The sequence below is a fragment of the Schistocerca serialis genome, chromosome 4, assembly GCF_023864345.2.
Source record: "Schistocerca serialis cubense isolate TAMUIC-IGC-003099 chromosome 4, iqSchSeri2.2, whole genome shotgun sequence".
NCBI lineage: Eukaryota > Metazoa > Arthropoda > Insecta > Orthoptera > Acrididae > Schistocerca > Schistocerca serialis.
The window spans coordinates 310,123,947-310,196,035 of NC_064641.1; positions in this window are offsets into that span (position 1 = coordinate 310,123,947).

A 72,089-nucleotide genomic window follows, 5' to 3' on the forward strand; every position below is an offset into this window, starting at 1 on the left:
CACGTTTCCCTGTTATGGGCATTTGCATCATTGATGTGCGGTGTTGGTATTCCATCTCGTCCTGCAATTCATAGCTTATGGAGTTCCGTTAGTGTCATTTTCGTGCTGACATGGTTCGCGAGTTCAACATTCAGTTTTCAGTGACTTTTACATCTATCGCCTTCTTATACCTCGTCTCAAAAGCCTTCATCGACCGTCTGTTACGGTCACTCTACACACACTTTCGGCTGCGAGTGGCTTAGCACATGATGTCTTAGCGCTTTCCCTGCATGCGATATAAATCTTCGATACGGTGGCTGTTGAACCACGAAACACTTCTGCTCCCTGGTTTACGGAATAAGAACACAAACAAGCCACCCACGTGAATTCCCTTAGTTCCGACTTGATGCAGTCACAAATTCACAGAGCTCTGTTCTGATCAAGACTGACACTTGTGGCTTATTGAAGGGCACTGCACGTATTTCGTTAGTGGTCACGTACAACAGCCCCATCTGCAGGCGTGGCTAGCATCTGCATTCATCTTCAAGTATGCATTTCTCGCGGTGTGTCCATATTTATATCCACAGACTTATGTTGATTTTATTTTCTTGATTCTGATTTTGCGTACTTGAATAAGGTACAGGGAGAGTATATGAGAACGGCTTTACTGATTTTCAGTTGGACAGTGAATTTAATTTTTTAGTTTTATCTAACAATTCCATATTTGGAACTAACCACTCTTGAGTGAGACAGACTTGCTCAGCAACGCCTAGACAGCATGCCAAGCAGAATTTAAGCAAGTTACAATGCTCGGGTCAGAGCAACCAGTTAATGAATGTTATCCAGCGCCAGAATTTTCTTTCGCAGATGTGCACAGGGGCACTTTCGTACAGACGATATTTATTTTTCAATGTTATTATTTCACAGTAAAGCTACTTATTTCCTAGATTCATAAAGCTTATTGTTTGACTCCCTACCTACATTACATCTAAACCCACACAAATTCACACACATTCACATTCATCCAGGTGGCGCAAATCTTATGTTCAACAATCTGTTATATTTTAAGTTCTAGAAATAAATATGTCTAGTTAAACAACTGTTTCCCACTCTCTTAGCCTTTTAGGATCCTAAACTACTGTGCTCAGTCACAGGTGGCGTGACATTGAGAGACTAACCAAAGCACTATAGCTTTCACATCTCACACGTCTCGAGATGTATTGGGCAATGGGAAACTTAAAGAGAAAGGTAAGTAAGAGCACCATCCTGGTCCTATAATTGGAATGTTTAGTCTTTATCACACAAATACTAACAAGAAAACTACTTTAAACGTGGAAGAAAAGGAGAACATCAAAGAAGGCTTGAGTCTGAAGCGTATGCAGGGTAAAGGAGGCTTAAGAGAAAACAGACCTGCTCAGTTCAAAAACATGAAGCACGTTCGATACCGCAATGGCCACCTGAACAGCTGGCCATTACGGGGTGTGGGCAGGACACGGGGAGCTGGCATCGAGCCAGTGCGCCGTGACTGGACTGCTGAGAGAGCGTCGGCTAGTCCCGTAATCTGTCACGCAGCTGGCGGTAGCCCAGCCAACGGCTAGGATCTCTCTGGTACGAGATGTGCGGCTCTTGCGGTGTACCACTCACCCCTGAAATCCCAAGGTTGATTTACTCCTTTTAACAAGAGGAAGCGACGACTGGGTTAGCCAGGGAAGGGAGCAAGCAGCGGCGGAAGCCGTACACTAGTGAGTCCGATCTGAACTGAAAAACTTCAGATGTTCGTACATTCTCTAAAGAAACCTATATTGAAAAGTATTTCAGTTTCTTTTTCCACTTACATTTGTGACTGATTGCCTTTGTGGTATTCTAACGCAAGAGTATAGCCGGCCTAAATTGAAGTAGAGTAAAGGACCATGAAAACAAGTTGTGACCTAATCTTGATATGTAACACTGAATGACTTCGATACTGGTGATTGTCAATAGATGACGCAGCGTTGCTATTCTCTCACTCATAATTCATATTTGCACGCGATGTAGCAGTGGGAAATGTTGAAAGCACCAGGAGGCGATGAGTAGGGATGCGCAGTGGATGAAGCCATAAGAGAGTCGTACCCCAGGGACAAGTTGTAGCAAAGGTCGCTGGGGGTGGTCCGAGGGATTAGTGGCCACTGGACAGAGGCTGTTGCCATGCAGACACGCCGCAGAAACTCGAGCCATTTTAATGAAAGGGAGATAGCACCTTGCATAGAGAAAAGCCTGACAAAAACGTTTTATGAAAATGGAGTGAGAACTCGCCTAGCTAGAACGCACCTTTTGCGAGGTGTCGAAAGCTGACAGTTTCCCCAGAAAAATACAGACAAATAAAGGTAAGCATCTCAGTGACAGAGACACTCAGTCCTGCGTCTATGAAATTGTGGGAGACAGCTGTACGCTCTGACTTTACAGAAGAACATTGTTTATTTGATGTAAAACCTGCCACTATTGGCTAACGTAAACAAACTCTGAGTTAGAAAGACGGCGATGAAGCAGAGTACTTCACTGACTGAAGGAAGAGACGGAGAGAGTGACACATTTTTGTGGGGTATGGTAGGACACAAACCGTTGATCAAGCGGTTAGGGGAAGGAGATGAGTGTTTTACAACAAGCAGTTTCCTCGGTCAGCTCTCAAAAGATTCAGGGCTGAGCCAGTCAAAGACTCTGAGAGAAGGAAAATGCGGAAATGCGAGATTTCCTCTTAATTCACATTCGGCTGGAAAGCATACTTCTTCAACTCACATCTAGATCAAGATCTGGAGCGTCTGCCACTGTGAGTCGTTGCAGAGCTTCCTGAGCTGAAGCACTGAGGACTTAAAAACATTTTGGGTTAATTTGACTTGGCAGTTGGCGATGATCGTTGGATCCACCACTGGTCGATTTTACAGCCACTTTAACCATCACCTCCAGTACTATGGTGAGATCATCCTACGTGTATGAGAAGAGACATAGGGAAGCTAGTCACTTCTTCATAATCTAATTATTTCACGCTTCACTCAGAAGACTTGAATTTTATCAATAATGAGCAGTTTGCTTTCAACTATGCCCACAGGTGTGACGCCTTTCCTCTTCGTAATGTGAGTTACTTCCATTAACCTTACGACGATTCCTAGGCATTTCGTGATTATAAGGAAATTTATTGCGAGATTATTAGCTCCCCCCTTCACCCCTCCCACCTCAGACCACCATGTCAGATATGGCAATGATATTAAAGCTACCACAGGTGGTAATTCAGTTGCTTATTCGTTATGATTTTCTTTTGTTAATTTTGGCACAGGTTGCAACTGTTTCACATCCATTTTATAGTAATAAATCAAAGTCATTAAAATTCTTCTTCCATTTATATTCATAAGCTGTCCTGTCACACTTTTGGAGGCTTCATTTGCCTACATTTTATTGACGCCTACCAGTTTTCAATTCATTAACCTGGAGCGTCAGCCCCACCCCCCAGCCCTCCTTTGAATACAGAGAACAGTAAAATATAAAAAGACCTTCCAGAACAGCTACTGGTAGTAATATTAAGGTTCTACGAAAGGCTTGTTGTGACTGGCTCATTGTATGAATAGTAAGGGAGAATTAATGAAAGCAGCAGGAATGCTCTCCGGGGGTTTGTAAAAGATTGCGTAACATTACACAGATGAAACCCTGATAATGGGGTATGCAGAATCCAAATTAGCCAGATAATCGTAAGTCGGCAGTGCAGAGTGGTAAGGCCACGGCCATAAAACAGCAACAAATCAGCGACGAGTGCCTGAAAGTGTGCGCGAAACAGCCAATATCGGCGGGTGGTGCTAATGGGCGCAGTTACTGGCCAAATCGGCCCAAGCTAATTGCTTAAACTGAACACTCGAAGCTAGAAACACTTCACATTTCTATGATTGGTTTCATTACAAGAAGTCTTTTTTTTTGTTCGTCATTTACTGGCTACAGAGCACTATTAAATCAACTATACTGGAAGTGCGGAAGTGTATAAATTTGTAAATATAATGCGCTGTACTAGAGAAACAGCTCTGCAGTAAGTTAGTCGAGAAGTGGTATTGTAAGGTAAACTGTTTTTGATAAGAATTTTAAAGCTGTAATATTTCAGTTTTTATTCATACACACATGAGCTTTTATTATAAGGTCATTAGTACATGTAAACTAGTATAGCACTGAAAACTAAAAGAAAAGTAAATTTCAGACACTGTTATCTCAATTAAATTGTTTAATATTAATTTTGTTACAAGTTTTGAACAGAAAATGCTCAACATTTCTGTCTAACGTTGCTAGAAGTCGCTGCTGATAGAGACCTGGCATCGCTTCAATAAATTTTCGAACGGTATGGAAACAAGCAAGACTTGCAGAATTGTCATGTCGTGTTTGTTTTGAATACAATCAGAGAGAGTCCCTTTAGTCAGCCATAGTGCCAGTAGTGTCAGTGTCGTCGTAACTGCCGTCCGCTTCACGTCTGCTGTGCAGCGAGCTACCTTAATTTAAGTATTAACTGTATTTTTCTTACTTGTCACTTCTTCCGGGTGTTTTTGCTTTTAGGAAACTTTAATTGTCGAGTGCTAGTAATAGTGTTCCATAGATTTCGTGTTTGTTTTGAATACAGTCAGAGAGAGTCCCTTTAGTAAGCCATAGTGCCAGTAGTGTTAGTGTTTGTTTTCAATACAGTCCTGAGACAGGTAGTGCTATTTTCATTGTTTTCTACAAGAAGCGGCTAGTAACCACAGTTTAGTCAGCTGCCTTTAGTGAATTAGCAGTCTAGTTAAAAGTTGATTAAATCTCTACAGTAAATTGATTTCTTAGGATGGATAGGATGTGTGACTGCTGTGTACGGACGCAGGAGGAGCTGGCCATTGTTCGCGAACAGCTGAACGTGTTGATGGCCGCGGTCAGCCGTCTTCAGGCTGCTGCCTCGGAGTGTAGCGACAGTGGGGAGTCTGGTGCGTCGCATGGTACACCCCAGGTGTTACATGCTTCACTCACTGTCCCTGCTGTCGAGACATCTTCGCGGGTACCGGGCGCGGTTGGGCCACCCTCTCCCCAAGGGGAGTGGCGGGTTCAGCGGCGTTCACGGCGCACGAGGCGGACGGTCAATGTGGAGGCTGGCGGTGTGGCATCGCCCGCTCTGCCTGTGAGTGGACGTATGGCCGCTCCGTCAGCAAGGTCCGAGCAGGCACAAGGGGGGAGGGGTTTATTAGTTATTGGGAGCTCCAACGTTAGGCGGGTGATGGAGCCCCTTAGGGAAATAGCGGAAAGGTCGGGGAAGAAGGCCAGTGTTCACTCTGTCTGCTTGCCGGGGGGTCTCATCCGAGATGTGAAGAAGGCCTTGCCTGCGGCGATAGAGAGCACTTGGTGCACCCGACTGCAAATTGTTGCTCATTTCGGCACCAATGACTCCTGCCGTCTGGGTTCAGAGGTCATCCTCAGTTCGTACAGGCGGTTGGCGGAATTTGTGAAGGCGGAAAGCCTCGCTCGCGGGGTGGAATCAGAGCTAACTATTTGTAGTATCGTTCCCAGAACCGATCGCGGTCCTCTGGTTTGGAGCCGAGTGGAAGGCTTAAATCAGAGGCTCAGACGGTTCTGCGGAGATCTGGGGTGCAAATTTCTCGACCTCCGCTATCGGGTGGAGAAATGTAGGGTCCCCCTGAATAGGTTAGGCGTGCACTACACGCCGGAAGCGGCTACAAGGGTAGCGGAGTACGTGTGGAGTGCACATGTGGGTTTTTTAGGTTAGAGAATTCTCTCCCTAGGCCCGACAAGACGCCTCCTGAGACGCAGCAAGGTAGGAGTAGGCAAAATGCAACAGGGAATAACAATATTAATGTGCTAATAGTAAACTGCAGGAGCGTCTATAGAAAGGTCCCAGAACTGCTCTCATTAATAAACGGTCACAGCGCCCATATAGTACTAGGGACAGAAAGTTGGCTGAAACCAGACGTAAACAGTAATGAAATCCTAAACTCAGATTGGAATGTATACCGCAGAGACAGGCTGGACAGTGAAGGGGGAGGCGTGTTTATAGTGATAAGAAGTGCAATAGTATCGAAGGAAATTGACGGAGATCCGAAATGTGAAATAATTTGGGTGAAGGTCACGGTTAAAGCAGGCTCAGACATAGTAATTGGATGTCTCTATAGGCCCCCTGGCTCAGCAGCTGTTGTGGCTGAGCGCCTGAAGGATAATTTGGATAATATTTCGATTAGATTTTCCCACCATGTTATAGTTCTGGGTGGAGATTTTAATTTGCCGGATATAGACTGGGAGACTCAAACGTTCATAACGGGTGGCAGGGACAAAGAATCCAGTGAAATTTTTTTAAGTGCTTTATCTGAAAACTACCTTGAGCAGTTAAACAGTGGCGATAACATATTAGACCTTCTGGTGACAAACAGACCCGAACTATTTGAAACAATTAACGCAGAACAGGGAATCAGCGATCATATTGCGGTTATTGCATCGATGATTTCAGCCGTAAATAGAAATATTAAAAAAGGTAGGAAGCTTTTTCTGTTTAGCAAAAGTGACAAAAAGCAGATTACAGAGTACCTGACTGCTCAACACAAAAGATTTGTCTCAAGTACAGATAGTGTTGAGGATCAGTGGACAAAGTTCAAAACCATCGTACAATATGCGTTAGATGAGTATGTGCCAAGCAAGATCGTAAGAGATGGAAAAGAGCCACCGTGGTACAACAACCGAGTTAGGAAACTGCTGCGGAAGCAAAGGGAACTTCACAGCAAACATAAACATAGCCAAAGCCTTGTAGACAAACAAAGATTACGCGAAGCGAAATGTAGTGTGAGGAGGGCTATGCGAGAGGCGTTCAATGAATTCGAAAGTAAAGTTCTATGTACTGACTTGGCAGAAAATCCTAAGAAAGCGGTAGGTAGCTCCAAACAAAATGTCCAGACACCCTGTGACCAAAATGGTACTGAAACAGAGGATGACACACTAAAGGCCGAAATACTAAATGTCTTTTTCCAAGCTGTTTCACAGAGGAAGACTGCACTGTAGTTCCTTCTCTCGATTGTTGCACAGATGACGAAATGGTAGATATCGAAATAGACGACAGAGGGATAGAGAAACAATTAAAATCGCTCAAAAGAGGAAAGGCCGCTGGACCTGATGGGATACCAGTTCGATTTTACGCAGAGTACGCGAAGGAACTTGCCCCTCTTCTTGCAGCGGTGTACCGTAGGTTTCTAGAAGAGCGTAACGTTCCAAAGGATTGGAAAAGGGCACAGGTCATCCCCGTTTTCAAGAAGGGACTTCGAACAGATGTGCAGAACTATAGACCTATATCTCTAAAGTCGATCAGTTGTAGAATTTTGGAACACGTATTATGTTCGAGTATAATGACTTTTCTGGAGACAAGAGCTCTACTCTGTAGGAATCAGCGTGGGTTTCGAAAAATACGGTCGTCTGAAACCCAGCTCGCGCTATTCGTCCACGAGACTCAGAGAGCCATAGACACGGGTTCACAGGTAGATGCCGTGTTTCTTGACTTCCGCAAGGCGTTCGATACAGTTCCCCACAGTCGTTTAATGAACAAAGTAAGAGCATATGGACTATCAGACCAACTGTGTGATTGGATTGAAGAGTTCCTAGATAACAGAACGTAGTAAGTCATTCTCAATGGAGAGAAGTTTTCCGAAGTAAGAGTGATTTCAGGTGTGCCGCAGGGGAGTGTCATACGACCGTAGCTATTCACAGTATACATAAATGACCTTGTGGATGACATCGGAAGTTCACTGAGGCTTTTTGCAGATGATGCTGTGGTGTATCGAGAGGTTGTAACAATGGAAAATTGTACTGAAATGCAGGAGGATCTGCAGCGAATTGAAGCATGGTGCAGGGAATGGCAATTGAATCTCAATGTAGACAAGTGTGATGTGCTGCGAATACATAGATAGTTCCCTTATCATTTAGCTACAAAATAGCAGATCAGCAACTGGAAGCAGTTAATTCCATAAATTATCTGGGAGTACGCATTAGGAGTGATTTAAAATGGAATGATCATATAAAGTTGATCGTCGGTAAACCAGATGCCAGACTCAGATTCATTGGAAGAATCCTAAGGAAATGCAATCCGAAAACAAAGGAAGTAGGTTACAGTACGCTTGTTCGCCCACTGCTTGAATACTGCTCAACAGTTTGGGCTCCGTACCAGTTAGGGTTGATAGAAGAGATAGAGAAGATCCAACGGAGAGCAGCGCGCTTCGTCACAGGATCATTTAGTAATCGCGAAAGCATTACGGATATGATAGATAAACTCCAGTGGAAGACTCTGCAGGTGAGATGCTCAGTAGCTCGGTACGGGCTTTTGTTAAAGTTTCGAGAACATACCTTCACCGAAGAGTCAAGCAGTATATTACTCCCTCCTACGTATATCTCGCGAAGAGACCTTGAGGATAAAATTAGAGATTAGAGCCCACACAGAAGCATACCGACAATCATTCTTTCCACGAACAATACGAGACTGGAATAGAAGGGAGAACCGATAGAGGTACTCAGGGTACCCTCCGCCACACACCGTCAGGTGGCTTGCGGAGTATGGATGTAGATGTAGATGTAGAACATGAGTAATGATAAAATTACCCCATGAAACAGGCGGACGTACCAGAAGAAACGACAGTGACGCATAGACGACGCTAACTAAGCATCCAGCAATTTTGCATAGGCCTTGTTCACAGTTTGCGGCTCGACAATTTGGGCGTTCAATTGTCGGGTATCGTATTTATTACGAAATAAAAGGGGTTTGAGGTGGCAAATAAACAAAACTCATGAATTGCATTGATTTTAATTACATTAAAAGAGCCGCCCTGACCCCTGACGAAAATCTGATTGCGATAGTGACCATAAATAATTTTTGGGACCATATCTGTTGATCTCTAGTTTGATGTAAAAATAGCGAAGAGACTGCATGAAGCCGCTGGCCAGGGTGGAGGAGCGGTTCTAGGCGCTAAAGTCTGGAACCGCGCGACCGCTACTGTAGCAGATTCGAATCCTGCCCCGGGCATGGATGCGTGTTATGTCCTCAGGTTAGTTAGGTTTAAGTAGTTCTAAGTTCTAGGGGACTGATGATCTTAGAAGTTAAGTCCCATAGTGCTCAGAGCCATTTGAACCATTTTGAACTGCATGAAGCCGCGCGGGATTAGCTGAGCGGTCTAAGGGCACTGCAGTCATGGACTGTGCGGCTGGTCCCGGCGGAGGTTCGAGTCCTCCCTCGGGCATGGGTGTGTGTGTTTGTTCTTAGGATAATTTAGGTTAAGTAGTCTGTAAGCTTAGGGACTGATGACCTTAGCAGTTAAGTCCCATAATATTTCACACACATTTGAACATTTTTGAGACTGCATGAATACCAGCAGAGCACGTCGACAGGAAAAGATTGAAATAGAAAGATTGCAGGAATATAAATGCTTTCTGTAAATTTACAGCTGATACCGTCATGCGATAGCTGAGACGTGAATGGTTAAGACGCGCGCAGGAACACTATGAGCAACGTTTAGCCGTTTTAACGAGAGGGAGCTGCGCGACATCACGACTGTCGGTCTAGTGTAGCAAAACACAGTTTGAAGCTATGGTAAGAGGTTAAACCTCCCTTGTTGTTGCCTGGCGCGTGCCTTGAAAGGAAAGAACACTGCATGTTTCGTCCTTCCGTAACTGGAGTGTTCGAAGACGGAGACAGTGGCGCCGACAGCTGAGCCAGACAGTCGTTCACTGCAGATGATGTTGGCGCTGGCTGCGTGGAATCCTCCTCGTTATCTTCACGAGAAAACCAACTCGAATGAGAAGTCACTGTCGTACCAAAAATAAATCCAACACTGTCCGTGACTAGGCATAAGCCCGAAGTCTAAAAACTAACTTCAGAAACGAGCGAAAATGCGCCCGGCGCTCCCACAAAAAATCCTCCTCCTTTTCTCTGCAACTCGGAACCGTCGATCTCCTACAGAAAACAGCCAGTGAGCAAAAGGGCTTAACTGAATAGTCAACCGCAAACACGGAAATTTGTTCCCAGAGCTCCTCCATCTTGAGTTGTATGTCACCGCCAATGAAAGCTGTCGAGCAACCTGTGAGAGAAACCAACTCTTCGTTCCCTCTGCTCGCTTGTAAACAGAGGAAAGAAATTCATCAAGAATCTTTGTAATGGTTCCCCATATATGCCTGACGCACCGTGGCTGGGAGAGGCCAAGAGTAAACATACAGCAATATATCCAGAACAGCAAGACAGTACTCGAGACGGACGAAGCGGAAACCACGTGCGGAAATACCCAGAGTCGGCCGTCGACGACATGATATCCTGTCCAGGTCCCTACGAAGTGACAACTGGATGGACCGCTGACCGAGGTCTATTGTGTTGCTCCATTAGTTACTCGCCCTTCTCATAGTCGGAAAGGTCCAGGTATGCTGTTTCTGCGCTTCATGAGGAATTTTGCTGTCTGCACCAAGATGCACCCGGCAATGTGAAATATCGTGTGACGCATGCTTAATAAGATACCGACTGATTATTCCTTACTCTGCACCCGTGCTCCAACCACTCACATCACAGATTCGGAAATTATCTGAGAGAGTAAGTTGTGGACGATCCATTTGATATGTAATATAGAAATACCTGAAGTTTAATTATTCAGTATATAAAAAAAACGAATATTTGTGAGGACAGGCCTGAAAGACACCATCGTCTCACAACGTCGTCACAAAGTTGACACCTTCAATGAAGTGACTGGCGGATCATTCAGAAAATACCTGATATATTGTGAATGATTGTCGGGGATTAAAGAAAAATGTTCTTGCCAACAACTCTTCCAGAGTAATGCCTTCTACACATTCGCCCTTGATTGGCTGCTGTTTTGAAAAGAGGAATTCCACAACTGTGCGTTACGACTTAGTTATTTGGCAAAATTTACTCGATTGGACACCTCCGTCCCTGAATAGAGCGTATTATCAGGTCCTTTCTCGATACTCTGCAGTTCTTCATATACACAGTTTTTTTTGCGTCATCAGTCTTCCGACAGCTTTGATGCGCCACGCCACGAATTCCTCTCCTGTGCCAACATTTTCATCTCTAAATACCAGTTGCAACCTACGACCTCAATTACTTTCTGGACATATTCCAATCTCTATCTTCCTCTAAAGTTTTTACCCTCTACAGCTCTCTCTAGTACCGTGAAAGCTACCCTCCGATGTCTTAACAGATGTGATGTCGTCCAGTGACTTCTTCTTGTCAGTGTTTCCCATATGCAGCTTTCCTTGCTGATTCTCCGGAAAAACTCTTTAGTCCTTACCTTATTAGTTCACCTACTTTTCGACATTCTTCTGTACCACCACATTTCACAGGCTTCGATTCTCTTTTGTTCCGGTTTTCTCATAGTCCATGTGTCATTACCATACATTGCTGTGTTCCTCACGTACATTTTCAGAGATTTCATCCTCAAAGTAAAGCACATATTTGATAATTGTAGAACTGTCTGGGCCTGGAAAGCCCTTTCTGCCAGTGCTAGTGTACTTTTTACGTCCTCCTTGCTCCATCCGTCGTCGGTTGTTTTGCTGCCTGGGTAGCAGAGTTCCTAAATTTCATCTACTCATTACTTTCGTCTATCTTCGATTTACTCTCAGTCCTTATTCTTTACTCAGGGACTGTTCATTCCATTCAACAGATCCTGTAATTCTTCTCCGCTTTCATTAAGGATAACAACATCAGTGAATCTGATCATTGGTACTCTCTCACCCTGAATTTTAATCCTACTCTTGAAGTTTTCTATTATTTCCCCCGTTGCTTCTTTGATGCTTTTCCCTACTGTTAGTCTTTTCCCTACTGACTATTTCCCTACCTGACACCCTTTTTAATCAGAGAACTTCGTTCTTGGTCTTCTAGTCTTATCGTTACCTCTTGGTTCTTATATACGGGGTGTCCCATTTATCTTGACCACCCCAAATAACTGTTTGTCCAGACGGAAATTACAAAATGTTTCAAGCAAATGTTCTTTAGGCGATAGGGGGAACATCTATCAGCATGATTGCCTTCGTTGTAGCTTTGTTTTTTACAAAGATATGAACAGCGGTATGACTTTTTTTTAATGGAGTCCTGTAGTTTATATTTGGTAATTCATTTCCTCTCCTAAAGACCTATTCAAAAATGTATCACAGTGTGTCATGCACTGAAACACAACGTTCTTAATTACGTAACTCAACAATGACGATGACGCTCCCAGCACTCAGTGCAGGTACTCGGGGTAATGGAACACATCCACGTGCCGACGTTGACAGAGGACAAATACAATAAAGCGGTTCAAATAGCTCTGAGCACTATGGGACTCAACATCTGAGGTCATCAGTCCCCTAGAACTTAGAACTACTTAAACCTAACTAACCTAAGGACATCACACACATCCATGCCCGAGGCAGGATTCGAACCTGCGACCATAGCGGTCGCGCGGCTCCAGACTGAAGCGCCTAGAACCGCTCGGCCACACCGGCCGGCGACAAATACAAACATAAGTAGAATGCACTCCCGTCATTCCGTCAATCATCGTCATTTGAAAAGTTGTGTGAGTAGAATGTACACCAACGAAGAGAAGGTGGAAATGCTACTCATCTATGGGTTAGCCGAAAAGTAATTGCAATACTGTTTTCTAATGTACGGATACATTGAGTACAGTAGTTTAGTCCTTTTAAATACTGTTGTGTAGGGTAGGCACACAGTGAAGGCTGTCCTTCCTACAAACTGCATCGACATAACGTTTCTTTTATTGTTGTTGTTGAAGGTAGGCGAAATGCTACGCAGGCAGCGGAACTGTACAGAGAGGGATATCCTGACAAGAACCCACCATCCCGAAGTATGTTTTCTCGTCTTGTTGCGACGCTTCAGGAAACGGAAAGTTTAACCCCCGACAACACAATCGTCGTAGCACTCGCACAGACGAAGCTGCCGAAGTTACTGTTCTCGCTTCCGTTGCTATGAATGCACTTGTGAGCACACGACAGCTTGAACACGAGATTGGCATTCCTAAAACTAGTGTACATCGTATTCTTACACGTCACCGGTTCCACCCTTACCATGAACACTTATATTAAGAATTGCATGGCAATGATTTCCACGGCTGGTCCCTGCGGAAGTTCGAGTCCTCCCTCGGGCATGGGTGTGTGTGTTTGTCCTTAGGATAATTTATGTTAAGTAGTGTGTAAGCTTAGGAACTTATGACTTAGCAGTTAAGTCCCATAAGATTTCTGACACATTTGAACATTTGAATGATTTCCAGAATCGTGTACAGTTCTGTCAGTGGGCAAAGCAGCAAATCCTCGTCAACCGGAACTTCTTCTCCAATGTTCTGTTTATTGATGAATGTTGCTTCTCAAACAAAGGACAGATGAATACAAGGAACATACATTATTAGTCCAGCCACAACCCACGATGGCTTAGACTGGCGGAACATCAGCTTCAATGGAGAGTTAACGTCTGGTGTGGGATGTTTGGTACTACCATTATTGGCCCTTATTTCATCAATGGTAGTCTAAACGGCACAGCGTATTCCAACTTCTTTAGACGAATTCTTCCTCCTCTTCTGGATGTAGTGCCGCTCAGAACCAGAGTGCTTATGTGGGATCAGCGCGATGGATGTCCAGCACATAATGCCTTGCATGCACGTCGTGCTCTGAACAGAAGGTATCCTGCCAGATGGATTGGTCGAGGAGGAACAGTTACTTGGCCAGCTAGGTCTCCCGATTTAAATCCTCTGGACTTTTTTCTTTGGCGATGCATTAAAGACGTTGTCTATCGCCATATTCCGACAACTCCAGAGGACATGCAGGAACGTATCGTACTTGCTTGTAATTCTCTTCAGCAGGCAACACTGGAAGCAGTATATAATTCTTTCATTCAACGAGTGCACCAGTGTATCGGCGTCCAGGGTCACCACCATGAGCACCTTTGAATGTTCTACACCTAGGATATGGTACAGGAGAGTCAAAGTGTTATGTTTTTACTTGGTTTTCATTTGTTTTCTGACAACTCCAGCAATTGGACGAGTTTGTGATCCCAGGCTCGAAGTCAGTGTTGTGTTATGTAATTAATAGCCGGCCGGAGTGGTCGAGCGGTTCTAGGAGCTACAGTCTGGAACCGCGAGACCGCTACGGTCGCAGGTTCGAATCCTGCCTCGGGCATGGACGTGTGTGATGTCCTTAGGTTAGTTAGGTTTAAGTAGTTCTAAGCTCTAGGGGACTGATAACCTTAGAAGTTAAGTCCCATAGTGCTCAGAACCATTTCAACCATTTTGTAATTAAGAACGTTGTTTCATTGAATGGTACACTGTGATACATTTTTGAATAGGTCTTTAGAAGAGGAAATGAATTACCAAATAAAAAATACAGGGTGCCATTTAAAAAAGTCGTACCACTGTTCATATCTTTCTAAAAAATAAAGCTACAACGAAGGCAATCATGCTGATTGATGTCCCCGGCTAAAGAACATTTGCTTGAAACATTTTGTAATTTGCATCTGGACAAACAGTTATTTGCCGGCCGAAGTGGCCGTGCGGTTAAAGGCGCTGCAGTCTGGAACCGCAAGGCCGCTACGGTCGCAGGTTCGAATCCTGCCTCGGGCATGGATGTTTGTGATGTCCTTAGGTTAGTTAGTTTTAACTAGTTGTAAGTTCTAGGAGACTAATGACCTCAGCAGTTGAGTCCCATAGTGCTCAGAGCAATTTGAACCAAACAGTTATTTAGGGTGGTCAAGATAAATGGGACACCCGGTATATTGTACATTACTCGTCTTCTCCATAGCTTACCCCAATTTTTCTCAGCATCTCGAACATTTTGCATTGGCGAACGCTTTTTCCTGGTCGACAGATCCCTCTCATGTGGAAATTAAATTGTTTTTCTTTGAATGGTTTATTCGTTATTTATCCTCCACATGTCCTTAAAAATGTTTCCGCAGAGTTTCATTGTACTACGGTCACTCGTCTTTCCTGGGGACCCTCTCAAGTAACGAAAGATTATTACACAGATTACACAGATTATCGCACAGAAAAATTTAAGTGCTCGTTTTTCTCCCCACGCCGTTCGAGAGTGGAACGGTAGAGAGACAGCTTGAAGGTGGTTCATTGAACCCTCTGCTAGGCACTTTATTGAGACTAGCAATCACGTAGATGCAGGTGTACAGCCCGTATGTTTCACGACGTCTTCACAGTATTACAATTTTATGACCAATTAAAAAGAGCTTTGGAAGACTTAAGATTAAATTTGTTAATTGTATACCACGCTTACGTTTCAGGTTACAAACGTCGCTCAGTGTGACGATCATCTACATCCAAGATAGTCTAGAGCCGCACTGGAGATCCTATTTCACAACTGTTCTCAGAACTTTTAGAATGGAGTACCATGGAATGTTCATCTGTCGTGGCACAGCTCGTGCACTGCTTGAAGGTCGAACATTGTGTCCCGCATTGTCTGCCATGTCAACAGTTTCTTCTTCAACAATTTGTGGCGGAATTGGCCGTCGGCCACTCTCAAGAGCATTTCCCAAACCGCCAGTTAATTCTAACTTTCGAATCACGTCCTTCACCACCGGTACGGAGAGAGGACCTCTCCGTACTCCTTTAATGCGTCGATACCCGCGAATAGCAGCAGCGCTATTGCTGATGTTCAATAGAACAGCTTTATGAGTAAAGCCTTGCTCTTCTTGTCCAGACCTATGTTGAATGCCTGCAGCTGTGATGCACAATAATATTTGTGTTTCAAACCTACGTCGCCGTACCAGTACCGGCACCTAACGGCAATTCATGACACTAACACTAGTAACAGCGGAACACTAGTAACAGCGGAAACCGTGCAGCTCATAGTCTGAAATTCCAATAAATTCTTATAAATTTGGGGCCCCGTACGACAAATAGTTCTCCGTCAACAATGACTTAAGTAGCGAAAGCTTAACTGTAAACATCCTGCAGTTCAAACAAGCAAGAAATGTACTACGTGTTTGGACAGGCAGATGATGAGCATTTCAGCGCAGTCGCACAAAGCAGGCAGCAGTAAGTTAATCTATATTATGCAAGTAAAAATGATTTTGCAGTGGGTTTCTCATTCAGAAATCATACCTGATTATTGTTTGTGAGAAGATCGTGTTATGCCTCATGTAAGAAGGAGAAACCTCCATTCAGGCCGCTAAAAGAACATCCGTGACAATCGACGGCTGTATTGCCGTTGCTACAGCGCAACTGTCCCTGGTTACGCCACTGTGATTACGTCGTGTCGGTTGCCCGACTACGAATTCACATCCGAAATTACAATGCCGTACTACTGAAGCGTGAAAAAATGCTAACAACCGCAAGGGTCTCTGCAATTACAAAGAGAAAGTTTGAAGATGTATGTCGAGATAAAGTAAAAATTACGGTGTTTCAGCACTTGAATACACATTTTGATGCCTAGATACATCTCCTCTCCGCATGTTTTGGAAGATGGTAGACTTCGAGGTTTTCTGAGAGAATACCGTCATCTACATCTCCTACTTCACTGATGCGCTGAGTGGACGCACGGTTTGAAGCGCCATGACACGGATTGCGCGGCCCCTCCCGCCGGAGGTTCGAATCCTCCCTCGGGCATGGACGTGTGTGTTGTTCTTAGCATAAGTCAGTTTAAGTTAGTGTAAGTAGTGTGTAAGTCTGGGGAAAGATGACCTCGCCAGTTTGGTCCCTTAGGAATTCACACACATTTGAACATTCCTATTTCACTGTCACTACCTTCACTGCTGCCGCTGCTACTCCCATTCCTCATCTTAAACTTAACTCTTCCAGCCTTTGTTCTAGGCCTCTTCCAAGACGTGGCATGTAGATGTAACAGTATTGCCCAATGCCTCATGCACTAAAATTTCGACGTCTTTAATTTAAAATTTTTATTTCTGTCTACAACATTTCATTCCACTTGAGCCCACATAAGTTCTCTTGCACTCAAATGACAACGACACGGAGGAAATAGCAACACTGTAAGAGCATTTTCTCCTGCAATACTTTAAGTAGCATAAAAGATATCACGTGATTTACGTTGTTTCACGATTTCCAGAAGATCTACCTTTTTCATTTCTTAACAATTGACACTACGCCATTCTTCTCTAGCAAGTCCGTTATGTCACTCTTCCCGCTACGGGTGACTGAGTGCAGTGATATGGTGAACTATCGAATCTTACAGCACAGTTCTTTTCGTGTATGGAAGCAAAGAGTATATGAACCATTCATTAAATTTGGTTGCCGCCATTTCCTCGTTATAGTCCCCAGATTTCTCCAATGTAAACAACAACGAAACACTTAGAATAAAGCAACTGATGTTTATAACGTGTGAAAGAATGAACCGACTGCCTTCTTCAACTGGAGCTTCTATTGATCCTCGTGCAGAGTCATTTTCGTGATGTCAGCACTTAGATGCTTCCCTCAATAAACGGCGTTCCCATGCAACGATACCGTCCTGTTCAAGTCGAATTATTCTTCCAGAGACCGTTTCCCGTCGAAATACTATCTTCTATAGTACTACTGAAAGGCTGTTTTTTCCTCCAAAAGACAGCATACTATCTCTTAATGGGAGAAGCAGTTACGTTCTCTTGAAAGTTGTCCAGTTGTGTCATTTAAGCGGCATGCTCTACGGCTATTCTTGGAGTTGAAAGAGCAGCATTTGGTTCCTGTAGATCTCCTATAAACATCTCTCTTACTATTTTATTCACAGAGGTCGTTTCGACTTTGAGTTGGAGACACTCTTTTGATACTTTCGATAGAGGTAACAGGTGCGTCAGTGAAACGGGCCATTTGGGAATTCTGAAAATAGCACGTTACGTCAGAAAACAGTGAATGGGAGTGGTGCCATCTGGACTACAAACCTTTGCCATTGACTCTGATATCGATCTTTAGTCGAGATGGTGTCGTGCTACGGCGAACAACGCGCCATTGCCGTGCAGGCTTTTTACAAAAACAACAGCTATGTGGCCGCGCTGTTTGTATTTTGTACTCATTACAACCTCGCGGTTTTGCACCACTCCCGTCGGCACGTGCTGTCCATTCGTGGGTACAAAACTGTGAGAAAGTGGTTGATAGGGTGCTGATGAGGGGTGCAAGTGCAGAGCGAGTGTGCACACCAGAAAGTGTTGCAAGAGCGGAAGAAGCTTTCAGGTGAAGTCCCAGGCGATCTGCACCCATGCATGCGCTGTAACTTGACATTTCGGATCGCAATGTACGACGAACATTGCACACGGAACTGCAATACCACCTTTACAGAATTTAGATAGTGCCAAAACTGAATGCGGACTGTCTTCCAAAGAGACTACACTTTTGCCGGCATTTGTCTGAACTTATGAATGTCACCCCCGGCCTGTGATAATCCTCAAATGCTTCAAGATACTCATTTCAAAATCTCGTTATGTTCGCAAGGTGAACCATTTACTAGTGCGACAGCTTGCTGATACATTATTCTAGCAAAATGGGGCCATGTGCCATACCTTGAGACATTTTATTAAAGCGCTGCAGAACAATTTTCCTGGTAATCTGGTCTCGAAGGACGAGGCTGTTTAATGGCCTGCAAGACCCCCTGACCCCAAATTTTGATTTGTTTCTTAGGGGTCATCTGAAATCTAAGTTCTTCCCGTGTGACCAACCACACATCATGCAGGAACTGAAGAATCAAATTCTGGGCGTAGTTAGTCGAATTGCAGTGCCAGTCCCGTAAGATGTGACATCTAACTTCCGTAAAAGACTTGAAATGGGTGTGAAGGAAAATGCCGGGCATCTACATAATGCCATTTTCAAGTGATGGGCATTTTGAATAGCAAGCATTGAAAATTCGTGATGTATGTCTTTCATATCGTTATGAATAAATTTGTATCGCTGGTGGAGGTTTCGAAATCACCCAGTTTACTGCCGCATCTATAATAACGGGCCTGCAGTAAAGAATTTCTTCCTCAAAATAGTATCGTACTTATATACAAGGAAAATATGGATACCCTCCGACTCAAAAACTTAAATAAGTCCAGCTTTGCATCTCATAGTAACCATCATTGAGACTCTGTTGGTGATATCATCGACAATCCTTCTGTGCTACACATTGATGACGAAGGGTTACCGTTAGAGCTCCTTGAACAATTAGAGATTTACATTAACAAATGAAAATCACCTCAAAAATCATTAACGACCAAACTGAATCAATGGATAACTTTTTCTTCCAGAATTTCCATGACATCCTGGCACCAAAACAGCAAAAACGACAATAATAAGACATATTCATACCCTTGAATAAATTATATTCTCCTGCTCATGTAACAACTATGGCATTCTGTAACCCATTCAGCCTTTACTACATAACAAATTTTTCACTTTATTTGTTCATCTTTCCTATAAATTTTAATCTTTATTACATTTGTTTTGCCAACGTAAGAACACTCTTGCAGCTAGCGTGATTCGCTTAAATATATTATCTGTACTTGTAATATTTATACAGTAATACAATTCATCACAGTCCAAAATCCTGATGTAACAAGCTGTGATATCTATCATTCATATTCTTTGTAACAATATGCAGTGTTTACCTTCTGTAAAACCAAGTGCAGCTTAATATTATATATGTTAGTGTCTATTACCTAATACTGTACATTCGGGGAACCACTTTGCTGTGGATATCACATTGCACTGCGCTGTAAGCACCCAAAACATACCGTTTCATAAATTTCATTGTCACGAGCACCATAGCCACACTGTCCAACTACAATTAGTCCGCGATATATTCGTAAAGTTCCTGTAACACCTCCATCTGATGATGAATCTGCAGTGGCTTGAAAAGATGTCAATAATACAATAAATCACATCAAAAATCCAAAAAAGTGACTAGTTGCCTTTTTGTACTAATTAAATTGCCAACAGTTCGCAGTAATTGATGAGAAATCATCTAGTTCATCAGAAGTGACGTCTAGGGTTTCCCAAGGGAGTATTATAGAACCCTCTGCTGTCCTTAATCAACATAGACGATTTAAGAATTTAAAAGATATTCTGAGAAGCTCTCTTAGATTGCTTGTAGATGATATCATTCACCCTTTATTAAGTAATCGAATATATCAAGTAAACGAATTTGAGAAAGGTTTAGACAAGATACCTGCATGGTGGTAAAAGTGACATTTGACCAAGAACGATAAAGAAGTGTAAGATCCTTTACATAAGTACTAAAGAACTTTTATAAAATTTCAGTTCCATGATAAATCAAAAAAATTTAAAAATTGTCTATTCCATAAATACCTATGGATTAAAATTACAAATAACTTAAATTGGAACCACCACATTGAAGATATTTAAGGTCAAGTAAAGACTGGATTTTTTTGGTAGAACATTTGGAAGACTGAATACATCTACTATAGAGACCACCTATACTACTCCTGACTGTCCTCTTCTGGAGTACTGCTGCTCGGTGTGGGATCCTCACTAGATATGACTGACGGAGGACATTGAAGTTCAAAGAAGGACGACTCGTTTTGCACACTCTAAGAAAAAAAAAAAGACGCACCACGAAGGAACTATCGGAATGTGACGGAAACTGGTGGATTTAATATAGATGTATAGACAAATAATTGTTACAACGTCAGAAGAATTGGTTTATTTATTCAAGAGAAAGAGATTCACAAATCAAGCAAGCCAATAACGCGCCGATCTACTTCTGGCCTTTATGCAGGCAGTTATTCGGCTTGGCATTGATTGATACATTTAGATTAAAGTTCAGTCTTGATCACGTTATGTCTGTTTTAATGAGTAACCGGTTTCGGTTTTTTCTATAAAACCATCATCAGACCCATTGGCTCCCTTGGGTTGGTAGGTGGAGCTCTCCTTGCTGCTGTGCAGTCAATTGATCAGTTGACTGCACAGCAGCAAGGAGAGCTCCACCTACCAACCCAAGGGAGCCAATGGGTCTGATGATGGTTTTATAGAAAAAACCGAAACCGGTTACTCTTTAAAACAGACATAACGTGATCAAGACTGAACTTTAATCTAAATATAACAATTAATTGATCACTGTAATCCAAAAATGTTTACCAAAATTGATTGATACAGTTACTGGATGTCCTCTTGAGGGTTATCGAGACAAATTCTGTCCAATAGAAGCGTTGGAGAGCCTCGCTCATAAAGCTCCAGAGGTTCTCAATTGGGGATAAATCCGAGCCTTTACAATAATAAGGAAGACGATGAGCAAGGTTCAATAAACAGAGCACAAACTTGTTCCACGTCAAAATTTTCACACTAACGGTTTCTTTTGGCTAGCCGGCCGGTGTGGCCGAGCGGTTCTAGGCGCTTGAGTCTGGAACTGCGCTACCGCTACGGTCGCAGATTAGAATCCTGCCTCGGGCATGGATGTGTGTGATGCCCTTAGGTTAGTTAGGTTTAAGTAGTTCTAAGTTCTAGGGGACTGATGATCTCAGATGTTAAGTCCCATAGTGCTCAGAGCCATTTTCACCATTTGATAAATCTGGCGACCTTGCTGGCCAAGGTAAGGTTGGGCAAGCACGAAGACAAACATTGAAAACTCTCGTCGTGTGCTGGCGGGCGTTATCTTGTGAAACGTAAGCCTCCTATCGTTTCTCGTGGATGACAACAGAACAGACGTAGAATATCGTGGACGAATCGCTGTGCTGGAAGGGTGCCGCCGATGATAATCAAAGAGGTCCTGCTATAAAAAGAAACGGCACCCCAGACCTCGTTGTCAGGCCATATGACGGGCGACCGTCAGATTGGTATCCCACTGCTGTCATGGTCGTTTCCAGACACGTCTTCGAAGGTCATCGAGGCTCATTTCGAAGCAGGAGTCATTACTGAAGACAATTCTACTCTACTTGATAAGATTCCAGGCTCAACAACAATCAATGACAAGCCGAATAACTGGTTGCGTTAGGACCAGAGGTGGACCAGTGCCTTATTGACTTGCTCAATTTGTTAAGTTCCTTTTCTTGAATATATCATCCAACTTCTCTGAAACTGCAATTGTTTGTTTATCTGTACAAGTACATCACATTGGCCGATTTCCGTCCGCACCTTCGTGGTGCGTCTTTTTAGAGTGTACTATCGCGGAGGATGAGATAAGCGAGTTGGGATGGCAGCCATTAAAACAAAGGCGTTTTCCATTACGACGAAGTTTCTGTCACCTACTTTCTCTTTCGGATGCGAAAATAATTTGATTACCACCTACGTAGGGAGGAATGGGGATTGTAATAAAATGAAAAAGTCAGAGCTGGCACGCAAAATTTAAGGTCTCCATTGTTCCCAGGTGGTATTCAAGAATGGAACAGTCGAGAGAAAATCTTCATTCTGACGAGGCTGTATCTGTCCAGTAACATGTCGTCCCGATATGGGGCTTGTGTCGGGAACAACTACACAAAGAAGGAGTCCTAGTTCCATAAGTATTTCTTCGAATATTCTAATGTCGTAAGAACTGAACACAATAAACACTTCTAGAAAAAATCCCTTCTAGCATCTAACTCCAACATTGACAGGCTGAAATAGTATGAGGCAATCTCAGTAAAATCCGTGGCTGCCACGCAGACTTCCTAGCGGATGTCCTGAAGATCCTCGGAGACGCTCACTGTAACTGAGGCTGTTTGCCTGCAGAAGACTGCCACGAAAGCCCATGGGGGTTTGTTGTGACGTACGAAACAGCTCGATATTTTCGACCTTTTTTCGTTATTTCGCTTATAAATTCTAAACTATACATTTCTGCTCAGAACATGTTGACATCCTACAAAGAATTACAGAGACTGATAAATGACAACATATCTGCGGTTGTTGCATGGATAAGACGCAAATAGAATAATAACGTCTCTCACGAGGCTACGTGCTATATTTCTTCTCTCCGACAAATGTCGCAGTGATTCGTAGAGTATAGACGTAGGCATGACCACTGAAGTGAAATGTGTTGTGTGGCAGTGTTCATATGCAATACTGACCCCACAAATCCGCTGGTGAGCCGTTTGCTTTCGTCATGTACAAAGAGACTGGAGCTGCTGCCATCAGAGGGATGGAAGGCAGGACACTGTAACGCTCAGGACAGAGAGAACGGCGCCGTTGTCAAGGCGGCCTATACGTGGTAAGCACAGTGCTGTGCGCATCACTGCTACGGACAGGCGCGGCGGCGCACGGAACGACAGACTGATGACGTGTTCACCGACGGAACGCGAGCAGCGGCAACTTTGCTATCGAGCTGACTGGCGGGAAGCCATTAACCATTAGCCACACTGCCGCTAATAATACCTCGCCGCTGCACTCCCTATCGCAACTCCGCACTCGGCGTTCGCCAAATGGCAGTGCCAGATTGCTAGCGGCGGAAGAGCATATTCTCCTCCCTGGTAATGCCAAACGGCGTTCGGGTGTGTCGAGTACGTGATGAGATGCAGCTGCGATACGCTCGGCAACAATCCGGTTTTGATACCGACAGTGTTTTATAGGAGTGAGAACGGCAACTGCTGCCTGTTTTTCGTTTTCCGCATCCACTGTATATCGTGGTATTCTACAAAGCATTAGAGAGCAAACTGATACATTGGTTCAGGGACTGAGTTTTTACTCGGGCCGAGCGGGATTAAAATCATTGCCCAGATACCTAGATTGTATTTTTTTGGTGTTTTCCGTAAATTACTTCGCGCAGATTTATGACTGGTTCTTCAGCTACGTCCGCCAGCTTTCCACATGCACTCACGTAACTAACGATCTCTTCTCGTAATAGTCAGTGACTTGCATTTTAGCTCACGTTCCATTCATTAACACAGGCAGGACAATGCATCCAATAAATCTACATTAATTCGAAATGCAATAAACGATGAATCATATGCTTCCTTATATTGTAGCCTGCTAAGAAAACCTGCGTTGCCCGGTTGTTTGTTTATTCCGCTCTTCTATTAGTTCATCTCTTCCTCCGTCCTCTCTCTGTCCATCTCCTCCTTCCCCCTCTCCTTGTTGATCTCTTCCCTTTTCCTTCCTGTGTCCATCAAAAATGTTCAAATATGTGTGAATTCTTAAGGGACCAAACTGTTGAGGTGATCGGCCCCTGGAACCGCGCGACCGCTATGGTAGCAGGTTCGAATCCTGCCTCGGGCATGGATGTGTGTGATGTCCTTAGGTTAGTTACTTTTAATTAGTTCTAAGATCTAGGGGACTGATGACCTCAGAAGTTAAATCCCATTGTGCTCAGAGCCATTATTTTGATCGGTCCCTAGACGTACACACTACTGAAACTAACTTATGCTAAGAACAACACACACACCCGTGCCCGAGGGAGGACTCGATCCTGGCTGCGCAAGCCGTGACATGGTGCCTCTAACTGCACGGCCACTCCGTGCGGCTGTCCATCTTTTCCTCTTTCCTCTGTCCTTCTCCTCCCCTTCCCTTTCTCTGTCCATTTATTCCTCACCCTCTGTCTGTTCATCTCCTCATCCCACATCTCTCTACCAGTCTCTCCTCCAGGCTCTATCCATCTCCTCCTTTTTCTTTTCTTTGTCCACCTCCTCCTCTCCCCTCTCTCTGTCTATTTCACCGTCCCCTATCTCTGTTCATCTCCTTTTCTTCCTATCTGTGCCTATCTCCGCCGGCCGGATGTGGCCGAGCGGTTCACCGGCACGGTAACTCAGCGTGTTCGATCGGAGGATTAGCTACCCTCTGTAATGAAAAAACTGAGTTAATGGATCAACATCGAACTGAAACGGGTGTCTTTCGACGTCTGCCCCGAGAGATACAACGAACGAAAATGAACAAAACGAGATTAAAAAAAAAAAGCGGTTCTAGGCGCTACAGTCTGGAACTGCGTGGCCGCTACGGTCGCAGGTTCGAATCCTGCCTCGGGCGTGGATGTGTGTGATGTCCTTAGTGTAGTTAGGTTTAAGCAGATCTAAGTTCTAGAGGACTGATGACCTCAGAAGTTAAGTCCCATAGTGGTCAGAGCCATTTGAACAATTTTTTTGTGCCTGTCTCCTCTTTCTCCCTCGCTGTCTGCCCATCTCCTTGTCCTACTTCGCCCCCCACGTTATCACACAGGTGGTTCTAATCCTACAGTATTTCTCAAATGGTTCAAATGGCTCTAAACACTATGGCACTTAACATCCGAGGTCATCAGTCCCCTAGACTTAGCACTACTTAAACGCAACTAACCTAAGCACACCACACATATCCATGCCCGAGGCAGGATTCGAAGCAGCGGCCGTAGCAGCAGCGTGGTTCCGGACTGAAGCGCCTAGAACCGCTCGGCTACAACGGCCGGCTCAGTATTTCCCTCCAACCTGTAACTAATATATGAATCAAATGTGACTGAAATCATTCCAGGGGCTGAGGATGGACTTCTTGCCAGTGGTTTTGCCCGTATGTGCACATGTCAGAAGTATTTCACATCTATTTAACATATCTGTACACATATTTCACCTGTCTCTCTACTGAATTTCACGCTATAGTTTCATTTTCATGCAGTTTACTGTTTATGAAGTCGTATCTCCTGAACTATGTTTTGTACAGTTATATAATTTTATATGCACATACAGTGGCATATGTGCCTACTGCCTGCGAAATGCGTTGTGAATTTATTTAGCAGTGAACAAATAATAAATTAAAACCTCATGCATGACGCAGCAGTTTCTCATGCATCTGTCTGTTTGCGACGTCAAATTTCCTGAACAATGTGTCGTAAAATGACAACTTTTTTAAGGTATATTCAGCGACATATGTGGCTACTGTCTGTGAAATGTGTTGCAAAAGGAATTAGCGGCAAAGAAGTAATAAATTAAAACGTCCTGCATGATGTGGCAGTCTTTCATGCGTCTCACTGTTTGTGACATCATATCTCCTGAATCATATGTTGTAAAATGATATAGTTTTCTAGGTACAGTCCGTGGTACATGTGGCTGCTATCTGTGAGACGTGTTGCGAATAGACTCAGTAGTAAAGAATTAACAATTTAAAACGTCATGCATGAAGTCACAGTTTTCACACATTTCAGTATTTGACATATCTCCTGAACCATACATCGTACAATTATATGCATTTGTAGACATATTTAGCGGCAAAGTGGATCCTACCTACGAAAAGAATTACGAATAGAGTTAATAACAATGAAGTAATAAATTTAAACGTCTTGCATGATACTGTAGTTTTTCAAGCATTCAGTATTTGTGACATTGTATCTACTAAGCTGTGTCACATAATGATGTATTTTTTCTGGTAAATTTAGTGGTATGTATGAATACTGTCTGAAAAATGTGTCATGCTTAAAATTAGCAGTAAATAAGTCATAAATTAAAACGACATGCTTCATGTGGTAGTTTAACTGCATGATCAGGGAAAATGTAGTAAGCGACGAACTTTTTCCTTCCATCATTTTGTGGGGGTCGACAACGAGAACAAATTACATAAAGATTTGAAATTATGCCTTAAGTTTGTTGCAAGTTTCTAAGTCCTGTCATTCTCAAATAATGGATGACCAAAGTACGGGTATTCTTGCATCATAATTGTGAAATAATATAATTATTTTATTAGCATTTAAACCGTCTAACTCTAGCAATGAAATTAGAATCGAATCGTCAATAACGGGCAATCTTAAGAAAAAATCTCCTCACACTGAACTAGAAGTGCATGAAGCCAACAGAACACTCAAAAAGAATTACGGCAGAATTGTTAAAATTATCAGAACCACAAATTATAAAATACCTACAATTGTGTTCAAGAATAAATTCTAGAATTGTGGAAAATATTACTAATCTAGCCACTAAATAAAAAGGGAGATAAACAAGATGTTAATAATAGCAAAGGAGTGCTTCTTATTCCACTGGTGTACAAAATATTATCAGTAATTAGGCTGAACAGGAGAAATTCTAGCTGAACAAAGTGGGAAGTATAAGAACGCTTTCGGGAAGGGAGGATTCTGTACAGAACGCATTGCTAACTTAAAATTAATATCTTTCCTTATGATGTTAAATCAGTACATTCATAATATTTTCACTTATAGCTCTGACTCAGATTAAAAAAGCCTTTAGGCAATTTAGAGTTAAAATTAAGTAATGAAACTAATTCATGTCACTGTCACAATGTTCAAATAGTAATTTACGGTGAAATATCTCAGCCTTTTGAAATTAAAACAAACGTTTCCGATTAACAGTTTTTTAAATGTAAGGATCCAGTTTTTGGACTTCAAAAAGCACGAAATTGAACCAGACTAATCCCAGAAACAGGAAGTGGTAAAATTGAGAAGTTGAATAAATTAAAATATCCTGGTGAAACCTTACAGTAGGTTGGATTAGTAGTTTCAGCAATAGAGATAAGATCTAACGAATGGGAAGAACATTTATAACAATAAGTACATCTGTAGAAATTTAAAACTGAAACACTGTTCTACAATGGTAGGACAGAATTTTTACCTATATGTGAATGCTTAACGCTAAGCTATAAGCTACATGAAGTACCTTTGTTTATTTAATTTAGTGACTTGTTTCTCTATTGTGTCCCAGTGATAAAATACTCCCATGGAAAAAAAATTTAAATAAATAATGGCTTCTAATGAAACTTTTTCTTGTTCTTTCAATTGTGTCCCCTTATGGATGACGTAAAATATCTAGACACTAGTTTTTGTGTTCTCAACTTGGTCATTTTGTAACTACTCTTCATTCGTTCACTTTTTCCCTTAACTTTTGTATATTAGTCCTAAATGTTTTGTTACATACATTGTCTTTTTTTATTTACTTATTTCTGCCACCTACACACGCACCCACCCACCTCAAAATATAAGAATATTCCATTATCAGCTTTTACTTTTCCAGACGACGTAGCTTGCCTACTTGTGATAGTGTCTGAAATTTTTTCATTTTCTTCATTCCTGTGGAGGTATCCATTTCTTCTGTATAAGATTCGGCGTATGTCTGTCGTTATCAGCCCAATGATTTAACTAAAATCCTTTCTTTTAACAATGAAATTTTTACGTCAGTGGAGTGTACGCCGCAGTGGAGTGCCGGACCGAGACTCGAACTCGGGAAGTTTGGAAGGTAGTAAATGAGGTACTGCCTGAAGTAAAGCTTTGAGAAGAGTTTGTGTGTGGTGATAGGGTAACTCAGTCAATAGAGGACTTGCCCCTGAAACGCATTGTTCAAGAGTTCGAGTGTCGGTTCGACACACAGTTTAAATCTGGAAGGAAGTTTCAGATTTTTTTCATAATTTCTGTATGAACTGTTTCACGTATTATCCACGAAAAAACTAGCTAATTTGAATGCAGCATGGAAATGCTTAGTTTTTATGTTGAGTGATAGATTCTTTTTATTAAAGCTACCTCCACTCGTGGTTTTAACACTCTTGGTTTATTGATACATTAGCGTAATCCCCTGAACTGCATAATTTTATTTAATGTTTACATTTACTAATTTTATAATTTTTTGAACTCTAGTACTAGCCTTTTGCACTTGTTTCCTAGACTGGTCGTATGGCTCACCTTCTCAAAAGGTATACATGAAATGTATTCGCAGTTGCGAAGATGGACTACCATCAGCTTGTAACCTCCCAACAGAAAAGATCCGAAACCTCCCAACGGAAAAGTTATAATTATTTAGAATTTACATTCAGACTAACCTCCCAATAAATGAATTCCGTAACCTAACAATAATAAAAATGTGACTAATCTCTCAATAAAATTGTGGCCCACTTATAACCTTTCAATAACTGACTGTGAATTTAAAGTGGTAAATTTGGACGTCAGCAGTGCTGCGTCATGGCCCTGAAAGATCATTCTGAATAAATTGAAATTCTTACCTCAACAAGGTCGCCGGATAATGCATATATATCTGCTCCTATAAGGAATTTTTCTGACACAGCCCAGTGCAATGCTGGTCGATAGATTTGTCATATAAAAAAAGAAACAACTGATTTTTCTTTACAATAATCAGGATGACCGTGATTGGAGAAATTAGTAAACTCTTTAAATTGAGATGAATAATTGTCAAAAGTTATTTTTTGTGTGAGAAAGATTATTATTAAGAGATTTTTTAAAACATTTTACATGGGACCTGATATAACAATAGTACATATGCGCGAGGGTGCTTTTACTTTATACTACAACGCTCAGGCACAGCCATCGCTCCACACGACCGGCCCAGCCATCTCGATACACCAGACTTCTAGCAACTACTTACTCCTACTGCTACACAGTTCCCACTGCAGTCAACACTGCTCTCTGGTCTGAGATTCTCTTATAGCTTACATATCGCAGGCAGCGCGTGAGCAATCCATCGAAATTACATCTTCTCGAGTGCGCTAGCGACAAATTTCTTAGTCAAGGACCTCTTACAAGCTGTATAATGGAATGACGACAAAGAAAATTTGTGCCGTACTGCGACTCAAACCCGGATATCCTCTTATGGTGAGCGGTTGCCAAACCGCATGGCTACCCGAGTACGATTCACGGCTCGACTCAGACTTCCATACGTCGTCAGCCGTGGCTTACAGTAGTCCATATTCGTAAATGCGAATACATTTCACGTATTTCATAACGGCTGTCATTGCCGCAGTGCCTGTTCCTTCGGATATGTAAGTATGTCCGAAGGAACTTTGCATCGTAACTCGGAATAACGTAGACAATGTAATATCGTATTCTCAAACGGTATTTGAAGTCTAACCTTTTATGATAGGCTTATTAATTCAAGTACTGTCTCTGAAGCAATATTCATATGTAGCCTTGAATTCTGTTTCTGAGTTGAGCTTATTACGAAATCTCTTTTGAGTTCTCTTCACTGAATCTTATCATTTTTCGGGCACTTAGAGTCACATTTCCTAAGAGTGAACTCATTCTATTAACTTAATGTTTGATTTGGTTCGTAAGGGCATTTGTTTGAATAAATTGTCTTGAAGTCAAGAGCAAACTCTTCTTGCTTTCTGTGCAATTCTCTGCTCCAAACGTACATTTTCAGAACATACTCTTCAGTTTCAGGCCCGTGTTGTTCCGAATAAACTTCTTACTGCGAGGAACGATCTCTTCGCTTATGAAAATCCGCTTATCTCTTCCTTGCTTTGTCCTTCATCAGTTAATTGACTTCGAAGGCAGTAGAATTCTTTCACTATATCTGCAGTTTCGTCCTCCATTTTTCTCTTAAGATAGTCGCTAACCTCATATCCACTTGTCTTGAGTATTGTATCCTATCTTTGGTCTACTCTGAGTTCATATTAATTGCCCGTTAGACTGTTTCCTTCATTCGACAGGTCCTGCTATTCTTCACTTTCGCAGAGGATAGCAATGTCATCCTCTACTCTTTACATCCTTTCATCCTGTATTACAGTCCCACTCCTGAAACTTTCACTTATGTCCTTTATTGTTTCGCCGCTATACAGATTGATCAGTAAATGAGAGGGAAAGACTACGTCCTTGCCTTAGGCGCTTGTTGAATCTCAGTACTTTTCAGTGTTAGTGGAAACAAATAACCCGGTAACTGGAAAGAATAGTTTTTCACGTAGTCCATAATTAAGTGGTCAGTTCACATACAGTTTTAATGAACTATTTTTCAATACTACATAGTTATTTTTGGCGACATTCTTGAATACATGCTTCACTGAGTTCTTGCCGTGTCAGATTTGTCATGATGTATCTCGAAATAGACTGAATTCTCAGTAGGACTTGATAAAGTTTTCCTAACACATGAGATATTTCAAACTGAGACCGATTTGATTAGGTTCAGAATCTGTCTGTTCGAGCACACACAAATGCAGGTATTTTTGTATCCCGCCAGGATAGGCGGCGCGTGAGTCTGCTCCTGTGAAATGCTTCTGTAATATATACTGAGAGAGAAGGAAGCGAGTAGGAGCAGGAGAGGTGAAGCACTTCGGTACTGCATGTAACTGTAACACTTTTAATAGAGTCAAGAACACAAGTAAATATCAAATGCATACATTATGTAACATCCACGAGATAAATTTTAGCTACAGTGCGACGAGAGGAAATTATGCCTGTAACATATATAAACATTATCTATTCGACATATGAAAAAATAGTGAAAACGATGATAAATATTAATTATTTATATAATATTCTATGATGTAATTGGACATGTCGATGTGTATCATACAAAGACAATGATAATTGTAAATTCCTTTCATGATCTGCGTTTGTCTTCCTTTGTTTTTACCTTTTGTTGGTTGGCTTTTGTAGGTTGCGGACGCACATCAAACTGAGGTCTGTTAAGAAATTGTAATTATTTGTTAATTATTACTTGAGAATAAAGTTAATTATTATTATAAATATGAGTGAATAATTATTTGTAACTTTAATTTCTCTCTCAGTAAGCATTATCTGTGTTAATTATTTCTTTCCGCTGCAAGGAGCGCGCCATTGATGATAGCGATTTGTATCGCGTTTTTGTCTGTGTTTTACTTAGAAACAAATCAAATGTTTGCTTGATGAAGTCTAAATAGTGCACAATGCGAAAGTAGAGTTTATAGAGTTTAATAAGCATTGTAACCTCCCCACCGAAAATTATGTATTGCAAAGTTAAATAAATAATGGAGCCACGAAGCAATATCGTCCCCACAGAAATATTTAAATAAAAAAATAATAAATGGGAGCCAAGTGCAACCTTCCCGCAATGAAATCTATTGATAATGACAATTAAATGTAAGAATCGCAACCTGACCCAAGTGTAAGCTCCCTACAAAAATGCAAGACATAAAATGTTCCAAAATTCAGATCCCCACAAAAATGAAAGATAAATCAATGATAATGAAATTTCAGTGACAATGAAAACTCAATTAGACCGAAAAGTCGATCTTTGGCCCTGTGCAAAAAATATCAGAATTAATTTCTTACCTCACTATAACTGCATCTGCTCTTATTTTTCGCCATAGCTTGGAGGAAATGCATCGCACATATTCTTTGAATTTAACTGAAACTTTTGTTTGAGGAAAAACAAGGGAAATATTTTTTCAATTAAATAGCTCTTTTGTTAAAAATGCTTTGAAAACAAAATTATTATTGGGGCACTTCTTGAAAATTAATTACAATAAATATACATTACATTATATGATGTGCGCAATGCAGCTTCATTACCTTGTTTAACAATATACCTCATTCAGCATCTTGACCAGAGACCCATGTCGACGCCCATGGACAGCGTCCCACTCGCGACTCTTCACACAACTGTACAAGACTACTACTGTCGACAGACTGCTTGCAACTGCTCTCTCGCAACTGAATCATCTCGCACGCGTTACTACCCTCTGGTCAGAGACTGTCATGGCTCGCCATCGCTGCATACGTGTTTCATAACCCTCCACTGGGGGGGCAAAAATTTGGCAGCGATGGTGAGTCATTTGGACTTGCCATGAGCAACAAATTTTTTTAACTAATTAACTTTACAATTACAGCATATATACAGATATAGAACATGAAAAAAAAATGGTGCACATGTATCAAGTACAGAACATATTAGACAATGACAAAAGAAATAACATAAGTGCACACGCACTGAATAACTCTTTAGCTTTTTCAGAACAGAATGGCAAAAAATCATATTGACAAGTGACATGAGTGCACATGCACTGCAGTTCAGAACATATCAGCAAATGAGGAAATGTATCTACAATGAGTAACAAATGCCATAAGTGCATACGCATTGAAGTATTGAACATATCAGGAAATCACAAAATGTATACAGAATGAGTACAGATCATATTGAAAAATGAGAAAAGTGCACAGGCACTGAAGTTCAGTAGAAAACATATTAACACATGACATAAGTGCACATGTACTGTAGTTTAGAACATATCATCAAATCAAAAAATGTATTAATAAATGGCAAAAGTGCACACACACCGTAGTGCAGAACATATCAGAAAACCAGAAAATATATATACGTAATGAGTACAAATGGCATAAAGTGCACACGCACTGAAAAACTCTCTAATATTTTTACGACAAATAAACCTAATGAGTAAAAATCATATTGACAAATGACAAAAGTGCACACGCACTGTAGTACTCTCTAGTATTTTTCTACAACAAACAAACAAATCAAGGAGTGTAATAAAGTGCACATGCACTATAGAAGTCTTTAGTAATTTCAGGATAACTGATCTTATTAACAAATGAAAGAAAGTGCATACGTACTGTATATGACTTTTTCATTTTACAAGAATTAGGGAAGGAATAGGAACGATTGCGTCATGGTTGTAGCACTTAGGTTGCACGCAGCTGCTCTGAAAGTCCATATCTTTCCACAGAAATACAACACCAAGTGAGACAATTTGCAGTTCTTTTCCCAGAAGTATTTATCAGCGTAGCCAAGACACTGAAATGTCGTAGTAATATTCCATGTTTTCATTTTGGCAGTACATCAGGTACACCAAACAGTGGGACCATAATAACGTCTCCATCACTCACGGTGGTGGACAGCATGTCGTGTCAACACCACGCTCTTACAAGGCACACTAACGTAGAATTAGTGCAAAACCAAATATAGTGCTCCATGATCATGAGGATAGACAGGACAAATGGACATTGCAGTAATTCAGGGTAGTGAGGTCAGAAGGTGAAGGACATTAAGTCACATACTAGTCTTCATTGAGAATTACATTCGTAGTTTGCGGCAATCATAGCCCAGGTATTGAACATTTCTGTACCATGTATGTAGCATTACAGAAAAATGTTCATTCATTGTTTGATATAGAATATTTGCACTCATTCTCTAATTACAAAGCATTATTAAATAATCGCATTCTTTTCCCAGTTACAAAGCATAATGAATAGCATTCAGTTTCTAATTACGAAGCATAAGTAGTAGCATTCTTTTCCTAGTTACAAAGCATTATGAGTTAATAGTATTCATTTTCCAGTTACAAAGCATAATTAATTAATCATTTGTCATTTCAATATAGTAATAATCAGTAGTCATGTTTCAGGTGACATATTATTCATACCTGATCAGCATTACTCAGAACTCTCTTAAACTGGTATCATTATTTGGGACTGGTAATACATTCTTTTTTTGTTAGCAATGCATTGCTTTTGGTAATTATAAGGGAAAGCAAGAAGAGAAAACGAAAAAAAATTGCTTCTAGGTTGTTCCTGTAAATGAAAAATGTGTAACGTCATTCGTCATGAGTCAGCTGTAGCAAGGTTGTGACACAACTGGGTAAAAAAAAAAAAAATATGCAGGTACTAGTATAGGTTTAATAAGTAACAAGTTTAGTATCATGAAAGGCTTCTCCTAAAAAAAAAATACAAAAAGGATTATTGAGCTGCAAGAAGAAACGCATACTATGCCGAAAAGTAGTGAACTTCGAATTAACAGGTAGTGAAATGTGTATAAAAAATGTGTTCCATAGCTGTCCTTTCCAAAACCTTCAGTCATCATACCATACAATATAAAACATACTGTCAAAACAAACTGCAACAAATACTTAAATAACTACATAGCATAAATACATAAACTTCAACATCATCCTCATCTGCAAAGAAAACCTCATTATCCATATTATCATAACTTCATCACCTGTAAAGAAAAACTTCATTATTCATAGTACCATATTCTTCATCATTATTCATTAGCATTCATTATCATCTGCAAAAAATCATTTCATTACTCATTACACAACTGTTCCTTATCTCTAGCATATTTCATCACTAAAACTAAGATGTGTAGTTCTGTCTGACAGCTTGCATTAATCGCCTAGTATTCTGAAAGAAAAAATTAGTTAAGACTGCTATTTTACGATGTGTATAGTATATTCTTGTTAATGCTTGTTAATCCTAATCCATTTACTCTTCCTCACAAGGTTATTGCATCTTCTTTCGTTTATTCCGTAGGTGAAATTCCCATTTCTGTTTAATTTATTTCCTTTACGCATCATTTCTTTCTGAAATTGGTGAACAAAGATTAATGTCTTGCATTTAAATCATATACCCATTAAATAATGACTGGTTTATGGTGACATAATTAAGCATACAGCATAACATGACAGAATACGTAATATGTCAAAAGCATAGACAGTGTTCAAAGGCAAAAATGTACAGAGAATATCACAATGCAGCAGCAAAAAAAAAAAAATATGAAAAACAGTCACGATGTTGAGATATCATAGGGCAAAAATGTCAAAGTCAACTGGTGTTTGCTATATTTTAACTATTTCACAGTCCATACAAACAAAACTTGAAAACAATCGTACATACATTAAAAATGGAAAATGTGCACGGTCTGATGTGTAACGACAAGAAAAGCGACCTGTTAACCTTACCTTGCCGGGCATTTGCCAAGAAAAAATGCGATAATCATCAGTAATTAGTCATGTAATTATAATTGCATAAGTGCTCATAAAGATTAGTAAATGGCATCGTAGCACGTTACATCATAAAGTGGTTTCATTCAATAAAGGGTTTAACATTGTATACATGGTGATTCCCCTTACTTTTTCAGGTTCTCAAAGTTTCGACGTGTACAACATTGGGGTGAGGAATGCTGCGAATCCGATATGGACCTGCGAATAGAAGTTCAAATTTACTGCACTTACCTTTTATTCTGCTGGATAAATAGTGCGTACGTACTAATATCTTCTGTCCAATGTGAAAGTCACGGCGTGTACAAACCTGTCTTTGCTGTCTTCTCCGGTGCTCTGCGGCACGTTTGATGTTGTTCAGCGCAATGTCAATTATTTCATGGTGTCGTAATCGACGAGATGTAGGAAATGTTACTAATTCTTTAATTTTGTTAGGTGGTTCAGTATTTTTCAGTATAACAGACGGAGATAGCATTGTGGATTCATTTGGTATGGAATTAACTACATCTTGGAATGAGAATATGTGTGTATCCCAATCAATATGTCTTTTGTGGCAGTATATTCTACACAGTTTACCAATTTCTTTCATTAATCGTTCACAAGGGTTCGAAGAAGCATGGTACTTGGATATATAGATCGGAGAAATGTTTCTAGCTCGTAACATGCGTGTCCATATAACAGAACGAAATTGTGATCCATTATCAGAAATTACTTTTAACACATGCCCTACATGAAATAGAAAATGTTTTACAAATGCTTTAGAAACAGTTTTAGCAGTAGCTTTGCGTAACGGAGTGAAAGTAACAAATTTTGAAGTGAGTTCAACAGCGACAAAGATGTAGCAAAAACCTCTATTGGTTCTCGGAATTGGACCAAAAATGTCTACAGCGGCCATGTGTCTTAATTTAACAGGTACAATGGGATATAATGGAGGAATATGTGAAGTGGTGTCTGACTTAGCATTCTGGCAAATTTTACATGACGCTAAAACTCGTCGTATACGTTTCTCCATGTTGGTAAAATAACAGTTTTGTCTCAGTATAAGAAAACATTTTCTGGCTCCGTAATGTGCGTAACTTAAATGAGTATACCATATTAATTTGTTAACCAGTTCGTCAGGAATGCATAATAACCAATTGTTGCTGTCAGGGTGAGAGCGGCGAAACAGAATGTCATTGCGTACAGTGTAGTGGTTTCTAATCGTAATATTATTCTTATCTTGCCAAAGGTGTTTAATTTTTTCCACACATTGTCTTTACTTTGCTCTTTTGCTATGTCCTGTAATGACGACGAAATAAAATTTTCAAATGCAACTTGCTGAATGTACATAACACTGAAATTTGCTTTGCAGAAGTTGGTTGCGATGTCTTGCTGATTGTTGCTGAGAGAACGCGATAGTGCGTCTGCTATAACATTTTGTGTGCCGGGAATGTGAACAATCGTAAAATTAAATTCCTGTAAATAAAGGTTCCATCTACTTAATCTGTCGTGAGTGAATTTAGCTGAAAGTAAAAATTGTATCGCTCTGTGATCTGTGTAAACGGTGGTATGTCTTCCATAAAGAAAGTGCCGAAATCTCGTAAAAGCCCATACAACACATAATGTTTCCAATTCTGTAACGGAATAATTTCGTTCAGCAGGTAACAGAATGCGACTTGCAAATGCGATGTTTTTAATTACTGTTGAGCCATCTTCTTCAATTTCCTGAAAAATATGTACGCCTAAAGCTGTGTTGGAACTGTCGGTGGCAATGGAAATTTTTTTAGTAAGATCTGGGTGCGATAAAAGTGGTGCATTCAACAGAGCATGTTTCAGGTTCACAAATTCAGAATGTGCTTGCTTATCCCATGACCAAATAGTGTTTTTACCTGTCAATTGGCATAATTTAGGTGTGTCTAAAACAGAGTGATGAATAAATTTACGAAAAAAGTTAATTAAGCCCAAAAAACTGCGTAAATGCTTCTTCGTTGTAGAAACAGTAATGTCACGTAGAGCTTGAAGTTTTTCCGGATTAGGCGCAATGCCTTCTGCTGAAATTACGTGTCCAAGAAATTTTATAGAAGTTTTGCCATAGTGCGATTTACTGGGATTAACTGTAAGTCCTTGTGCATGAAAAGTTTGTAACAGATGTTCAAGAATCATATTGTGTTCAGACCTGTTAGCTTCTGCAATAAGAATGTCGTCTACGTACGTCGTGATAATATTTTTCATGCAAACGTGTGTCGGATGGCGTCAATATTAATAACATTATTCGTGAACAAGATTCTGCGTGTCAAAATTATTGCTCATGTTACTGGAATATGCAACCTGTACTGTATGTGGTCAAATTCTATCTTACGTGCTGTTATTTACGGGATGATGCTGTGGCATTTCGACTATTTAAACTGCTCTGTTATTTCTTCCTGACGTATTACGCTATAGATAACAATTATTGTCTGGTTCATTCAGGATAATATGTTGTTGCTAATGTTCTTGCTGCTGAAAAGATCGACTGTTATTAAATGTACACTGAAAATTGTGCTCATTATTTTTTACGTTTGTCATGATAGTCATTTCTATACGGTGCATTACGATAGGAATTGAAATAGTGTGTTTCTATACGTAGTTATTTCTTTGCTGCTGTGCGTTACTATTTGTTGTAGCTGGGACTATACGTGTACGCGGCGAAACATTAAAGCTTGGTTGACCTTGTAGACTGCATTGTTGGTTAGGTATGCTAAGCGGCTGACTTTCATGCTGTTGTGGTGAAAATACATCTATTGTTACAAAAATACATTTACGACTGCTGCTAATTTTACACATACTGATGATTATAATTTTTATGTTATTAAAATTCTCGTGGTTGTTGTCATTACGGGAGTGCCTAATGAAAATTGTCACTTTCGGTAAAAATTTGTCACATCGGGTTTTCAGTACATATTCTTAATTCTAGATAGGGCAATAGTTAAAGAGCTGTTTTGATAGATATAAAGGATAGTAGAAGAAAAAGCAGCAGTGCAGAAAACTAAAGATGAAACAGCACTACTACAGCTCGGGGCCCTATGCACGCTACGGCACATATTCATTAAAGCGTAATGAATCCCCTGAGGTCTATTACGCACTGAGAATAAATTTTAGTTTTTGCGTTGCAGGCAATAGCTGTAAAAATCAAAACACAAGTTGCTGTATTCTTGCTAATTCTAATTTCTGCATTATATGCAATGCTGATAAAAATACAATAGCATCAGGTTCAAAGCTAGTTTCTGCATTACAGGTAACAGTGGTGAAAGTACAAAAATAAATTGTCTTATACAGTGCCAATCGTGTATCTGTGCTCTGTCATTATTAAATTCCTTAGATTTTCTTACGGATAAAAACTGCTCGTAATGAACGTTCTCGTCACTGAATTTGAGAACACGTTCAGTTTTGTGTGAGAATCTGTTTGTCTGTGTCATTTCGGATTTCAAGTTGCGTAACTTTTCAGAGTTTAAGTCGCGTAGTCTCTGTAAATTGCTCAAATTATACGCGTTGCGCGAGTCTGACAAATGTTCGCAAAGTGGCGTCTGCTGTGATGTGTTATTAACTGAAATATTTTACATCTCAGTTACCTCTTGCTGTAAACTTGACAATTTTCTACGCAACGTGTTATTAGACGAATCGATATCATTGATTGTCTGTTGTAGATTTTGAAATTCAAGTGTTTGATTAAATGAAACCGGTGAAGTATCGTCTGATTTATTGTCATTAGTACTTTCGATAACATCAATACGACTGGCCAATTCATCACATTTTCAGTCAGTATTTTTACCTGATCATCGGTTTTAGTGTCTGAGGCATTAATCTGTTTTTGCAATTTACGTGTAGTTTCGTTCAGTTTTTTAACGTCAGCTTTGACGACATCGGAATCCTGCGTTAGTTCTAATTGTTCGAGTCTGTCGGTCACTGTTTGAAAATCGGTTGTGTATGTGTCTGTTTTCGATTTAAGATCGGAAATTTCGTCACGTAATTCTGTGTTCGACTGTTTGATGGAATTAATTTCGTCGGACACTGTAGCAATATTGTTGTCTACATATGTCTTCGCTTTCGCGAACAATTTATGTTTGTCTTCCTGTCTCTGAGCAGTGACTGTTTCCATGACTTGACGTTTTACTTTATTTTGATCCTGAATAAATTTGCGGAAACGCGTATCACTGTTTTGTATGTGAAGATTAAAACGTTCGTCAATTTGAGAGTTCTGTTGGTCGAATTTCGCATCTATCTTTGCGTCCATTGTACGCGAAAGTTCTGCTGTCATTGCTTTAAACTCGTCGCGTAATTGTGTAGCTTTTTCAGAGCATTGTCTACCGACTGCGCTAATTTCCTCTCTGTTTCTGTTGTAGCTGTTTGCATGTCCCTTAGTTCTTGAGCAACAGATATAATTTCTTCGCTACTTTTTCTTGAACAAGCCTCAATTTCCTCGCGAAACTGTTCCTTAGTGTCCTGACATTGTGCGGCAACGTCTCTAATTTGTTCACAAAGCTGTCTGGAACTGCTGTCTAATTTTTCATTTAACTGTTTGGAATTGTTGTCTAATTTTTCATTTAAGTGTTGTTTGAGTTTTTCGTTATCTTGTTGACCTGTTCATTAAGTTGTTTGAAATCTTCACTCTGTTGATTGGAATTGTTGTCTATTTTCTCACTTTGTTGTTTGATATCTACACTAAGCTGTTTGAAATTTTGTAGCAACAATGTCAGAATTGGATCCGACACAAAATTAGCATTTCTATTCTCTGTGCTATTTAATGGTGGATCTGGAATTGTCTCGCTTTCTGTAACCATTTGGTTATTCTGAGATTTACTAAAAGGTTTGCCAGTCAATTGTATACTGTCAGTCACTATTTCAGAATTAAATAAATCCGTCCTACTTTGAATATCTTGATTATTTTCATGAGAAAAATTTGTCTGTACGTCAATTGAATTTTCCGAACCGGGTGTGTTAAGCTGGGCAGCGCTCATTACAATAGAGCGTCCCGTGTCTTCAATTGTCGTCAAATTAACAGAGGAGACAATTGAGTTCGTTTGTTCATCATTAAGGTAAAAGTCATCATTAGTGGTCGGAACGCACTGATTGTCAGTGAACGCAGGATTGTCATCATTACACTGCATGTCACATGTCCTATCGGTAAAGTTGTTTGAATCGGTGATTTCATTCACTACACCTCGCGATGTACTATTAATAGTCTTTCGCGGCATTTTAACACAAATCACAATTATTCACAAAAGAAATAAGCACAATGCAAAAAGCAACAAACACAAATACGAGTACAACAGAGCAACGAATTGCCGATGATCTGAGGAAAGAAAGTCACAAAATTAGTAAAAGCGTTGCGCCAATTCCTAATTATAATTAAGCAAATAAGGGCAGATATCTAACTGTTTTCTTAGAAGATTCCTAAAGAAATACGATCCTGGCCGGGTGTCGCCAAGTGTAACCTCCCCACTGAAAATTAAGTATGACAAACAAAGTTCATAAAAATGGAGCCACGAAGCAATATCGTCCCCACAGAAATATTTAAATAAAAAAATAATAAATGGGAGCCAAGTGCAACCTCCCCGCAATGAAATCTATTGATAATGACAATTAAATGTAAGAATCGCAATCTGACCCAAGTGTAAGCTCCCTACAAAAATGCGAGACATAAAATGTTCCAAAATTCAGATCCCCATAAAAATGAAAGATAATTCAATGATAATGAAATTTCAGTGACAATGAAAACTCAATTAGACCGAAAAGTCGATCTTTGGCCCTGTGCAAAAAATATCAGAATTAATTTCTTACCTCACTATAACTGCATCTGCTCTTATTTTTCGCCATAGCTTGGAGGAAATGCATCGCACATATTCTTTGAATTTAACTGAAACTTTTGTTTGAGGAAAAACAAGGGAAATATTTTTTCAATTAAATAGCTCTTTTGTTAAAAATGCTTTGAAAACAAAATTATTATTGGGGCACTTCTTGAAAATTAATTACAATAAATATACATTACATTATATGATGTGCGCAATGCAGCTTCATTACCTTGTTTAACAATATACCTCATTCAGCATCTTGACCAGAGACCCATGTCGAAGCCCGCGGACAGCGTCCCACTAGCGACTCTTCAATTGTCATGGCTCGCCATCGCTGCATACGTGTTTCAGCATTTCAAATACTTACTTATTTGGTCTAACAATAGAAAGTCTCTATCAATTGTCTGCCGCCATCTTAACAATTATCTCAGCGGCAAATTCAAATTACGCAACTCTGCAGACATAAATGTGGAAGGTAATACAAATGCGTAAAAATAAATGTGCACCGGTGGTTCCGAACTCATTTTAATGAAAATAATTCGAACCGGATTATTTCTTTAAAAATAGTGCTCATAGCACGATACTTATAACAAACTTTTCTAGCTGATCTATGGAGCCGAAATTAATTACGCACGAGTTGCGAAGAATATTGTTGCAGGTAACATACGTCAGTGTTGTGCGCGGCTGATATACGGTGGTTTTAATGATCATTTTGCTGAAGATAACTGTTTCCATGATAATCCATAGTTGTATAGAATCTGTTGTATGAACTGTGATTAAGTGACACTTACACAACTTACAGACAACACTTTAACACGAAGTTAACTTGGAGTTCTTTAGCAACTTGACCAATTCTTTAGCCGGGAGAAAATTTTTTTAGTAATTTCTCAATGTAATAAAATAAGATGATCATTTTCATTTACAAATTAGTTAAATACCAAACCACTGAATAACACAGCGAACGCCACAATTACTTTTGCTAGGGTGAGCACGTAGGTGTGAAGCCGTAGTCAATGTCTAATCCTGTGAAGTTAGGATGACTGTTCTGTATAATCCCAAAACTAACAAATACTCGTTACCGTCCAAACTTTAACTGAACGTAACTAATACAAAGTCTCAATAGCAAGCTAGCCCACTCGGTAGTAGAAGCGATATTTCTGGGCCGTCTGCTCTTGATGAAACGAGCCAGAAAACAAGACGGCACACGCTGAGCTCCACAGCATTGGCCAGAGGGCGCTGTGGTCGGCGCAGTTAGCCTTCTCTCGTGGTGCGTGCACCTACGTTGTAGCATCGTAACTATCGACACCACAGGCATGTTCTTAATAAATCTTATCTCTGCAGGTTCGCACACTTTGCGATAGAGAAACTGCTGGTGTTGTGTGCCTCCATAACGAAACAGTACACTTATCTGGTTATCAGTGGCGCTCCAATAGTCTTCTTCGATGCTTCCATTGATAAGACTAAATCGTATTATGTACCAGTAAGAATAATACATAATAGCATATATGTCTTGTGCGCTGTTAAACGATGTGCTATATTATTTGAAGGTGACTGTGGGGAGAGTGTTGGCTCGTACCTTCGCAGGCGCCGCGATGGGGAGGTAAAAACGGTGGTGGTGGTGGTGTGGTGGGGGCTCCATTGTGAATGATCAGTATGTGGTACGTAAAGTGTAACTCGACAACAGAAGCCTATTCACGAATGTGTATCTCGTGTAAGTTGCTATAGGTAACAGGTCTGGAAACGATCGTATTAACAGGTTGAGTCAGTTCGATCAATAATTTGACAGTTATAGATGATCAGTTTCGTTATATTCTCATTAGAGTATTGAAAAAAAAAAACATTTTAGAAAAGATTAACGACATGCTGTCCGAAGGAAATCTCATAAAAAAAATAGGGCTAAGAAATGAGGCGTGATGGGCAACGTCAAATAGTACAATACTGCCAACGGAAAATAAAAAAATCTTGTGTTGAGTGTTAATTATGTTGTTAACCCCCAGAAACGTGCTCGGCATGTTACCTAAAAATAAAATTTTCTTCTCCTTCTTCCGTGATTCCCCATAGTAATGAAATCTTAGGAAGTACTTGTAGTTATGTTTCATGCTGTTTATTGATCAAGTGGAATATCTAGCGATTCCTGCAACCCTCTCAAGGACAGCTTTTAAACAGATCTTTGCTTTCCTGTTTGCTCTTCAAACAATCGTTGCATATAACCACACTTACATGGCTGTAAAGAACTTTGTCCACATCCATAGCGCACTAAAGACTGGGTGCCATGCTATGTAGTGGATGGTTGCAATTAAAGTGCCGGTTCATTGCGGACCGTAATTATCGTATGGCAGCAAAAATTGACAAATATTCTAACGCGTTAATGTGGAACCAATTCACACTGGAAAAAATTAGTTACAATATTGACTACCAGGTGCAAATCTAGCTCTTTGAATGCAAGAAAGATGTTTGAAATGTTTCTATATGTAATGGATTAGGGACGGAACGTGGGCAGAAAAGGTGAAACAAGTAGAAAGGCATAGTTTTGATTTTGTTATTAACCAGCGCTTACACAATTTGTTCAGTAGAAGCAGCAGAGACGTCTACGAGAGACCGTATCCATAAAATTATGTGATCAACACTTGCTTGCTGCGTTTCGAGTGGAGTCTGACCAATGTATTTCTGTATCCTCGCCTTCAGATCAAGTAGAGAACAAACGTATTCCTGCTAAATGCGTGCTTGCAGATATCCCCAGAACCAAAAGTCACCTGGATTCAAATTAGGTGATCTAGCAGGTCATGCATCTGGAAAACTTCTGGAGATAACATCTTCGTGGAAGATCGCATTAAACAGATCTTTCACTTGCCTCATCTTGGAAGAAAACATTGGTTTACAAACAGCTGCGCTGTTCCGAAGGGGGAATCACATGCTGTACACGGAGATCTCGAAAACGTGCAAACGTCGACAACACGCGGTTTAACAGTACCCAAAGTTCGACAGTTCTAGTGTAAAATATGCCTCGTGACTACACAGACATCGCCAGCCACATGTCATCAACGTCGATCTGTGTCAGAAACCGAAGAGCAAATTCCGAATGTTGATGTGGATCATGGCGGTTCAGCACCATCCGCATCTTGTACGGGTGCCAGTGTAAAACAGACCGCAAAACTATTGACCATGGGATAGACAATACTCCTGAGACTGCAGCAGCACTAGCGCTATCTTGGGCACCCACTGCATGGTCCGTTACAGCAACAGCATCTTCGTCAGTAAGTTCCACTTCTACTGATCAAAGCGATGATCATTGAGTGATCGTTGTAGTCTTCCCCAGTCACAAATTCTTAATTATGCACAGCTAAATTCTTGAAGTGTGAAGGGCACTTTTAGAAAATGAACAAATAATATGTGTCTTTATTGGTAATTCCATGAGACCCATCAACAGATTTTTTGTGTGAATTACAGGGGTATTTCTGATTCTTGTTCTTTGCGGGTCATTTAGTCACCAGGAATAATTTCTGGCAACAATTACTATTTGCTTGCAGATATAGCTCTTTAATAGTTTTTAGCAGACAGTGTCGTGAAGGTGGAAGAGGAATAACATGATACTATCATAGTTCGTTGGGAAGAGAATATGAAATGTAACTATTAACTTATGTCAACACAATAAATACACTACAGCTTAGAAAACAATTCTACAGTTATTGGTGTAGGAACGAATTCATAGTCGGGAATATAATTTGAACTCCTCACAAATGTTCTACAATACATTTGCTTTTGAAGATCTCTTGTCACTGAAATATTATTCATAAAAGTATGTTTAAGCTCTCTATTGAAGATATTAAACGCTCTTGAATCGAACGATATCCCCACAATGTTCTTCGGGGTATTTTCTGCCAATATTCGACATCATGTAACAAATTTAACGCAGCTATTTCAGGCGCTGTTGTTTCCAGGAACAAAATTTGCGTGATTGGTGCTCCAAATTTAACCGATAATTGAGGCTGGAAAGAGCTGCAGTTGCAGATCATTTATGAAGAGTGGTCGTTCGTGAGTACCATTCAGCCAGATGTGCTATTTGAGGCTTTCCCGGCGCTGCATCTGCTTGATAGGTTCCCGGGAATTACGCCTGATAATATTGTAAAAACCGCACAGTATTTCAGCGAGACAACTGCCCGCCATCTTCAGGAGTAAAAACCGCACAATATTCAGGAAGTAGTACCTGAAAATGGCGGGCAGTTGTCTCGCTGAAATATTGTGCGGTTTTTACAATATTATCCGGCGTAATTTCCGGGAACCTATCAAGCACTATTCAGCCACATTGGAAAACGCGCCCACGTCTACGATTACGTCCACATTCGCATCCACGTCTCGTGTGAGACCAACTTGATGAAGTTTCACTACACGTAGCGACAGCGCTTCGTCGAAAAGGAAGAATCGAAATTAGTGTTCAGTGACTGTCGATATCGAAGACACTGGAGGCGAGACACAAGCTCGGATAGAAAAAAGAAGAGCTGAATCCTTTTTAAGAAGAAACATTCTGGCGTTTGCCTTTATCGCTTTAAGATAACAACAAAAACGGAAATCTGGATGGCCGATCGGGATTAGGGAGCTTCCTCCTCTTGAATGGCTCGGTTCAAAAACTTCTGTGTCACAGATATTTGTTGAATGAAGATTTGATACGGGCCACGAGAAAGCATGCCTTATTACCCCACCATCTCTCGAAGACATTACCTGTATGCACGAAGCAATATTTTCTACCAAGCAAATTGCTGTTAGAAGTGCTCCTGGACCAAATGACATTAAAAACCGGGAGATCAAGACTCACACGGGAAAAATACCCCTAATAATGCTAATAATAGTTATAAATTGGCTAATGTCGCTCGACTCACTGGCGGAAGAAAAGTGATGCGGAGTACTACCAGTACATCTGAAACGTGGTTGAAGATTCATCGTACGTGGTGTGAACTGCTTCAGTACATCAATTGGCGGGGCACGACCTTGGAAAGATACTGAAAACCTGAACTGACGCACACTAGAAATAAGAGATATTTACTGTCTAACAAGTGTTGGGAATACCAAATGGAATATAATCGTTAAGCACAGTGGAAAATCCGCCTGGGTAGTGGCGCGTATTAACGCCACTGCTTCCGGAACGGGGAGGTGCGCCTGTCCCGGATCGAATCAGCGAGGCGGATTAACGACAAGGGCTCTGTGTGCTAGCCAGCCTGGATGTGGTTCTTAGGTGGTTTCCCACATCCCACTAGGTGAATAACAGGCTGATTCCAACGTATCGCCTCAAATCCACGCTACGCAAACTATTAGTACACTTTTGCACACTTGCATACATAATTTACTATAATACGCAGACAGACTGGTGTGACGTCGGTAGCATAAGTTATTCGTTATATACAAAAGAAAATTACAAATATACAGGGTGAGTCACCTATCATTACCGCTGGATATATTTCGTAAACCACATCAAATACTGACGAATCGATTCCACAGACCGAACGTGAGGAGAGGGGCTAGTGTAATTAGTTAATACAAACCATACAAAAATGCACGGAAGTCTGTTTTTTAACACAAACCTAAGTTTTTTTAAATGGAACCCCGTTAGTTTTGTTAGCACATCTGAACATATAAACAAATACGTAATCAGTGCCGTTTGTTGCATTGTAAAATGTTAATTACATCCGGAGATATTGTAACCTAAAGTTGACGCTTGAGTACCACTCTTCCGCTGTTCGATCGTGTGTATCGGAGAGCACCGAATTACATAGGGATCCAAAGGGAACGGTTATGGACCTTAGGTACAGAAGAGACTGGAACAACACATTACGCCCACATGGTAACACCTTTTTATTGGTTTTTTTCCTTGACGCACATGTACATTACCATGAGGGGTGAGGTACATGTACACGTGGTTTCCGTTTTCAATTACGGAGTGGAATAGAGTGAGTCCCGACATGTCAGGCCAATAGATGTTCAATGTGGTGGCCATCATTTGCTGCACACAATTGCAATCTCTGACGTAATGAATGTCGTACACGCCGCAGTATATGGTGTAATGTCGCCGCAGGCTGCCACAATACGTTGTTTCATATCCTCTGGGGTTGTAGGCACATCACGGTACACATTCTCCTTTAACGTACCCCAGAGAAAGAAGTCCAGAGGTGTAAGATCAGGAGAACGGGCTGGCCAATTTATGCGTCTTCCACGTCCTATGAAACGCCCGTCGAACATCCTGTCAAGGGTCAAACTGCGGAATCTGCAGGTGCACCATCATGCCGATACCACATACGTCGACGCGTTTCCAGTGAGACATTTTCGAGCAACGTTGGCAGATCACCCTGTAGAAACGCGATGTATGTTGCAGCTGTTTGGGCCCCTGCAATGAAGTGAGGACCAATGAGGTGGTCGCCAATGATTCCGCACCATACATTTACAGTCCACGGTCGCTGTCGCTCTACCTGTCTGAGCCAGCGAGGATTGTCCACGGACCAGTGATGCATGTTCCGTAGATTCACTGCCCCGTGGTTTGTGAAACCCGCTTCATCGGTAAACAGGTAGAACTGCAACGCGTTCTCTGTTAATGCCTATTGACAGAATTGCGCTCGATGATTAAAGTCATCACCATGTAATTGCTGATGTAGCGACACATGAAACGGGTGAAAGCGGCGACGATGCAGTATGCGCATGACACTACTTTGGCTCAGTCCACCGGCTCTCGCAATGTCCCGTGTACTCATGTGTGGGTTCATGGCAACAGCAGCTAACGCACCAACTGCACCCGCTTCTCCTGTGACGGGCCTGTTACGGACCCGTTTGCGTGCTACGACCATACCTGTTGCATACAGTTGGCGGTAGATGTTTTGCAATGTGCGGCACGTTGGATGCTCTCTGTCCGGGTACCGTTCTGCATACACCCTGCAGGCTTCAGCTGCATTTCGTCGACACTCGCCATAGATGAGTATCATCTCCGCCTTTTCAGAGTTCGAATACACCATGGTCACAGTTCCTACAACACAACACTGTCACAGACGTCTGGTAACACGGTGTACTACAGTTGGTCTGCGTGCGGAGGGAGACGAATGCGGTATAACAATAGCAGCAAGCGCTACATGCGGAAATTGCGACAGCTAGACCAAACCACAACAATGCACTACAACCACACTCGTAAACACGGTCGTCATCGTAAACATGTCCCTGCAGATGCTGTGGCCCGTGTTTGTTACAACACGCAACTGAACGTCGAAGGTTTCAAGCGTCAACTTTAGGTTACAATATCTCCGGATGTAATTAACATTATACAATGCAACAAACGGCACTGATTACGTATTTGTTTATATGTTCAGATGTGCTAACAAAATTAACGTGGTTCCATTTAAAAAAACGTAGGTTCGTGTTAAAAAACACACTTCCGTGCATTTTTGTATGGTTTGTATTAAACAATTACACAAGCCCCTCTCCTCACGTTCGGTCTGTGGAATGGGTTCGTCAGTATTTGATGTGGTTTACGAAATATATCCAGCGGTAACATTAGGTGACTCACCCTGTATATATTTTGTATATTTTTGATTTTAATTTATCAGCATGCTTCTTTCTCTCAGGTATATTGTCTTTTCTTATCACTTTACTTACGTGCGTAAGTAAATATGAAACGGGTTCTTGAAGGGCCTCAGTTATTCATGTGCCAACTTTAGATTTTGAACGTGATGACTAAAATATAGTTGCTGTTAACTGAATTGAATGTAATTTTGTTAATTTCTATTTATTGATTGCAAAGCAAGGCTTGAGAAAATTTCGATTATTGCCATGGAGCAGTCAAGATAAAACTTACTGAACTCATGGAATCTGTACAGTTTAAAAACATGATCTTTAACGTAAATTAATTATCTGTTGCAATTTTAAAAGGTTCGTACAACGAAATCTCTCGCATTTACATATACTGTTAACACTTTGATAAATAAATTAATAGTTCGGCGCGTAATGGCCGACCAGAGGCTGCATCGGGAGATGAGATTCTCGCAGCGCAAATTACTGAAAAAGTGCTTATTAAAAATAATTAGCCACTTCGAGCATTTGAGGTGACAACTACTACAAAGAAATTCATTTTGTAATAATAATATATTTTGGCAATGAATATGAATAACTTACATAAAATATGTGTAGCCGCTCAGTGGCTGCCTTCCGTATAGCGAAACAAAACAGTGTATCTACCACAAAATACGTCCTTCCTCCTCGGCCGTACAATCGCGTCGCTTTTGATCCTTTTTTATTTTCATAGATATTAAATAAATATGCTACTCTTTAATTATCGCTGCATATCAGTTGTTTAACTATATCTTTTACACTAATTATATTCATAAAATACGTAAACTATGATTTACAACCGCTAAAAATGTCAATATTTATGTGACGTACCGTCACATGAGCCCCCTAGTAAGGGTGTACGTAATAAAGTCCACTGTTTATGTACAGACTCACTACGGTTTTATATTTAGTTCAGTTTTGTGGACGGCCAAAAGTTTATGTTTGACACACCTATTTCAATTCACTGTTCAATACTCTGTTCATTACACAATTATGGTTGTCATACATAATTCACAATTGCAGGTGAGTACGTCTATCAGTCCCATCTGTCGTTCTGTTTTATTATGAATAGGAACAATCCGGTATCTGGCAGACCCGAGGCACTTTGACTTACGCTCCCCCATTCGGGTTACAGTTGTAAGGGGAAAAAACAGCCCAAAAAAGCCCCGCCCGGAGCCTTCGGATTGTTATTACGGTTAATTTTGATTTACCTTTAATGTGTAGCACCTGCACACAAATTAACAGACAAATATATACATATACATTACAAAAAATCATCATTAAAACATGAAATTACATAACGTACAACAGTCTTTTTTTTGTACAGATAGTTGTTTTAGATTTTGTGTTTTTGACTGTTACAATTTTATATGTTATAACAGTTCATCGTCGACTACAACATTTTTGGATCTGATTGAAGTAAACGTTGCCGACGGCGGTTTGTTGTTGGTCTGGCGGTGTGTCGCTGCTGGCGTAGACGATAGCGGATGTGACCGCTTGTAGCAGCCGGCGCCGGTTCGTTGGCCCAAGTGGTGACGTAGGCGCGAACAGCTGCCGGTCGGTGGGCGTGGCGCGGCGTCCGCTGCCCGGACAGGACAACCGCCGATCGCTCGCCGCGTCGCGCAACATGTAAACATTTCACCGAGTATCAGTTCATCAGCATAATAAAGTAAATATACCTGCTATAAGTGTTGGAAGAAAATTCATTAGTATCCCAAACACTCCACAGTCACTCGTGTTCACTGTTTACGGAATGCATTGTAAGAATGTGCGAACGAACGAGTTCCAGGTCTTTAAATAAGTTCTGGTACGAACTCACACATTTTACACTGATTTAACGCAACTGTAGTTTTAAGCTAAGTGTTCACTTGATCGCAGTATGCACTATGGTGAGTGTTCGGTTGAGTACGTCGCGGTGACACTTTTCGCTTCATATCACTTGGCCTGCGTCGCTTCTAGCGTGCATCTGCCGGTTCGGAAACCACAGTTCGCTGTGCGCTACCTATAGCGTATTTTCACAGTCCACTGCTATGGCTCCGTTTATCAGAAGTCTCACTTCTTTGCGGAAACATTTATCCACACTGTGAATGCATATCATGTTTCGCATCTAAATTGTTTTCTGGGAAAGGCACACCATTTGAGCTATTAATTTTTATTCTTTTGTTCGCTATACTTTCAGAACAGTCTTCCACTGTTAAACACAGTTACACATGTTGTGTTCTTTCACAGTTAACTATTCACACTATTATGTCGTTCCAATTCGTAGTTCAGTTCATCCGTTTTTTCACTATTTGTTCGTTCGCATTGTCACTTTTAAATTGGAACCTGGTTTATAGCATTTTACATGTTAATATTAAGTACATACAATAAATATGGTACAATTAGAGTTCCTTCTAGGTCCGTTTATCACTTAGTGTTCAGTGATTGACCTAGTTGTCACCACTTATTTAAAGTGTTGACCAGTTGGTCATGCTGGACCCGTGAGTTCAGTAGGTTTTATGACATGTGTATTATTTATTCATTCAACACTGATTCAGAAACTTTTGCCATTGTTGCGTTTGCAGCTGCCTTGCTTACGCGCGTGTGTACCTGCAAGCGCCTTCAAGCTGGAATCAGTGTGGAAGTTAAGAGATATTATTCTGTTTGAAATTTTTTTTAGTACGCTAATTCTCGCGTTTGTTCAGCGATTCACTGTTAATTTGCGCGTCCGACGACCATGCACAATGCTTCTTCATTTTGCCGACCGTCTGGGAAGGGCCTACAGAGGTCGGCCAGAGTTTGACGGCCTGTCGCACCCTGCCGACACGTGATCAGACACATCGGTTATTCGAACATTATCAGTCACAATTGGTGACGTGCACTGCGGTGCGTACACGTATGACTGATTGTTCGGAGGCTGAGGTGGAGGCGGTGGTATCGGGATGACATTGATGTGATTAACAGGCACATGACCTGACGGCATGTTTTGATGTGCCTGCCAGTTTGCTGGCCCTGCCCGTTGCCGCTGCTCATTGTTAGTTCTCGTATTTTTATTGCCGAAGTTGGAGTTTCCTCCCCCTTCGCCTCGTCTCTTTCGATTGCAGTTTTCTCCACCTCTCTTTGGTGAAGACGGGTTTGACTGGCCATGCTGGTACGTATTGTATCCGGTACTGTGCCAGTGACCATCCACAGTGGGCATACTATTCATAGTGTTTCCTTTCTTAGTTAAGTTTTCCCATTGCGGATATGCGTCACTCTTTGAATGTCCGTTCTTACGAGGGCTATTATTGATTGCTTTTTTCCTTTACCGTTCGCTTGTCCGTTGTTTGTACTCCCCTGATCTCCCTGCATGGCTTCCTCGTGTATTAAATCGAGGGAGTCTATGGTTGCCATAAACAACTCCAAGTCCGTGTCAGGGACGTGTACAAGTTTGTCTTTTATCGATATAGGCAGTTTACCCTTCAAAATTCTTAGAACGTCCCTGGCAAGCATGGGTTCGTCTCAGTATCTGGTTTTGTTCAGGTATCTTTCAAAATATTTTCTCAAGTTACCTGAACGGGGATTGAATGGTTCCGGGTTATACACTTGTTTCTGGAGACGCTCCTGAACAGACCTGGACCAGTATCTAGCAAGAAATTTACTTTCGAATTCAGACAACGACGGACACTGCTCCGCGATTTCCATCGCTCACAGTGCCGCGTCGCCTGTGATGAAAGAGAGCACAAACTGAACCTCTTGGTGCTCAGTCCATGATGCCGGGAGTACATTCCGGAAAGTTTTTATAAATATTACCGGATGGACATTCTTTTTCTCATCATTAAACGTCTGGAACTGCCTGTGTTTTAATAGTGATTCCTTGTGCTTTACTTGCGCTACAGTTGGTAGCGCGACCTCTCCCTTAGCGGCGACAACGCCTGAACAATTGATTGGCGAGTACGGTTGCACTTTCTCGCAGTCAGCTTTTTCCACTCGGCATACATTCATCGGCACATTTCCATACTGTGGGATATTATTATGTGACGCTGGGCTCGATGACTTCTTGACCCGCTCAAAGCGAGCTACAGCCTGTGTGACACAGTCAAAAGTTGTTTGAAAGTTAGTGAACTATTTTGACATCTTTCACTTGAATTTCTAAGACGCTATGCGCCTTGTCTAATTGATCTACGCGTTCGTCTATTTGCATTGCCTTTTGCGGAATGTGTTTGTTTTCTTCTACCAAGTCAGCCACTTCCTGTTTTACTACATCGATCTCCTGTGACAAATACGACATTAGCGCCCTGTCACGTTGCTCAAACATTTCATTCATTTTGGCCAGGAACTGAGCATCACGCTCCTGTTCCCTGCGTTCGCGTTCAAGGCGTTCCTGTCTTTCCTTTTCCTCACGTTCGAGACGTTCTTCCGCTAAAATGTCCTTAACTTGGTTAATTAATGCCTGCTCCCATTGCTTGTCTGTCATGTCTAATTGTGCCATCAGCACCATTTGCTGTCGATGCAGTAGCATCCTCCTTCCCTGTGCCAGTAATTGAGTGGATTTCTTTGCTCAATTGAGCTTGATCCAGATCAGTGCCTAATATTTTGTCCGTTTCATGTTGCTCAGCTTCCGGTTTTGGAAGTTGAGAACCCGTAATTGTGTGTGGGTTCCTCACTGGTAACTCTTGTATATTTTCGTCTGTATCATAGCCTGACAGATCTTCCCCCTCTAACCGTATGTCCTTGCTTGTCTTCACCATTTCGACTGGTAAGACACGAGTACACACAAAATCTATTTTCCCCCAAAAATGAAACACACACAAAATATACTAACTACGCAAAGCACATACAATACACTGAAATCAAGTAAAGCAAAGAAGCTACCTACTACTTTTACTACTGAAACTAACAGTTACACTTTCGTACTCGTTATATTTCCGTTGCACTGTGAAAAATTTTACTTCTGCAAAAATATTACTTTGGCAATCAACTACACCAGTATTTATTTGATTCAGACAGCTGATTGTGTGACCTCAAATCCAGAACACTAATCACTGTCTCAGAATTCTAACACTGACTTTTGTTCAGTAGTAGTAAATGAATCTGTTTCACTATCCACTGACGTTGAAACAAATTGCATAAACACTTTTGACAAATTTTAACTCACGAAGATAAACACAGTGCATGGCCACGGATCCTTTCTTCCTTTAGTTCCCAGCCCAGAAGCGCATGCATATACACCCTTACCCTTATTAGTTATTGTTGCTTGGTGTCTTTATCTCAGTCGAGACAATGGTACGCATCTAATCAGCTTCATGTCCATTTATCTTCACTGGTTGCATCTCGTACAAGTAATGTATTTTTGGTACATGGAAATAGATTACATATATGGCATTAATTTCACATACATATAATTACATACACAAAAAATTTTCTTTTAAATATAGTTTTCTAGACGGACAACCATATCTCAGTCATTTCTGTGTATTTAAAATTGCTACATAAAATTTTGGGCCCCCACGTTGTTGGGCGCCACTTGTGACGTCCTATACAGAAAATTATTATATATTTATTTTATATATAATTTTATTTTATTTTATCCGCATGATTCTTTCTATCAGGGCTATTGTCTTCTTTTATCACTTTTACTTACGTGCATAAGTAAATATGAAACGGGTTCTTGAAGGGCCTCAGTTATTCATGCACCAACTTTAGATTTTGAACGTCATGACTAAAATATAGTTGCCGTTAACTGAATTGAATGTAATTTTGTTAATTTCTATTTATTGATTGCAAAGCAAGGCTTGAGATAAAACTTACTGAACTCATGGAATCTGTATAGTTTAAAAACATGATCTTTAACGTAAATTAATTATCTGTTGCAATTTTAAAAGGTTCGTACAACGAAATCTCTCGCATTTACATTTACTGTTAACACTCTGATAAATAAATTAATAGTTCGGCGCATAATGGCCGACCAGAGGCTGCATCGGAAGATGAGCTTCTCGCAGCGCAAATTACTGAAAAATTCTTATTAAAAATAATTAGCCACTGCGAGCATTTGAGGTGACAACTATTACAAAGAAATTCATTTTGTAATAATAATAACGAGTTTATTTTAGCAATAAATACGAATAACTTACGTAAAGTATGTGTAGCCGCTCAATGGCAGCCTTCCGTATAGCGAAACAAAACAGTGTATCTACCACAAAATACGTCCTTCCTCCTCGGCCATACAATCGCGTCGCTTTTGATCCTTTTTTATTTTCGCAGACATTAAATAAAGATGCTACTCTTTAATTATCGCTGCATATCAGTTGTTTCAAGAACATTAACTATATCTTTTAGACTAATTATATTCATAAAATACGTAAACTACGATGTACAACCGCTAAAAATGTCAATATTTATATGACGTACCGTCACACTGGGTACACCGCTTGTGTTCTTGGAGGTGAATGGGTTTCTGATACCTTAATTGATTGGTCTCCTTGAACACTTACTCAGCACCGAGCGAGGTGGCGCAGTGGTTAGCACACTGGACTCGCATTCGGGAGGAGGACGGTTCAATCCCGCGTCCGGCCGTACTGATTTAGGTTTTCCGTGATTTCCCTAGGTCACTTCAGGCAAATGCCGGGATGGTTCCTTCGAAAGGGCACGGCCAGTTTCCTTCCCCATGCTTCCCTAACCCGAGCTTGTGCTCCGTCTCTAATGACCTCGTTGTCGACGGGACGTTAAACACTAATTTCCTCCTCCACTTACCCAGCACCAACATATCGGAAAAAAATTAGCAACTTAGGGGAGACACCGTGCAAATACAGTGTAGCACCAGCTCTGTTCCTGATAATGGACACAGTTTCTCGTGGTAGAGAATCCATACGTCTCAAGTTTCTTAGGTGTGCCGCAACCAGTTGAAGGAGCTCATTGGTGATATAGTAGACCACGAATTTTTAGGTCGTAAAAAAGTGTGTTTTAGGCACCTAAAATAGGCTCTTTCAGTAGTTCATTTAGGCTATATAAAACCTGAAATAGGCTCTAATAAAAATGATGCAGAGAAAATAAAAATAAATTAAAATAGACAGTGTTCACAGTATGAACATCTTTTTAGTCATTAAAACAAGGAGAATGAATATTTACACCGTTACAGAGCACAGCAATCTACAACATTAATGTTGAACATAACTTGAGTTCCTGCAAGATAAATATCTCCGTAAAAAAGATGTGGCAATGGTTTAATTAATAAATTCGTTGTTTCACACATTCTGACCATAGTTGGCTTCACAATATATAACAAAAATCTTTTCTAGGTTTTCTAGTGGAAAACTGTGGCGCTTGGCAGTCAGAATCTATTTATACGCTGAAAAAGAACGTTCTACATCAACAGATGTGACAGGGGCGTACTTCATTTTCGGCACATGTTGGACAGGAATGTTGCAGTCAGGAGTACTGGATTTTCCACTAAGTATGTCGGCAGCTGCACACAACTCCTTCAGGCGAGTGTTCTTCTGCAAAACCGTTTGCATTTTTGCCCGTACTTTTTCCCCTACTTCACCTGGCGCTTCATTAATTTTCATTTTGACTTCTTCAAGCAAAGAAATATTATCGTAGATAGGTCTCCCTGAGCCTTCCGATTGTGAAATTATTCTTGCCATAAATGTGTAGTGGGCCCTAATGTAAGATAAGTCCCGTTTTAAAGAAGAATCTTTGAGTAACTCCATTGCTCCTCCGGTATATTTTCAACCGCCCTCTGGACAGTTGAGAGATGCGTACTATAGTATTCTGCTGCTATCAGCCATGTGCCCCAGCGGGTGACAACAGGCTCTGGCGGCATGTGGATATCTGGAAGTTGTTCTTTGAATGCCTGTATTCTTGATGGTGCCTTAACAAAAATTTTCTTCACCATAGATATTACTTTATTTACTTTAGGAAATTGTAGCCTTACTTGCTCTGCTATGCGGTTGATCCCATGCACTACACAAGTTACGTGCAGCATCAATGGGTAGAATACCTTTAAGAGTTGAAACGCTTCTATCATATATGGAGCAGCATCAGTGGCGGCCAGAAGCACCTTATTCTCATCCACTCCGTTTGGGTATAGCACCTTAAGCCCATTGTTCACAAACTGTGCTATTGTTTGTTGGTTAGTTTTTGCAAGCTGTTTTGAGTAATCAAATGACCCCTGGATGGAGCATCTGGATCTAGCTTGCCAATAATCAGGTTTGCAATGTAACGGCCAAGAATGTCAGTAGTTCATCCACAGAAATCCATATACAAGATTATCCAATATCTTCTCGGATTCTGTGCAATGCAGCATTGTAAGCTGAATCCACATAATTCTTACGTAAAGTTGAGTCTGCAGGAATAGACTGATGGCAGTACTTCTCAAGAAAACCTCTGAAAATAGGGTTTTCTAGTTTCCGAAATGGGATGTTTGCTGCCACAAGTGCATGACACAAAGCACTCCAGAACTTGTTTTTTTCGGAGGATTCACCAGAGCTACTGGTTAAAAGAGTCTGCTTCAATTTTGACTTTCGTTCAACATTAGCTTTATGTGCGATTCCATCTGCATGCTGAGTTAAGTGAGATTTCTTAACAATCGAAACCTAATAAGAGAGAAAAGGGAAATGCAATTTAGAATCGCATATAAAGAGTATTTCGTATTACTAAAGGATAGCGATAAAAAGGAATCCTAAGTGACAGGAAAATAAGAAGTCTCAGAAAAACATCAACTAACCTCTTAGTTGCATGCTTGGCAGAAAATAATTTTCCCATTTGTTGTATAATGCGGAAAATCTTGCGGCCACTGCCTTATATAAGTAGACTTTGAACTAGCTCTTTTCGGCATGGCGTAGTATTCTCACACAGAAACTAGAATTTATTTTGCACTTAGAACGTCAGTAACACTTAACACGTCGGTCGCTACACAATGTACTGATTTGTTTTCGCTGGGAAAAAGTGAACGATGACTTGCTTTTTTTTTCCTTTTACTGTGTTGCATGAAAGCGGGAGGGGAAGTACCGTACTCGTTGCTGGACATATGGCACCTGACAGATGGCCGCCCCTTCTGAACAAGCGAATGGAATCTACCGGTGCTTCAGATGAAAACATCTCACTACTGGCAAATTATTTTTGGAACCGGAAAATTCACGTATAATACCTTTCACGAAACAGAGTAGTTTGATAGGACTACCTGTAGGTAGCAGCGAGAAAATGCGCGAAGGGCAGTAATTTAGCTATAGAGGGCGTCTACGGTTAACATTGTGATTTTTTAATCCGTGCTCAGCTTAAGGCCTATGAAACCGTTTCTTTGCAAAAATACACAGCTGGCCAGAATCCTACGAACGAAATATTTTCAAATATAACATTTAGTACTCTCACGTTCGATTCTAATGTTTAACTCAAATCTTTGACGGGTTCCTATTCGCTCACCGAAGTTAAACACTGTTGCGCTCGGCGCGTACTTGGATGGATGACCATTCAACCGTGCCGAGTGCTGTCGGTAGTAAGGCAAGCAAAGGAATTGTAAACAGTCTCTAACGACCTTCGCCTTCGACGAGACGTAAAGCCCTAAGTTTACTTCCTTCTTCTAATCTTTGAAAACACAAGAACTCTGTCAGATTAACGAAATAGGTACATTTTAGGATTTTGGTGCCGAAATAGGCAAAATTAGGCGTCAACGTCGAAATACGCAATTTTAGGTCCTATAGAACTAACGGTATTCAGTTTAGTTAGTCACGAAACTCTTAAGTACCAACTTATATGCAAATTGGAGCTTAGGAAAAAAATAGGTTTTAACCTAAAGATTCGTGATCTATTTTTTACATATGAATAATAAAACTCCTATAAAGAGTATTTGGTATTAACAGGGATAGCGGTATACAAAAATAAAAAAAGACCGAAGTGTTAGGCAAATACGAAGCATGAGCGCATATCAACTAGCCTCCTTGCTGCACGCTGGGCAGAAAATATTTTTTCCATCTGTCGTATAGTGTGGAAAAACTTGGAGCCACTGTCTTATATGATGAAATAGGCACTTTTTAGGATATTAAAGCCGAAATAGGCAAAAATAGGCACTAACGTCGAAATAGGCTTTTTTAGGTCCTGTAGAATTAACGCTATTAAGTGTAAATAGTCATGAAACGCATAAGTATAAATTTTTATGCAAATAGGAACTCAAGAACAAAATAAGTTTTTACCTAAAATCCGCGGTCTAGTGATTAGATCCCGTAGCGCTCAGAAACTACGGGGATGTTGATTGCTGCGTTTCCCCCGTTGTTGCAAGTAGTTCCAAACATGTTAATGGACGAGACGGGACATTACGATCAAGTGATCATCAAGCCATAAACGTATGTGTAAAGACAGCTGTTATCATCTTGGAGGACGGAAGTGCCCACAGCACACTCCTCACGGATTTGTAGAAGAAAGGGCAGCACTTTGTCACCAAGAATGTTGAAATAAACTTCCTGCATCATGCTCAAGGTGTTTTGAAGCTATCTGTATATAATCTTTTTTATCATTAGAGTACAACCGGCTTCCTGGCACTGAAAACACAGGTGGCATGTAACTAAGTCATAGGAGCTACGTAGTCCGGAACATGTAACCGAACATTTCTTGACAGACCGAACTTAAAAACGCTAAATGGCGGTACGTCAATGATTCAGACTCAGCCGGACACAGGGATCGAAGTCCAAAATCGTCTGCGGACGCTCAACTTCAGTCTACACGCGTTCCCGGAACACGTAAAAGAGTGTACTATGAAATACTGGGTACGGCTAGAGAGCCCTTAGGTTTTCTAAGTACGGTTGATTTTGATTAATTGACGTCCCGCCGTTTAGCGGATTATTAGCTTGGCCTGACAAGGAACGTTGGGTTCCATGTTCCTGGCTACTTAGCTCTTTTGACTTCCGAGTAGTTACGTGTCACTTGAGGAAGCTTAGCGTTTATGACCCTAGATGTTTTTACAGCTTAAAACAAAACGGTTGTTACCCGATAATAACAAAATTAAATACAGCTAAAGCGGCTTCTTAATCCCTAAGGTGATTAGTTACAGCCCTGTTTGCTCTGTCTACAAGGTTTTCTGCAGTTCTGAAGTCAATTCATGCTATGAAAAATATCAACGAAACATTACAGAACCGCCTCTACAAGACGATTACTAAACGTCTCGGTGTGCCGTTTGTGCAACACAAATTGAAAAGAGAGAAAGTCGTGTCTCGTCAAACGACGCTGCACTACTCCCATTAGCTACTAAGCAGTTTCTGAGCTGTTTGGCCCGTTGAAGACGTCCAACTTTATATACTGCTTTGAGCACTGGTGTTTTGCGCGGTACGCGATTCCGAACAGTTCACCTCGTAATTTTGCTCGGAAACTGGTAGGGATGGATCTACATTCACTGTCGGCAGCAATTCCTGTTTATTAAGGACGTTGTGTAATTACAATTCTGAAAACGCTGCTGAGTTAGATGTTAATCTGTGGTCGTTTGGAAGAGATGGAAATCTATTTACATACTCAAAACTACCTACTAAAAATTAGTAATGATCAAATCGACCAAAAACATAAAAAAACATCGAAAACTTTATTGAAATTATCAGCCAAGAAAACATATACATACAAAATTACGAAACAGCCAGAGATTACACAAGACGACACCACTAACAAAGACTGCCGAAACTACAGCGTCATAAACTGAGCAGTTTCGCTGCTACATCTATCAACTAAGTGGTCACATAATTATTGCTCTAAGGAAAAGAAGACAATGTGAAAATCATATCGGAAAACAAGTCATATCTAGTATAACCAACCATTGTTACTTCAAGAATACCAATGGAGTTAATTAAAACAAAGAGACAACGACAGAACTACGATAACGTATGTGTGTCAAATCCACCTCACATAAGTAACAAATTTTATAATAATGTTTCCTAACTAATATTTACCTATAACGTTACAAATATTGTAGTAAAATTATGTACCATTTACTTAAAGTCAACTTGACGACGGCTATTTTGCCGAAATAGGCCTATTGTAACTAATAAAATGATCTAACTCAGCTGAGGTTTTGGAATCGTAACTAGGTAATGCCCGTAGAAGACGTACACAATGCAGCGGTCGCAAAAGACTGCAAATTCCGTCTAGTTTGAAACTGATTGTTACTGACAAGGTACTACTCGCATTTCCGTTCACTCTTTGTAGGATCATTTTACGACCCATTTTGTTACATCTTGTTACAGCGTGTGGTATACGTAAGTCCGCACTGATAGACGAACGAACGGGATAACTTCATTCGCAGTTCATCATGGGCACATCAAAACACGATATTTCCTTTCTGTCATTTTTCTCGTCTCGATGTCGACTATCTTCATTCAGCGATTCCATACAACCGACTGACATACACGCACACCCCTTCCTCCAACGAAGAAAGAATAAACGTAAAGCTCAAAACAGCATTTTCTACCGAGGTTGAACCTGGACAATAAATTGTCCAAGAAGATGAAAGAGATTACCCACACAAACTTGTTTGCAAAGGCTTATAGGGATCAGCTCACTGACAGCCAGTGCTCTTCTTTACACGTGTAATAATGTCACTGTCACAGTAATGGTCCACATAAAAACATTCACTCACACAGTGATCCAGGTCTTCTGAATAATCTAAATACAGGACGATCCCTAAAAGCTGGAGGAACTTCATAAGGAAAATAGTAACTGTCTGAAATATCAAAATGTAGGGGGTGATTAAAAAGTTTCCGTTCGAAGGTCGTACGGTCCAGCTGTAAGCGCTGAGCCATTCGTCCCACCGAAATACCAGGTAGAAGGTACCCGTTTGGTAAAGCACTGTGTCCTTCTGCGTAAAGAAGTTCGCAACTACCTGCTGCACATCCACGTCCGACAGGAATCATCGAGCCTTCAAGTCCTTTTTGAGGGACCGAAGGCGTGATAATCGCATGGGGAGAGTTCAGGATTGTAAGGCGGGTGCCCGAGTGCCACCTACTTGACTTGGCGTAACTTCTCATTTCTGACATTTGCGATATGGGGACGTGAACTATTAAGAAGCAGCAGCACCCGGTGGCGCACCATTCTACAACGGTGGTTTTCCCCACACACTCTGCCCCATACACATTCTTCATTCTCAGATGGGTGTGCATCAGTGTTTGTCCATCGGCAGTTCGCATTTTACGGATGCCACTCTAATCCTTTGCGTAAATGTCGGTGCTTATATACCTGCATCGGAGACGCTAAATGTTGCATATATGCTGCAGCAACGTCCAGAAACGGAAACTTTTTGATCGCTCGTTATACAATCAAGATGTTAAAAACGCATTAAGGCTTTAAAGTTTGATACATTGACTACTGGTGTAAACACCTAAATAAGGAATTAGTTCAACAGCAGATGGAATCTACAGGCAATGTGTAGAAAACCGTGTTATCTAGATTCTAGATATCCATCCGTAACGAATGGCGCGCGAAAAATGAGTGAACTTGAGATCCATCTGCAGTGTGTTAAAAAGGACCTCTTAAGCCGTACATTCTATACATGATAGGATTAGTTATATCTGGCCTGGTTAAATAGGCAACAAATAACTCAATAACGCGCAGTAGCAGTTTGGTAAGAAATTTAATACGTGGAAACAATAATGACAATAGAAAAACATTTCGCTTGACTCTCACACTATGTTCTTTCCATCTTTTTTCTACCAATGGGAAATCTTACTCCCAAAGCTATGCAGTGTATAATACTAACACTTTATCTTCTTTCTGAGCTCAACACCTCATTCATTATGGAGGGATGCTGGTTCAGTTTTTCAGGCAAGTAAACGGGAAGTTCCGATACATAAATAGAAGCAGACATCGTCGCTACGGCCTTGACATCAGTTGATAGTGTGTGTACTGTTACGGTATGAAACATGTGTATACGGTGTGTGTGTAATGTGTGCACTGACTGGGATTGAGAAGTGAATGAGAAGTGCAAGACTAGCCTTTTACGTTATTAAATAACTTCTCTGTAACACAGTATTGTGCAGTAGGGGTAAACCGAATGAGACAGCACTGTTTTGAACAAAGTGGCCCTATACCCCGGAGGGTGGAGACTCCAGTCTTCATCTGGCCATCTTGCTTTATGTTTTCCGTGGTTTCCCTAAGTTACTTCAAGAAAATGCCGGGATGGTTTCTACCGAAAGCCACGGCCTGCTGGCTGTAGATTCGCAAGTATATAAATGCCTGTTTGTATGAATTTGCAATTTTTGCTGTTCTTAAACTGCAATACGAAGACATTTCCAGTATGGTTATAAAATTAATCTATGGACGAATAAAACAATAACAATAATAACAACAACAACAACTACTACTACTACAGATCCACAAACCGACAACCGTGTTCTTTTAAAGGGGATGACTTACATTTTCTCTGGTGACTTTAATCAGGCTAAGTACTTTAATATTCACATGCTTCCTTTTTGGGGACCATAAAAAGTTGGAAACATGAGTGTAAATGCTGTTCATTTTGGCTCCCACTCCAGCGGTTAACTCTTGTGACAGCTCTCTCTGAACGATGTGTTTTATACGATTGGCCGGTATTTGCCGCGAAAAGCGGCTTACAACCGTGATATGTGAGTGGACGTAATGCAGCTAAGTGATTGACAGTGTAAGCTATCTGCAGTGGCAGATTTTAAAACAGCACGTTTCATTACGGACGCGCTCTAGATAAGCGTATACGATTTTTCGAATTTATGTCTACCACGCATCGTTCACTCCCTGCTGCAGTACCGCTTCTGTTCTGATATTACTCCACTGGAGTAAGTGATCAAAATTGTCCTCGGGCTCTCGTAAGAATAAGTCTTTTTGATTGAATTAAGTTTAAATTGTTGTTAAGTAGTTGTAATTAAGTAGACGGAACTTAACACGCCAATGGAGTATGAAATAATGTGCTTCATGCATGTGTGATACGGAAATGTGACACGTTTGTCTAACTTTAAACGGTGGGTCGTGATAACCGCTTATGCCCGCATTATCCCGAAACATTCGCTTGTTCAATATTTCTTGTAAGTGTTAAAAAATAACAGCAGTTTTTGTTTTTTGGACGGAATTTTATTTATTCGTCTACTTACGTGTTACCCGTTTTGAAATATATCCCGTTAATATTACGCACTTATGCCAGCACTTTTCTGGTCTCCGAAACGGTTGTGGAGCTAAATCTATGGGATAGCTTTTAGCTTTCGCACGTCGAGTTTTTATTCATTTCTGTGCTTTTAAAGCATCCTCCCCCTTTAATATTTTCTCTATTTATAGGAACTTGATAAATCAAATGGGGCCATGTTTGGCGAATATGGAGGCGGGGGATCATTACATTACAGATTTTGGACGGAACCTTACGAACAAGTAACGAAATGTGTGAAGGTGTATTTAGGGTGATAAAAAGTCATGAACTGTTTCTCAGTAGTGGAACTCCATCATTAAAGAATCAGTCGAAATACGTATAAGTAACAACCCGATCAACAGAGACACGGGACTTCAACTCAGCAAGACATGGGAACCAGCGTTGGCAGTACTAAATCAACGTCAGCCGCAGACGAACGAATCCGTGTCAACACAGACGGAGAATCAGGGTCAGCACACTTAAAATGGGCGCAAACACCCTGCCTACGTGCGCGCTGGGCCGCTATTTCTGGCCGCGCTTTTCCCGCGTCTCGAATGCGAAGACCGTGGTCTGTTTCTCCGGCTGGGGACACAGGATGTCGCCGTGCTCTATGATTCGCATACGATGACGTTATAGCCACCCTCTTTGGCGCCTGCACTTTTCTAGCGAGTCGGCTTACATATTGGCGAACAGCTTCCACATTATCCGACCCGACGCCATTGAACCAATGAAGCAGTTACTACGCCGGGAAAGTCTCAAACAGCACACATGGCTGTTTTTTTTTTTCGAAATTTGTCAGTTCTGGAACAAATTTTTCTGTCACTTATTTCACAATACAAACATGGGAAAAAATGTCATGGCATGGGCCACTTGATATGCCAACATTATCAACATATTCTCCGGTTGTGATTCGGCCATCGTTCGTAATCATTTCTGTGACTTTTTCCATGGTTTAATCGGTTGCTGATGTGGTGTGGTTTTCAGGGCGCTCGTCATCTTCAAAATCGTTCAAATGGCTCTGGGCACTATGGGACTTAACTTCTGAGGTCATCAGTCCCCTAGAACTTAGAACTACTTAAACCTAACTAACCTAAGGACATCACACACATCCCTGCCCGAGGCAGGATTCGAACCTGTGACCGTAGCGGTCGCGCGGTTCCAGACTGTAGGGCCTAGAACCGCTCGGCCACCCCGGCCGGCCGTCATCTTCAATATATTCATGACCTTCTTCCTAACGCCTATACCACTCTTTAACCCTTATTTTACTCATAGTAGACTCACTAAAAGTGTTCTGTACTTTACCTTATAGATTCTTACAGCAAAACTGAATACAAAAGCTCTGTCCTTTTTTATACAAAATAAATAATCGGCGATCTACAGGTGATGACTCACTCAATACTGAAAACTATACAGAAAAAAATTCATATATTTTTACGTACACGGGAACGAAAGAAACACCCGAATAACACTAATACAACAATCGAAATTATAATATTTTCGCTACGTTTGTTCCTTAACATATACAAATTTGCACAACGATGAATTAAAATTGAAACTAAATTCGATCCACATAACGATGTCTCGGATAGAGATAGAATAGTGAGTGAGACCGGGGCTGCCCGACTAGTAGTGCGATCTAACGCACTGCTTTTCGGGCGGGAAGTCGTGCCGGTCCTCGGCACGAATCCGCCCGGCGGATTAGTGTCGAGGTCCGGTGTGCCGGCCAGTCTGTGGATTGTTTTTAAGACGGTTTCCCATCTGCCTCGGAGAATGCGGACTGGTTCCCCCTATTCTGCGTCAGTTACACTATGTCGGCGATTGCTGCACAAACACTTTCTCCACGTACGCGTACACCGTAATTACTCTACCACGCAAACATTGGGGTTAGATCGTCTGGTGTGAGGCGTTCCCGGGTGGTGGTGGCGGTGGGGGTGGGAGGAGGGGGGGGGGGGGGTTGTACACTGGGCGCCGAACCGCACAATAAGCCTGGGTTCGGTGTTGGGCGGCTGAGTGGTGAAGTGGTGGCCTGCTGTAGCCTGTAGTGGGGTTGTGAACCACTGAGGGTTACGGCGGGGACCAAGCCTCTCCATCGTTTCTAGGTCACCAGTTCCATACAATACAATAAAAGACCGGGGCTCGAATCTGGGACGACTAGATTTTAAATTTCTATCTAACAAATCAGATTTAATTGTTCTTAATTTCCAAAAGTGCTCAAGGTGAATGAAGCAATGCCTGGGGACTTTACAGTAATAGGTTCTATACGAAATTTTGTGTCTATTCTTGTACATAAAAATGCATCAACATCTCAGTAACATCACAACAGAAGAAGCTGCACCAACACTACTGCTAGGTGTTGATTGCTTTTTGTATATTTCTGTTCTGAGTGGAAACTACAAACCAGTCGAAATTTACTACTAATTCCAGTACGCGCTTCGCTAAGTTTCATCTTCCTCATCAGGTGGTTTTCTGTCACTTAGTAAAGCATTTACTTTTGTATGTACGATTTTTGGGAAACCTGTTGAATGGTTGACAACAGAAGACAAAAACCAAATCGCTATGTTAGTAAAAGAACCAAAGCTATTGGGAGCTTTCGATTCCGTGGGTGAAAAGTAATAGAAATGTAAATACTTTCAGTGGTCCAAGGCTCCATCTCCGATAGCTTTTACATCACATAAGCTTTGAATACGTTGATCTAAGAACAAATGGCGTACTGTTATTTGCAATTTTTCGGAGAAATGCGACACCCAAAATGATGGAGGATTAGCATAGCATGCGTGATACTGTAAACTGTATTCGTGAATAAACTGATAAACGTTACTTACTCAGTGTCCGCGTATTTTCGCACCTGATGGACTCCGTGCCGCTGCTGCATCCCCAGCGTTCACCTACGGCACAGCCATCAGCCACACAGCAGTGTATCGCCGGTTGCCGCCATTCCAGTACTCTGGCAACACAGCTATGGGAGATCACGCACCAGTAGCCGCCATGGTACAAGGCGGCGCTACGCGCGTCAAATGCAGCGCTTCTATCGCTGGCACTGCAATCTCTCCGCGAATCACATGTCACCACAATTTCCCAGTGCTCTTCAGCTGAAACGCTTTATAGGGCTCTGCACGGCCTCTCTCCAGTCAGTCGATATCGGGAGTTCGCAGTTATGCTTCTCTGGGCTTAAGGCTGAACGTTACACGATCTCTCAATCAGAGTTACATTTGCTGAGCGTGCAGTACACTCCAGACTCATGGCCTACCAGTCGAAGCCTACTGCCTCACATGCCGCATTCAATCTCTCAAACTGTCAAGTCCACGTAACGAATATTTCCTAGCTACGTCAGTGAACCCTATTAGGACAGACCAGGCAAGTCAATTACTACGCCAGCATAAATGCAGACGTCACATACAATCTACGAAACTGTTACTGTACTCATTCAGAAGACAAAGTTGTACTTTATTTTGCTCCCTGGGCACATCCATTCATTAATAGTGTGCATCACACGCTCAGGGCACAAAACCTACATTGATTAACAATTAGCTCATGGTGTCTTCAGCTGCGGATAGCCAATTACATTGCAAAGAACAATTTTCCCAAAAGTGAAAAACATATTTAAGATTGAACACTTTATTACAAAGTTGTGGGTTGTTAGTTTAATAAGTTAGTATAATAAATATTTGGATCTTAACTGTTTTATTTTGACTAGGCTCATTGCTTATGGCGCAGTTTTTAAGTCTGCTTTGGTGTACATAAATAATGAGTGAATACTGGTTGTGCAGGTGTTGACGTTGAGATGTACTGGGATGTCCTAAACTTTTGGCTTTTATACTAGTTTGTTTTTAAAGTTACATCTACTACATGATATATGTGTGAAATGGCTGAGGTAGCAAATGGATTATATCTGTGAGTAATTTGAATAGGCAGATATCCACATGAGATCTCAAACAGAAGGCTGAGGTAAAATGTGGATTACATCTGTAAATAATTTAAACAAGTAGATGCCGGCCGCTGTGGTCTAGCGGTTCTAGGCGCGCAGTCCGGAACCGCGCGACTGCTACGGTCGCAGGTTCGAATCCTGCCTCGGGCATGGATGTGTGTGATGTCCTTAGGTTAGTTAGGTTTAAGTAGTTCTAAGTTCTAGGGGACTGATGACCACAGTAGTTAAGTCCAGTAGTGCTCAGAACCATTTTTTTAAACAAGTAGATACGCATAAGAGATATCTAAGAAATGCCCGAGATAACAAATGATTGTAGATAGTATCAGTAACTCCCCATACTCCGATCCTTTAAAGAATAGAACTCCTATGAACAAAACAGCTTAAAACGTCTGATTGCTTTACATATCAATTTATGTGTTTTAAGAAAAGCTAGTTTTTAGTGCCTCTTGAGTGAGAATTGTCTGCTGTACAATGTATTTTGAAGTTAGATGCAGTGGTATGTGTGGATAACGTCTTTAAAATATCCTGCAAATAGAATCAGTAGTATTAAAGAAATTAAAACCCTACGTATGATGCTGAAGGTTTACTGAATGAACAGCGAAAATGTAGTATACGGTAAACTTTTTCCCTTTCATTACTTTGTGAGGAGTGTCACCGACAGAAAGTTTCGAAAAGGGTTAAAATTATATGTAAAAGGTTTTGGAAGTCGCAAAGCGCGCTCACTCTTAGATAATGGCTGGATGTACTCTGGCACAGCCGGCCGAAGTGGCCGTGCGGTTAAAGGCGCTGCAGTCTGGAACCGCAAGACCGCTACGGTCGCAGGTTCGAATCCTGCCTCGGGCATGGATGTTTATGATGTCCTTAGGTTAGTTAGGTTTAAGTAGTTCTGAGTTCTAGGGGACTAATGACCTCAGCAGTTGAGTCCCACAGTGCTCAGAGCCATTTGAACCAACTCTGGCACTCTGGGCAATATTGCGACGTGACTTTCTAACTTTAATGCTTCACTCGTTGTTTTAAGCCTTTAAAATACGTATGATTACTCTTCTTTTAAATCTTCTTCTATCATGCGTTAGGTCTTGCCGGTCTGATGAGATATCCGTTTTTCCCTGTTTACTTCAATCTTTTCGTTTGTATAAAATATTTTAATTTCTTCTTAATACCAGTACTCCTTTTGTAATTCAACTTCGTGCATCTTTCCATCTACATTTAAATCTACGTTACTACCCTGCAATTCATACTTAAGTGCATGGCAGAAGTTTCATCCAACCGCCTTCACATTACTTCCCTACCATTCTACTCCTGAACTGTGCTCAGGAAAAACGAACTGCCGGCCGGTGTGGCCGAACGGTTCTAGGCGCTTCAGTCTGGACCCGCGCGACTGCTACAGTTGCAGGTTCGAATCCTGCCTCGGGCATGGATGTGTGTGATGTCCTTAGGTTGGTTAGGTTTAAGTAGTTCTAAGTTCTAGGGGACTGATGACCTCAGATGTTATGTCCCATAGTGCTCAGAGCCATTTGAACCATTTTTGAAAAACGAACTCTTACATCTTCCGGCGCCAGCTCTGATTTCTCTTATTTTATTAAGATGATTATTTCCTCGTATATAGATGGCTGTCAACATACTATTTTCACATTCGTATTTTTTGATACTGCAGCAATGAAAAACGTCTTATTTTAATGATTGCCACCGCAGCTTGCCGAACACATCTGTGACACTCTCTTCCGTATTTCGCTACAGTAGAAAGGTATCTGCCCATCTTTGAACTTTTTCTGTCCTCCGTCAGTTCTACCTGGCAGCAATACTCCAGAACAAGATGGCCAAGCGTAATGCAGGCCATCTCTTCAGTGGATCTGCTGCTTCTTCTTCTTATGTCAATAAAACGTAATCTTTGGTTCATCTTCTCCACAACATTTTCTATGTGATCGTTCCAGTTTAAGTTGTTCATAATTCTGTTTCCTAGGTATTTAGTTCAATCGACAGTCTTTAGATTTATGTGATTTGTGTTGTAACAGAAATTCAACAAATTCTTGTTAGTACTAATTTTTCGACTACCTCATGCTTTTCAATATATAGAGACAACTGTCATACCTTGTGTAAATCATTTCGCAAATCACTGTGATATTCTGATGACTTTACTACACGGTAAACGATCTGCTAACATTCTCAGATGCTGTACAGATTGTCTCCAAAATAATTTATGTAGATTAAGAGCAGCAGAGGGCCTACAACACTTGCTTGGGAAACGTCAAATATCACTTCTGTTTTATTGGATTACATGTCGTCAGTTACTACGAGCTGTAATTTTCCTGTCAGGATATCACGACTACAGTCGTACGACGTAGATGATAATGCGTAGGCACGCAGTTAGAATAGAAACCGCTTGCGAGAAATGATGTCAAAAACATTCTGGAAATCTAGAAATATGCTATCAGTCTGAGATCTCTTGTCGGTAGCACTCATTACTTTGTGTGAATAAAAAATTAGTTGCGTTTAGATGGGGCGATATTTTGAGAATCCGTCCGCACCATGTGTCAATAGATCGTTTTCATCGAGGTAATACAGAATCTTCGAACACAATCTATGTTCCACAATCCAACTGCAAAATCGACATCAGCGATTTGGGTCTGTAATTCAATGGATTACTTTTATTTCCTTCATTGTGTGTTGGTGTGACCTGTGCTACTTTCCGGTCTTTCGGTACGGATGTTTCGCCAAGCGACCGGTTGTATGTGACTGCTAAGTTCGGAGCTATTACCTCAGCATATTGTGAAAGAAATGTAACTGGCATACAATTTGCACCGGAAGACTTGGTTTTATTGAGTGATTTAAGTTAGTTCACTTTACTGAGGACATCCTCTGCTAGTTTTCTCATGCTTGTATCAGTTCTTGATTCAAATTCTATTATATTTAGTTCGTGTTCTTTGGTGAAGGAATTTCGAGAAACCTACGTACCTGGTGAACAGGAAACATGATACTAATTTAAAATTTAACCTATCTCAAGCTACCTTTGTGAGTATATTTGAAAGCAATTTCCTTAAGAAAAGAGTAAAATATAATTGTAAGAAATTATCTAAAAAGCCATGCTTACCAAAGGAATAAAAATATCTTTTAAACAGAAAAGGGAAGTCTATTTTATAATTAGAAGGAATAATGATTCAGACACAATCAAACATTACCAAAACTACTGCACTCCATTAAGAAAAGTTGTTAAAAAGTCCAGAAGTATGTGCATTATTTCTGAGATTAGTACCTCTGATAATAAAATTAGAACAATTTGGAACATTGTTAAAAGAGAAACAGGGAAACTGAGAGCACAGGAAGACTGTATTTCTACCAGAGTCAATGAAAAGTTTGTTAATAAAAAGTCAGAAGTAAAAAATATTTTTAATAAACATTTTAAGTGTTGTAGAGAAAACGCAAGGTTGTATGTTGAAGAGGCAATACACTTCTGCTACTGAAATAAGGAAAATAATAAATTCAATCAAAAGTAAAAGCTCGCATGGAATTGGTGGCATTTCATATAGAGTACTAAAAGCTTGTCCCCAACAGATAAGTAGCATTCTTAGCCACATATGTGGTAGTTCACTGAAACAGGACATTATTCTGGACAGACGGAAATATGCTATTGTTGAACTTCTGCATAAAACAAGTGATATGTCTGATTCTAACAACTACCACCCACTTCTGACAGCTTTATCCAAAATTCTTGAAAAAGTATTGTATTCAAGAGTAGCTTCACATATTTGTAAAGACAAAGTACTAACAAAATGTTATTTTGATTTTCAGGTAGAACAGAACATCACCCACTCGGATTTTTTGTGATCTGTCAAAGGCTTCTGACTGCGTGAATCATGAAATTCATGCGGATAAATTCATGTGGTGTGAGTGGGACAGTGCATAAATGGTTTAATTCATATTTAACTGGAAGAACACTGAAGGTTGAAATTGACAGTACAGATAGTCTACAAAAAACAACAGTGTCCTCTAACTGGGGAAATATCAAGCTTGGTGTTCCACTGGGTTCAGGCTTTGGTCCCTTATTCTTCTTGATATATATTAATGGTGAGCCATTTGTCTGCCTCGTCAGACAGTGGTCAGGGTAACAGAATGCCATGCAAGGGCCCGTGTTTGATTCCCAGTTGGGCCGGAGATTTTCTCCACTCAGGGACTAGGTGTTGTATTGACTTCATCATCATCTCATCTCCAACGACGCGCAAGTCGCGGAAGTGGCGTCACTAAAAAGACTCGCACCATGCAACCGTCTACCTGACAGGAGTCCCTAGCCACACGACATTTCATTTCATTTCACTTGCCACTTCACATTCATGAAGATGTAAGGCTAGTGCTTCTTGCTGACGAGACAACTATAATAGTAACACCAAAAAATAAATAAATAAACAAGAATTAGCTGAGGAAATTCTAAATAATGTCTTTCAGAA